The sequence below is a fragment of the Ursus americanus genome, chromosome 32 (assembly GCF_024610735.1).
Source record: "Ursus americanus isolate L20-20 chromosome 32, mUrsAme1.1.p, whole genome shotgun sequence".
Classification (NCBI taxonomy): Eukaryota; Metazoa; Chordata; class Mammalia; order Carnivora; family Ursidae; genus Ursus; species Ursus americanus.
The window spans coordinates 28,577,122-28,646,466 of NC_142158.1; the positions used below are offsets into that span (position 1 = coordinate 28,577,122).

General features: G+C 46.5%; 4 protein-coding genes across 12 annotated transcripts; 1 reads left to right on the forward strand and 3 right to left on the reverse strand.

Moving 5' to 3' along the window:
* Positions 1-2,116: 2,116 nt before the first annotated feature.
* On the reverse strand, positions 2,117-9,900 carry LOC123790942 (HLA class II histocompatibility antigen, DM beta chain). 3 transcript variants are annotated; one of them, XM_045795546.2, is made up of 7 exons: positions 9,749-9,900; positions 7,269-7,434; positions 6,332-6,613; positions 4,563-4,847; positions 3,029-3,145; positions 2,834-2,869; positions 2,117-2,475 (listed from the first exon to the last, which is right to left on the reverse strand). In XM_045795546.2, the coding sequence occupies exons 2-7, from the start codon at positions 7,321-7,323 to the stop codon at positions 2,459-2,461; spliced, it is 792 nt and encodes a 263-aa protein (XP_045651502.1). In that variant the 5' UTR covers positions 7,324-7,434; positions 9,749-9,900; the 3' UTR covers positions 2,117-2,458. The 3 variants fall into 3 exon arrangements, with proteins under 3 accessions (XP_045651502.1, XP_045651504.1, XP_087714256.1); XM_045795548.2 differs by having other exon boundaries at positions 3,029-3,142; positions 7,269-9,341; positions 9,749-9,891; XM_087858130.1 differs by having other exon boundaries at positions 7,269-9,341; positions 9,749-9,884.
* A 6,213-nt stretch (positions 9,901-16,113) lies between these two features.
* Positions 16,114-32,513, reverse strand: LOC123790941 (HLA class II histocompatibility antigen, DM alpha chain). Of its 2 annotated transcripts, none has more exons than XM_045795544.2 (5): positions 32,314-32,513; positions 17,979-18,263; positions 17,097-17,375; positions 16,737-16,865; positions 16,114-16,380 (listed from the first exon to the last, which is right to left on the reverse strand). In XM_045795544.2, exons 1-5 carry the CDS (start codon positions 32,354-32,356, stop codon positions 16,376-16,378), a joined length of 741 nt encoding a protein of 246 aa, XP_045651500.2. In that variant the 5' UTR covers positions 32,357-32,513; the 3' UTR covers positions 16,114-16,375. The 2 variants fall into 2 exon arrangements, with proteins under 2 accessions (XP_045651500.2, XP_045651499.2); XM_045795543.2 differs by lacking the exon at positions 32,314-32,513 and adding an exon at positions 19,533-19,699.
* A 143-nt stretch (positions 32,514-32,656) lies between these two features.
* Positions 32,657-44,331, forward strand: BRD2 (bromodomain containing 2). 6 transcript variants are annotated; one of them, XM_045795537.2, is made up of 13 exons: positions 32,657-32,796; positions 35,388-36,712; positions 38,311-38,614; positions 39,227-39,364; positions 39,857-39,995; positions 40,084-40,298; positions 40,392-40,766; positions 41,284-41,412; positions 41,606-41,854; positions 41,946-42,211; positions 42,848-43,152; positions 43,352-43,474; positions 43,586-44,331. In XM_045795537.2, the coding sequence occupies exons 2-13, from the start codon at positions 36,684-36,686 to the stop codon at positions 43,720-43,722; spliced, it is 2,409 nt and encodes an 802-aa protein (XP_045651493.1). In that variant the 5' UTR covers positions 32,657-32,796; positions 35,388-36,683; the 3' UTR covers positions 43,723-44,331. The 6 variants fall into 6 exon arrangements, with proteins under 6 accessions (XP_045651493.1, XP_045651497.1, XP_045651495.1 ...); XM_045795541.2 differs by lacking the exon at positions 32,657-32,796 and adding an exon at positions 34,054-34,210; XM_045795539.2 differs by lacking the exon at positions 32,657-32,796 and adding an exon at positions 34,634-34,778.
* Positions 44,332-63,550: 19,219 nt separating this feature from the next.
* On the reverse strand, positions 63,551-68,216 carry LOC123790938 (HLA class II histocompatibility antigen, DO alpha chain). The gene is made up of 5 exons (XM_045795535.2): positions 68,084-68,216; positions 66,641-66,889; positions 65,909-66,190; positions 65,688-65,811; positions 63,551-65,448 (listed from the first exon to the last, which is right to left on the reverse strand). The coding sequence occupies exons 1-5, from the start codon at positions 68,163-68,165 to the stop codon at positions 65,445-65,447; spliced, it is 741 nt and encodes a 246-aa protein (XP_045651491.1). The 5' UTR covers positions 68,166-68,216; the 3' UTR covers positions 63,551-65,444.
* Between the last annotated feature and the right edge of the window lie 1,129 nt (positions 68,217-69,345).

Consider the following 69,345-nt stretch of genomic DNA (forward strand, 5'->3'; position numbering starts at 1 on the left):
ACCCCACTTCTACTTTCCATCCAAGCACCACTCATCACCCCATGTAAGGACATGTAGTTCCTCCCTTTTCTCCCTAATCTAGCTTCCTGGATCCCAGGAGACCTACGCAGCACTTTTTCCTACTCCTTATCTGCAAAGGGACAGCCTTCCCTATAAAACAAAAACACACAAAGTTAGGGCAGAGAGAAGCCTGCCAGGAATCTCCAGAGGAGGACTGGAAGCTATCCAATTAGCTGACCCTCTCCTTCCTTCCCCTGGGGGTCCTGTCACTTTGATTCCCACTGCTGTGACCAGACCCAGACCCTTTGGGTGTGCAGCTTGCTCAAAATCAGCCAGGCAGAGACACCGCCCAAAGCCCTACCCCAGACCAGACTAGCACTTCAAAAGGAATTTGCTGTGTCAACCAAACAAAAACAAAAACCATGAATGGAAAAATGAAAATGAAACAACATAAGACTTTAAACAGCAAGATTTAAATTAAGTCAAGCAGAGGTGGAAGATGATTTACATGATACACAAGCTTATTCATTAAATGCTATATATAAATGCAAAAAAGAAATATAAAACTGATACAATTTCTAGAGGTTAATTTCTGAGCCTACATTTGCCAATTAGCACAGCACACAGCACTTTCCCTCTTCCGACCTTATATGGCTTTGCTCAGAGAATAACCATTTTGAATTCATGAGCATTTTCCCCTCCCATTGACTTCCCCAGAAACCTCCTTCCAGAACAAATGCCCTGATCACAAGGATCCTTCTGGGGAAACCATGGATGTGGAAGAAATCAAGTCACTGGTTGGACAAACTCTGAGCACCTACTTTGGACATTAAGTCTATAAGAACAGTGCTTCCCCCATTCTTCTGTAGGCCCCCATCAGCACAGAAACAGTCCAAGGATGAAGGATTCTAGCCCCCATGCCACCCCTCACACCCACATGGACACACACACACACACACACACACACACACACATTCATGGATAGCCCCACACAAGAAGGTTCTGTGGTCTATCTTCTGCCTCTTCCCCCAGCGCATCAGATTTTGATCTTACGTATTCCTATGTAGACCCCCACATGCAAATATGCATCCATAACCCCTTGTTCTCCCCCCACAATATCCCGTTAGGCTAAGCTGCTTCAGTACTTGTCTTCTCTTCTGGTTTCTTTTCCTTGCCCAAAGTCTAGTCTCCAACCCTAATTACAAAAACAATGCCACTGCCCCGCTTTATGCGTCCAGCAGGTGTCGCCCCTCACCGGAAACAAAATGCACCTCCCTTCTACAGTGAGAAATCTGTACCCCAACAGCGGATGTTCCTTGGGTTGGGGGTAGAAGGGAATGAAAGCGTGGCTCCGAAGAGTGGTGTGCTCCCCAGCATAAGGATTCTGAATAAAGCCATCTACTTACTTCAGGCTCAGGTAGGCAAATATCCTTTAGAAAATCTGTTCTTTGATCTTGGGCAAGTTATTCACACTCTGAACCTTGCTTCCTTCACTTGTGACATGGAAGGAGACAGCCTTTTCTTCCTGGGGTTACTGTAAGACGTAAATGAGATACAAATACAGAGCACTTAGCCCAGCACCCAGGTCATAATAAGCACTTGAGCTATGGGCTCTTCCCCCCTTAGGGTTTGGAAGAAATAACTGCCCAGAACTCCCATCTGAAGTTAAGCTCAGCCCCCTGAGTCCTGTCTGAGGATCTGCATCAGGGTGGTGATGAGGATCAATGGAATAATGCATGCGAAGTACCTGGTCCGATGCCCGGCCCGGAAAGTTGAGTAACTAGTAGTAACTAACATCATTCCTGTGAGCTCAGCATGTGCCAGCAATGTTCTTGGCCATCCGCAAGCATGGACTCACGCAATCCTCCTAAGACCCCTTATGAGGTGAGTACACTGTCAATTCCCTGCCTCTCCCTGATTCTGTGACTCCCTGCAACCACAGTTTCATTTCTTCTCATGAATTATAAATCAGAAAACTGCCCCCAATCTGCCATGTCTAGAGGGAATAATTAGGAGGACGTACTGACTCCTCCACTCAGGTAGGAGAGAATCAACCCCAACCCGTAACTCTGCTCATGGTCCCTCCCCAGGGCCTCAGGAAAAAACATAGAAAAACGATATTTCCACCGGAGTTTATTCCTCAGAGATGATCTCCAGTGACTCACTGACCCCTGTGGCACTGTGTGGCCTCCAGAAAGGCCTCTAACCTCCCTCCCCAGATGATATTCAACCCAGAAATATAGCCTTGGACAACATCTTGATTACAGAATATTCCCAGGAATGAGTTCCCCCAACTTGCTAAGGTGTACATGGGGTGGGCTGGGAAGTTCAAAGATCTGGATGGAGAAACCACAGGATCCAGGAAAATCTGTAGGGTCTGAGAATGTTGGAGGGACACAGCAGCATCACTAAGAGTTTGAATCTCCTCACTTGGGGTAGAAGGTGTAGGACTCTGCCTCTAATTGACGTGTTGACCTGCAGAAGAAATAAAAAGGAAATAATAAGGCTTCAAACCAACTTGACCCCAGCCTCTGCCTTTATAACCATCCATGCCAGAGCCCTTGATACAACGACATCAAACATTCTAGATCACCAAGGACTAATACTACAAAGCCGCTTTCAGTCGTCTCCCATAGACGCTCCATTGGAAAGAAGAAGGAGGTACAGGCTCTGCTCTTTCCTGCTGCTAATCCCGACAATGGCTGTTTAATGGATGCTCTTGGCTACATCCTGTGGAACCTCACCCCTGCCATTAGCTGAGCCCAACACTGACTCCCGAGATCTCTCACCCCTCCAAAGGACCAGTAGGCAAACAGACCAACAGAGATGTTACCTTCAGGATAACTGTCCCCAGGAAGCAAAATGTAGCCTAGGGGAAAAAAGCACCTGATTAGAGGACCGTCTGTAGATAAATGTATGTGGCATTACTCACAGCAAATGAGGTAGCAGTGGGAGAACCAGTCACAAACAGAAAGTGACCAGAAATTGGGAGTGAGATTGGCAATGGGAGGTCGGGGGTGGCACTCACCAGAGGGGCCAGCTCTCCGCCAGCTGAGCAAACCAAGAAAGAAAATGATGAAGCCCAGGCCCAGAGTCACTGCAGACAGAGAAACCTTCACTGTCTGCATCGGGGACAGCCCAGCTGCTGCAAAAATAGAAACTTGCTAGAACCGATCTGTTGTTCATTGCCAGAGCCACTCAGTTTGGTGTGACCTCCACCTGGTAAGTTCAAAGGTGCTTTATCTCAATGCCAAGGGTCTGGCTCACACCAACCTGCACCCAAGGAAACAGACTTTCCTCAAAAATCCCCATCCTGTAGCTCTCTAGTTCCAGAGTAGCCCTGGGGAATCCCTCTCACCAGAGTTAGCACCCTAATACAGTGGGGCCTCTCAAGGCATCTTTTTTCCTTCCTTCACCCTGAAGGTTCTCTCACCAAAGAATAAAGGACTCCTCATTCCCCTCTCCGTTTACCCCATAGGACAACGCTCGCTCCCTTACGTGCTCTACCTGAGTATTCGTCTATTAAAGTGTCTTTCCACCTCCCTTAACTCCCAATGATCCCATTCCATGAGTTGTCTGACCACTGAGGTATCTCCTCCTGTCCACATCCAGATTTCCAGAACCTGTCTCCAACCCACTCCATAGCTCCCACTTCCTGGAACCCCTCGTACTTTGAATCCCACCCCACCTGGATTCCTTCCCCCATGCTAAAATGAACATTCCATCACCCAAAGAAACTCTGGTGCATGCTGGGAAGGAGACTTTCCCAGGAGAGTTCCGGTGTGCGCCTGTGGGTTCCTCTCTTTGCTCTCCATGCCCTTCTCAGCCCTTCTCAGCCCAGCAAGACAGCACTCCCCAAAGGGGGAGCCCAGTCTCAGCAGCCGGTCTGGGATTCTGTTCCCTAGCCCTTCGTAGATACCCCTCCTCTTCCTCATTGCTCCTTCTTCTCTTTCCCCAAATCTGTGTACCAAATCTTGGTACATTTAACTACTTCCAATCCTGGGGTTCAAACAGTGGTCATTAGTTCCTTGTTCATTAGCCCCCAAGCATGTACACCAAAGTGTTTGCCAGCCAGGCCTCTTCTTCCCTGACAGCGTGGCCCAAATTCAGCACTGCCCCCACACCAAAAGAAAGTCCCGTCTCTTCTGAAACCTTTTTTATTCCTTCAATTCCCATTCCTGACCAGACAACAGAATAGTTGAAATCTGAGGATCCTAAAATGTTGCATCACAATCTTTGGTTGTGAAAACATGGTCACCAAACCACATCCTCTCTTCAGGATAGCCATGCTGCTCCCCTGTCGCCCTCAGTCAACCACACCACTGCAGCAACGACGACAGTAACTTTCCATTCCTGTCTCCCATTGCCCCATCTCTGGTCATCAACCCTCCACCAGTTCCTCCAGACTGGCTTCTCCTACTCAGCATCTCCCGCCCTGCCGTATTCCATGGACCTGTCCACATGTCACTCCCTGTGCCGAGATGCTGGTGTTCCTTTCCCACCACCCACGCGCAGCAGCTCTCTGCTTCCACCCTAATTCCTCCCACCGGCCGTGCACTTACTCCAGTCCTCGCAGACGGGCTCAGGAGCCCCGATGTGCTCCACCACACAGGTGTAGGTGTCCCCGTAAGAGGGGGTGGTAGCTAAATAGGAGACAGTCTGGTATGTCCAGTCTCCATTGGGCTGGGCCATCTTAGGGGCGCTACTGTGAGGAGGGACAGGCTGCCCGTTCTTCCTCCACGAGATGGTCACATCAGCTGGATAGAAGCCCCACACGTAGCAGGCCAGCATCACATGCTCCTTCGTGTTAAAAGGAGTGGTTTTGGCTACTTGCACAGTCGGTGGCCCTGCATAGGACGAAAATGTGGTCATGAAAGAGGGCACCATTCTGGCTTTTTCTCCAACCTGGTTTCTTTCCTGCTTCAACTCTTCGTGGCTTTTGCCAATCGACCCTCCCCACCCCCATACCATGCCTCCATACATCCCTTTGAAAAAGAGGAGTTAGAATCACTCCTGCTTTGCTCTTTATTTCCTCCCATCCCTTCATTGTCCTTTCCTTTCTTTCCTGTTCCAAAATTATGGTTGATTGTATTAAGTAGAAGCCAGGGCTGGACTGCAAGCTGTTTCAGAAGTCGCCGTATTTATTTCGAGTATGTAAGCTAACAGTTGTCAAGCGTTGTAGGTTGGGATTTGTAAAGGTAGGAGAAGACATCAGCCCTCAAATCTAATTTAATAAACTAAGTGGGGGGCACCTGGGTGGCTCAGTTGTTAAGCGTCTGCCTTCGGCTCGGGGCGTGATCCCAGAGTTCTGGGATCGAGCCCCACATCGGTCTCCTCTGCTGGGAGCCTGCTTCTTCCTCTCCCACTCCCCCTGCTGTGTTCCCTCTCTCGCTGGCTGTCTCTCCCTCTGTCAAATAAATAAATAAAATCTTTAAAAAAATAAAAAATAAACTAAGTGGCTGAATCAAGAAACATTTTTTCCCTCGGATAGTTTAAGAAAAAAGCCTAAATCAGATCTAACTCTCTTAAATTTGGATTAATGTAATCCAAATTAATGAGATCATTAATATAGCCATTCTCTACTAGTTTATTCTCCTAGGGGACCCTCCTACTTGCCTCTACCTTGGTGCTTTTCAAACAAAATCTTAAATAAAAATCCAAGAAGTTGTGTTAAAATGCAGGTTCCCTAGGTTGCATCCCGAAATATTTTCACTGAGAGAATCTGTAGTGGCAATCAAGGGCTTGTATTTTTAACAAGCACCTTCCCCAGGCAATTCTGAGAAAAGTGGTCCAGGAATCACATCTTAAGACATATTACTCTGTCTTATGGAGATCTTCATGATTTCTTTTACCAATCTCAAGTCATTCTCAGTGCAAAGTCTTTGGGGCAAGAAAGCATGTTGAAATCCCCTGTGAGGCTTTCTAAATATTCCCACGCCTGGGCCCACCCCAGACCTAGAACATCAGAACCTATAATAAAGAGGCATGAGCACTTTGGGAAAAGGCATTCTGGTTATTCTGACACACTCCTGGTTAACTTGACTCTGCATCCTGAGATGCCCTGAATAGAAGGAAAGCATGCTTACTCTCTTGCCCCACTGGCCTCAAACATCACCTCCCCTTCTTTATTCCTGCTCCAACCCCATCAACAACCCTTTGAAGGTTCACACTCACTCTTTCTTCATTCCAGGTCCACACATTTGCTGCTTCTTTCCTGCACAAATCTCAAACCTCTTGCCTATGGAGGGATGGAGGGATGGAGAGATGCTCCCTGGCCTCCCCCCTCCTAACTGTGCTTCCCGATAGCCCCTTTGTGCCCCTCTCGTCTTACTTGTCCTGCGGGTCAGTGATCCCCAGAAGGACTGGGTACGTGCAGCACAGTCCTGGAGCCCATTAGACAAGCGCTGGAGCAGGGGTTCCTGTTGGTTGAGGTAATCTGAGAGGTACTTGGCCAAGAAATTCAGTGCCCCAAATTCACAAGGGGCCATTTTGCCCTCCACCGAATCCCAGCAGGTCAACAAATCCTTGTTGAAGGAGACACAATATGCGAAATCCTTTGGAGTCCCATCATCATCCAACAGACAGGCGCTTTCCACATGGGCTATAAAGCCACCTGCCGGAACCAGAGAAGGGGAGCTCAGAGACCGCAGGGAGCCCAAGCCCCAGCTCCCGCCCCAGTTCCACCCAGTGAGTGGGGTGTAGCTTTCCTGCCTCAGGAAGCATCTACAGACCGAGCCCGTGTAAAGTCTCCGAGGGCACCGATAAAGGGAATAGATGGTGGCGGCAGAGAAGTTTTTAGACGCTCTTTCCTCTTTATGAGACTAAGTATGGGAACAGGAATGGCCCAAAATTATCTGCTAGTTTAAACACAACAATTTACACAGGACAAGACCTTCAGTTAGGCAAATTATTGAGTGAGAAAAGGGGTCAAGGGAAAGAGTCAGCTTTGTTGTATGCTGGATATATTATTAAATATTCACTCCATATTTATTTATGAAGCACATATGTGCCAGGCACTGTGCTAGGAGCTGAGGATGCAGCAGTAAACAAGACAGATAGTGCCCTTGCCTACCCTCCAGCAAAAGATATATATTACACAAATAATTATACAGTTTAATTATATTAAAATTGCTATAAAGATACAAAGGTACAAAGTGCTATCGGAGTATACACCAGGGAGACAAACTAGTCTGAGGTGTCCAAATCCAAGTGGCTCCCTTGTCCCAAAGGAGCAGAGGAAGGGAGGATCCCAGGCAGGAAACCCTTACCTGCTGTGGTGGAGCCCAGGCTGAGGCCCAGCAGCAAGGGCAGGAGTGTGGTCATGCTGTGCTCTGGGGACACGCCAGGAATTCAGTCCCCTGGACCAGTTCTTCCAGGGGCCCTGGGTCCTCGCCTGCTCCAGTAGCCCCAGCCTGGGTAAATGATCTCCAAACCCTGAGTGGAATAGGGTATAGCCCCAGGTCCTTGATCCCCACTAAATAAGTGATTTGGAGCCACGTAGCCCCTAGATACTAATCCTGTTCGACCAGCTCTTCTCAGTCAGTCCCAAACTAAGAGTTGTCAGATTGGTTAGATGGGCGGGGACAAATAAAGAGACAAATCGCTGAGTCCTTCAGCCTAGCATCATCAGTTACCAGGTAAGTCTTTTCCTGCCCTAGGCTTTAAACAACTCTGTCTCTTAACTCTTTCCCTATGGGAAAGACCAGTCTATAAGTGGATTTCCTTAGATTAGTGGAGAGAATAATCCGAATATTCCCAGGACATATGTAGCCTGGGCTGCCCACTGGTTTAAGTGGTTCCCTTCAATATCCTTCCAAGACTGAGACTAGATAACTTCTCTTGTCCCTTGGAGGGAGGTTACTTAGAAAGATATTGCGTAACCCTTGGTCTGTCCTGTCACCCAGAGGTGGAGGCGGGAGGAAGAAAGGCCCTTCCGGAGCAGGTGGCAGAGACAGGCATGTTAAGATGGAAGCAGGTACAGGGAGAGTGCAGGGTTATCTGGCCTCAAAGCACGACTTCAGAGTAAGGGAAGCAGTTCCACTTTTGAGGTCAGACACAGAGAATGGAAAATCCCTCCCTGGGATTCCATCACTTCTTGCAGAGCTGAATTTCATCCTTCCGGCTTTTTTGGAGCCAGGAAATCCTACCCTCAACCACTCTGAGCCATCTCAGGGCAGACCGCAGGACAACTCCACTTAAACCCTTGATAAATAGCTGGTAATGGACCAGTTTCCAAAGCTCGCCTGCCTGCTCCAAACTCAACACTCTCCTGTGTGTTTCTCCCACTGGTCCTATCTGTCCCAGAGCAGGTCCCTGCATGATGAAGCCACTAGAAAAAATAAGATAAAGCTTCCCTCCTTTACTTCCCCTGGAAAAGGCAGATTTTAAATAGCAATTCATTCTCCTATCCCACTGTGAACTATACAACTGGTGGTTTTCTCCATCACAAATTTAAAACCTGAAATTGGCTTCTCTCTGTTCCCAGCGGCTTCAGGGCTGAATCTCCTCACCTCAGCTTCTGCAAGCTTTTGGATTTGATTTAGCAGTGAGCTAAATGAGAGACGGTTAGGAGAGGGACCCTTGACACAACACTCACCTATCCTCCCCCAAGGTCCCCAGCCTCAAGAGAGTCGATACTTACAAAGAAAAAAGAATCACGTACCAAAAATGAATGGAAAGATGAATATCAGAAACAAAAGCCTTGTGTAACTAACTGAGATTAACCGAAGTCGTATTTCCCAGCAACCCCCGTTCTCAACCCCACCTTCATTACAAGATGTTTCTACAGTCTACCTCCTCTAATGAGCCATCAGGTGAGCTGGAAAGGGCAGACAATGGGGTGGTGAGTCCAAAATTTGTTGAGCTTCTACTTTGGAACTGATACTATACTAGGTAGGCCCTTTCCATGCTTATCTCATATAATCTTAAAAGATCTGTTAAGGGGCGCCTGGGTGGCACAGCGGTTGAGCGTCTGCCTTCGGCTCAGGGCGTGATCCCAGCGTTATGAGATCGAGCCTCACATCAGGCTCCTCCGCTATGAGCCTGCTTCTTCCTCTCCCACTTCCCCTGCTTGTGTTCCCTCTCTCGCTGGCTGTCTCTGTCTCTGTCGAATAAATAAATAAAATCTTTAAAAAAAAAAAAAAAAGATCTGTTAAGCGTCCTCGCTTTAAAGTTTAGAAAACAGGGGCGCCTGGGTAGTGCAGTCGTTAAAGCGTCTGCCTTCGGCTCAGGGCGTGACCCCGGCGTTCCGGGATCGAGTCCCACATCGGGCTCCTCTGCTGGGAGCCTGCTTCTTCCTCTCTCACTCGCCTGCTGTGTTCCCTCTCTCGCTGGCTGTCTCTCTGTCACATAAATAAAATAAATACAATCTTAAAAAAAAAATAAAGTTTAGAAAATAGCTCCAAAGATTCACACACACACACACACACACACACACACACACAGATGCATGCACACGAGCAAGCCCACACACTCACTACACCCTGGTGCTGAGGTGACCCACATAAAGGTAGCTAGGGGTGGTCTCCCCTGAGAGAAAGATGAAGGGAAAAGCCACTCGACCACCCAAGTCTTTGCTTCCCTGTTCTCAGAATTCCTTCTGTTCTCAGAACCAGCGTCTCCTTGCTTTCTCTTTTGACAGTTTCAAAACTGTGTAAACTCTTCCCACACACACACACACACACACACACACACACACACTTCCCCCTTACGTTCTTCCTCCTCCCCCCAGGTGAGCGGTGAGCCTGACCTCCCAGGAGCGGGGGTTGGGGATCCTTTTGACCGTCTACAAAGCCTGCAGTGGCACAGGAATGCTGGCGGTGAGGTCCCGTGCCTGCGCGGGGGTGGCCACCCGCCAGCGCGCTGGGGCCACACGGAGTTCCCTCTCTCGTGTCTGGTCTCTGCTCAGGCAGCCAAAGGAGATGTGAAACTTTCTGTGAACCAGCAGCAGGAAATGCAGAAGATTTCACTTCTCTATTAATGAGAAGACCGAGGATGCTTTTTAGAATAAGGCAGGACAGAAAACCCAGAGACCTGTGTTCAGCGAAGAGGTTTCTTCCTTCCCCCTTTCCTCCTAATTTTACAAACCTAGTTCTGTTCCCCACCTTCCATCAACCCAAAAGAACGTTTCAAGTGCCCTGTCCATTGTGATTGGATAGCTATTTCTGTAGTGCCAGGACCGCCAGGACTCAAGGAGTGAGGGAGCCGCAGCCACGTTCCCACGTTACTAGCACTACCCCAAGCCCCGAGAGCCAGTCCTCTCCTTTCACACGCCTCTCCCTCCAGGCTGTCCACCGCGCGCCACAAGTGGACTAACCACTGCGTTTCTGGGCAGAGCATTACAGGGAATACCCAGCAAGGAGACACAGACTCTGTTCCCACGTCATTCGCTTTTACTTCAGTTGGGGAGTGAGAACACACATCTGTAAAGAGAAGAGTTTATGTTAAAGTAAGTAAGCAATAACGCCAGTGTACTTTAAAGAGGAGAAATCATTGAGGGCATGGTGGACAGGGAGGTGAGCACTGACTACTGGGCTGAAGTCACGTTCAGAAGGGGAAGGCAGTTGGCACTGCAGTCCTGGCATAAATGCCACAAGCTTGGCAATGTTACAAGGTGCTGTTGGGGGTCTACCAGGAACCTGGACTGGCTAAAACAAAAAGGAACTACAACAGCATTACTGGCATCACACACTGAAGGAAGTCACAAGTGTGGTCTCATGCTCTTCCTGAGAGCACGGCCATAATAATAAATCCCTTCTAGGTACTTCCTTCTGTTGCTCCCTGTAAGTTCTCAGCTTCCTCTTCTGGACAGATGGTTTTAACTCAAGCCCCAATTTTATAAACTAAAAAATTGTTCAACCCATCAATCACCTGCAATCTAAAACCCGTAGCATGAGACCACGTTTGTGACTCCCTTGAATGTCTTCTCAAAACTACGCACATCTGCACCCTGCCGGGATTACATCACTTCCCAGTCTGTCCAACCTTGTCCCTCCCCCCCCCACCTCACCTCTGTCCTCCCACTCCGTCTTCTCTACAGGATTCACTGCTCCAGACCCTGACCTTGGGGTTACAGTTGCTGTAACCAGCCCATCATCCCTCCATCCTGCAGCCAAATGACTTGAGCTGCTGGGGGACATTCTACCTGATTTGTCACCACACCTCTTGAATAATGTTATTATCTCCATCTGAACTATGAGAAAATGGAGGTAGAGGGAGGTTAGCAACTGTCCAGTTTTACCCAGGCACTAAGTAATAAAACCATGACTTGAACTCGGGATTTATGATTCTAAATTCTATACTCCTAATAAACCGAAAATAATTGAACATTGCTAGCCATTTATAATAGTAATAAAAACCATAACATGTTTAGAAATTAACATTAAAAAGTATAAGAACTTTACAAATAAAAGGGAAAACTTTATTAAAGTACATAAATGAACACCTCAGAAAGTGAAGAGACATATTCACAGATGGGGCATCCTAACATAACGAAGAAGTCAATTTCTCCCCATATCACTAACCTAAATGCTGTCCTAACCAAAGCAGGGCTTGGGGAGAACATTCTAAAGTGATTCTAAAACGTGCACAGAAATCAAATCCATGGGTATCTTGGGATTTGGGGAGAGGTGACTGATAAAGAAATGAAAACCAGCCTTGCCAAATATTAAAACATATGAAAAGCCATAATAATTAAAACAATATGATATAGGAACAACAAAACTGATATAGGAACTGACAAACCAATGGACTGAATAATTCAGAGACAAATCCATGTACATAGGGAAACTTGGTATAAAATCCCTGGGGATAAATGGAATGTTTAGTAAATGATATTAAGAAGATCAATTTACTATTTTGAGGAAAAGAAAGTTTCATCCTTATCTCCATCATTTGGAAAAATTTCAGATCAATAAAAATCTAAATGTGAAAGGAAAACAATAACACGAATGGAAGAAAGCATAGTGAAATATCATATATGGCCAGATAAATATAAGACAAAGCTTTTCGACCCAAAACTACTCATCAGAAAAATAAGAATTACCTTATACATAAGTCCTCGGGTTTTTTCCTTTTCAAATTAAGGCCACTCTTTCAAAGCTGTTCTGAGAAGATACATTATCCTAAAATGATGTCAATAAATACAAGAAGGGGCCTCCACACTTTTTTTTCCCAGATTTTATTTATTTATTTGCCAGAGAGAATGAGAGAGAGGGAGAAAGAGAGAGAGAGAGTGCACAAGCAGGGGGAGTGGCAGGCAGAGGGAGAAGCAGTTCCGATGTAGGACTCGATCCCAGGACCCTGGGATCATGACCTGAGCCAAAGGCAGATGCTTAACGACTGAGCCACCCAGGCATCCCTCTACACTGTTTTCTTTAGTGGCTGCACCAATTTACAGTCCTACCTACAGACAACACAAGTGGTCAGTAACAGTGTGGAGGTTCCTCAAAAAATGAAAAATAGAACTGCCAGCAATTCCACTTCTGGGTATTTATCTAAAGAAAAGGAAAACACTCACTCAAAAAGATATACAGACCCCCACGTTCATTCAGCATTGCTTCCAATAGCCAAGGCACAGAAACAACCTAAGTGTCCATTAATGGCTGGATGGATAGCATGTCCATATGGCTGGACACCCATAACACACATAACAATGAAATGTTATTCAGCTATTTAAAAAAGGAAACTTTTCCATTTGTGGCAACATGAATGGATCCCAAGGGCATTACACAAAGTGAATTAAGTCAAACAGAGAAAGACAGATACATATAATTTCTTATATACAGAATCTTTAAAAAAATTAAAAATCAAAATAGAAAAAAAGAGTTCATAGATATGGAGAACAGATTGGTGGTTGCAGGGGTCAGGGGAGAAATTAATGAAATGATCTTGGTGTTTATTTATTAAGTAAACTGCTTTATTTTTAAAAATAAATAAATAAATAAATTTGGAAGTCATTCGTATAATCAGAAAATACCTGAGAAGAATAAAAATAAATTTGTTTGGGGCGCCTGGGTGGCGCAGTCGGCTGAGCGGCTGACTCTAGGTCTCTGCTCAGGTCGTGGTCTCAGGATGGTGACAGCTAGCCCCACGTGGGGCTCTGTGCTCAGCGTGGAATCTGCTGAGGACTCTCTCTCCCTCTGCTCCTCCCCCCTGCACTCTCTCAAGCCTGTGCACACTCTCTCTCCCTCTCTCTCTCTCTCTCTCTCTAAAATAAATAAATAAATCTTTTGAAAACATGAATTTGTTTTATGAAATGTGAGTGGAAACAGCAATATCCCTATATTAATATGTATGTTATAAAATATGGATTTTAATTTTGTGAGTTAGTAACTAAATAAAGATAGTTAACAGACATTTGACTATTTCCCTGTAACTTCTATATCCCTCAAATTTTCTCTATTGAAATTGGCCAAAAAACTTATAAAATATTCTCATTGAGAAAATCATGTTATCACTTATATTCCAGCAAAAATTGTTTAACTTTGTAACTGTCAAAATTAAATAATCCTATTCAGGGGTGGGACACACACAAATGTACCTGATGAGCAGTAAAGTGGAAGAAGGCACTTGCAATATTTGTACTGACCTACAATTGTTACACAGATCATTTGAGAAATGCCCACAAATGCACAAGAAAAAGACAAGAAAATGCAATGTTTTAAATAGACAAAAGATATGAGTCAGCGATTCACAGAGAAAGAAACCTATGAAAACATCCCCAACCTCAGCAACAACACAAGGAAGGCAAATCAAAACGAGACACCACCTTACACCCACCGTATTGCCAACATTTGAAAGTCAAATAATTTCAAGTGTTAGTGATGACAAAGGAAAATGAGATCCACCTTGTTCTGTTGATGGGAGGATAAACTGTTTATGATCCCTGAATTACATAAATTACAAACTAGTTGGGTGAAAAAAATTAACATATGAAACAAGGCAGCATACCCTTGCGAGCAAAGTCTGGGTCGAATTGAACGGGCATTAAGTCTTAGAAGAGCTCAATAAAGATCAATCGAGGCTGCAGGAGGGGCGCCTGGCTGGCTCAGTCCTAAGAGCATGAGACGCTTGATCTCGGGGCCATGAGTTTGAGCCCCATGTTGGGTGTAGAAATTACTTAAATTTACTCAAATAAACTTAAAAAAAAAAAAAGGCTGCACGATTAGGGTTAGGCTCACGGAAGAAGTCATACTTGGGCTGGACCTATAGCATTGAATAAGATGGGAACAAGGGGAGCAGAATAAAGTAGGCATTCCAGCGAGAGGAAGCCCGTGTGCCCTGAAGGGCGCAGTATACTGTCAAGGAAGAGTGGTGAAACCGCATTCATTCCAGAACAGGACACCTGCTGGGAAGGGGGACACCAGGCTAGAGAGGGTCTTCTTCAGTGCTTCTCGAGTACTGCAAGTGACAGTACCATAGAACGTTTGATCGGAGAGCAGCTAACGGAAGCCGATCGTTTTACAGATGGGGAATTTGAAGTCCACAGAGCGGGCGTGGCTTGTCTAAGTTCACACAGCGTCATACAAGCAGTCTGGAGACATGACTGGCAGGAAATTTCTGGGTAAGTTGGAGAAAAGGTAGGAGTCAGGAAGAACTACAAAGTGGTGAGAGAGATGTAGAATGGTAAAGAGAAAAGACAAAGAAAAATAGCCTGAAGGGAGAAAATACAATACTGGAATGTAGGTTCTAAGTAGGTTCCGGAAAAGAGAAAGAAGTCAGTGATGCTGTGAAGTTCCCCTGTGGAAATCCTTGCTCAAGTATTGATCAGCTTTCCCATGTGCCCAACGCTATTCTAAGCATTCTACAGATATTAACTTATTTAGGTTTCACAACAACCCTATTAAGGTGAACACCTTTGTTATCATTGTCCTTTGACAGAAAATAATATCAAGACACAGAGAGGTTAAATAACTCGCCCAAGGGCACACAGCTAAAATTTGACAGTCACAGTTGAATCCCCAGCAGTCTGGTTCCTGAGAGCATGCTATTAAGCGGTACGTAGGCCGCTGTTAGAAATCAGAGCGGAGGTGGGTGGGGGAATGGGATAGGCTGGTGATGGGTAGTAAGGAGGGCATGTATTGCACGGTGCACTGGGTGTTATACTCAACTAATGAATCATCGAACTTTACATCGGAAACCGGGGATGTACTGTATGGTGACTAACATAATATAATAAAAAATCATTAAAATAAAAAAAAAAAGAGCACACTTATGATGAGCACTGAGTAATACACAGAATTGCTGAATCACTATATTGTACACCTGAAACTAATATAACACTGTATATTAACTCTATTGGAGCTAAAATAAAAATAAAAACTGGAAAAAAAAAAAAGAAATGAGATGGTTTAGAGGAGGGGCCAATCCCTGGGGATTGGGTCTTTCCCCTTTAGGTTAGATTCTGGTACAACGTGAAGAACAGAGACTGTCTCACCAATACCAAAATATTTCACTGTTCACTTTAATGCCACCCCCTCCTCCAAAGCAATTCCCAGAAATTAAGGAAAGCAAGAAGCAATGCATATGCCAAGTAATTCACCACCAGTAGTCCCCTGTCCTCTACCCTCACTTCTGCTCAGGGCAGCACCACCACAGCTCTCCTCAGATAATCCGCTCCGGCCAAAGAACAAATTATTTGCAGGGAACATGAATTGTGGGCCCTTCCAGGCTGTTCACACTTCGCTTCAGGAGCCTGAATACACTGTTTTCACAGAACCAACATCACTGAGTTAGAACACCATTTAGAAGCTTATTTTCCTCACTACTGAGCTCCTGATTTCCCTGCTATGGTGAAGGCTGAAAGGAGTTACGTATTTCTCAAGGCAGCCTCTACTAGCCATAAACATTTTCACAAACAGTAAGATGAAAAAAAAATCCGCAAACAGCTTCCTCCACCGTTTTGTGAGCAGATTATCAGCAAGTAGCTCTGCCCTCGTTTTTCACATATTTTGCACAAACTGATAGAAGTAAAAGCTACCATATGGCGCCAAGACCAGGGAACAGGAGTCAGAAGTGGAGTTAGGGGTTTTCCCATTTCCCTCCCTGTTGAGGGCAAGCCACGTTCAGGTGAAGGCATGTTGGATTTGAAATGAAATGACAACCCACGCAATATTAAGAAATAAGATTTATTGCCCCAAAGTGGGAAGGGAGGTGGTCGTAATAGGAAAGCCACTCAGCGTTCCCCTGGGTGCAAGCCGGGGGACAGCAGAGCCCCCAGCTTCGAAACCTGTACACACGCACACGCACACACCACCAGGGGCATCCCAGGGACTCCTGCTCTGACAGGGAGAGATCCTGGGCAGGATTTGGGAAACCCGAGCTCCCGCTGCATGCATGGTCGACACTGCTGGCACCAGACTCTGGTCAGGAAGAATCAATCTGAGGAGAGAGAAGGATGGAGGAAAGCCATCAGGGGGACCTCCCTCCTCCCCAAAGGCCCCTCCCGGCCTGCTGCATATCCTAGAGAAGTTGATCTCTCCTTGGCCCCAAGTCAGCTCCAAGTGCCCCTCCTACAGCTCCTCATACCACTCCTCTCCCACCCAAAGCCTTGACTGTGATCCGATAACTGTGTGTGTGTGTGTGTCTGTGTGTGTGTAACTGGGACCCCAACCGGAAGGATGTCCTTGGGGCCTGAATCAGGCCTCCCCACCCAAAGGCCTCCCCATACCACAGGATGACGCTGACTGTATGTGGCCCCCATGGTTCGCCCACCCACTCCAGATGCCTTGACGTACCCCCTAAGCAGGGCTTTCGGAAGTAGATGAGGAGCACTAAGCCAACAATGATACCCAGCACACCCAGGCCAAAGGCCACACCGCAGAGCACATTCTCCAGAAGATCAGAGGGCAGCGCATTACGGGGCACTGGAGAAAAAGGGGAACGGGTCAGCCTGGAGACTTGGTCGGTGAGCCCCCCGCCCGGGGAATTACATGGGTGTTTGGGATGAAATAGGAGAAACCGAGGCATGAAAAACTGAAGTTGCTCAGGGTGCAAATGGACTTCAACAAGATCCAAGCAGAGAAAGAAGGCCCTCCCACAGGTCCATTCTTTTTTGCCCCCACAAGGAACCAGGCTTCCAAGGAGAAAGTTCTCACCCCAATAGGCAACTGCCGTGTGGTTGTCAATTTCATGAGTCACAATGCAGGAGAAAAGGTCAGAGGGTGCTGGTGTGAAGTTTAAGTAAGAAAAGGCCTGGAAGCTGAGTTCATCAACGGCGGACACAAAAGTGGGCCCTATTCCTTCCACAGGGTCCAAGTGATGCCTCCAGTTCACCGTCAATGTGGGTGGGAAGAGATTACTGACAAAACAGACCAGCGTGTTGGGCTTGCCAAACTCCAGGGGCTTCAGTGTGAACATGTCAACAACAGGAAACCCTGGTGGGAGGGTTAAGGTGGGAGGGAAAGAAGTAACTAGTTTAGATGGTACCCCTGAGTTTGGAAGGGGCGTGTCACAGAGAGGGGAGGGCAGAGACCGTGTCAGTGGGGCGGGCTCTGGGACAAGACATGAGGGAGGAGCTCGGGCTCTGAGGGAGGTCTTCTTCCAGGCAAGAACCAGACCTGGACCTAGAGGCAGAGCCAGTTCCAGGCCACCCTGGGGCCCTCCACCCTGACTCCCCTCAGGGCTTCCTGTCTAGACCTCACATGGGCATCTAATCGTAGGCTGTCTTCTTACTGAAACACGGGCACATCATCGGATACTTCCGCTCTCCCCTTCCATCCTACTGGGCAGAGCAACATGAGCTCTAATATTCAGTAGGCATCAATCGGTCCCTGTTGCATTCATGGAGTTCAATAAATAGTTCTGAACACCTACTATGCCCTAGGCACATGTCTTTGCCCCACAACAAAAACAGAGCTGGTAAGGGGAGACCCAGAAGGCATTAGACGAGGGGGCTGGCGTGAAAGGGAATAATTCGGCGTACAGGTGCAGGAGGTTAAGAATGCAGCCCCTTCCCCACCCCCAGAAAGACCCCTGACCTCTAGACACAGGGATGTGCCCTTCAAGTTTTGGTCCTATTTCCTGGATCATAGCCCAGCAGAACGCTTTTTCAAAGAAAATGGTGGAAATATCTCCGGGCTTCTGAGTCCAGTCAGCAAACTCAGGCAGGCGAGGCACTCGGGTGTTCTGGGTGAAGTCGAAAGAGAAAAGCTGGTCCCCGTCATAGGCTTCCGAGAGGCCGACGCTGGGACTCCAGTTCTGGCAGTACATCGTGTGCAGGAACGTGTGGTTTTGCAGTTCGTCCCGCCACACTGGAGCAGGAGCTGCAAAGGAGACGGGGGAGTCAGGGAGGGGGGCGCTCCTGCGCCTCTTTAGCTTAGAAAATAGCAAGGCCTGCTTCGGGCAGAGGGGGTAGGGTTGGGGCGTAACCCCTTCTTGGGTCTGTTATTTAGGCTTTCCCTCCCAATGGGGGTGAAGAAGAAATTACAGGATCTCTCCAAACTTCTCCTGCCCATAAAAAGGCCAACTGTCTAAAGTTGTAAAAGTGAAAAAGGTCTACCGTCAAAAGTGACAGATACGAAGTCACAATGCTGGCTGCGTGCTTGTGTGCAGCACAGAGGCATCTGGCCAGGGAAGTCATTGCAAGCTGAACTCGCGCCTGCACTCCGCTCACCAAGCCATGCATCCTGGCACAGGGCTGCACCCTCCCAAAAAAGCAATCTTCATCTAACTCAAAGAAGGCCACCATACTGACTTGTGAAGGCCTTGGGTGGGTTCCCCAGCCTTAGAAGGGAGGGCAAAGGAATGGTCATGGCCACCCCAAGCCACAGATGACACTGACCCTTCTTACCCCCAGACAACATGGTAAGCTGAAAAAACCTCCAGGCTTCTCTCTTCAGCCCCTTCATTAGCACCAGACCTCTCTGAAAACGTCTTCACCTCCTTCAACCCCCCCCCCCAGACCCTGCAGTGACAGGACCGGGGGACCTAAAGTTGCAGGAAATAATTCTATTCTTTGACACTCCTGGCAAGAATCTCCCCCCCCACACAGTAGTGGGAAATTTCTATCCAGTACTCACTACCTAGAATAATAGATATTTAAAGGAAGACGGATCTTGCAGATTAATCTTGCATTCTGCCCCATCCTTCACAAAGAAGGAAACTAAGGACCAATAAAGTTAAGACACTTTCCAAAAACCACAAGGTGAGTTGATGACACAGTGCAGAGTAGACGACTAAATAGGACAGTGAAATAATATTTGTTCAAATCCCAGCTCTGCCCCCTTCCAACTGTGTGAATTTGACCACGTTAGAGTCTCTGAGTCTCATTTTTTTCCATCTGTAAAATGGATATAATAATCCCTGTTTCAAGAGATTGTCGTAACTGGAATATATAAAGCACCTCTGACATTGTTTGCATCCTTCCAGAGTTGACCTCTTCCCCAGTTCTGCTATTGTTTCCAGTACTCCATAATACTTTTTGCCACTTACACAGCACAGGACTTCAAATGCAAAGAAGACCTCCAATGCTCTGGATGACTCCCTAGGCTCTAACCTGTCAGGACTGCCGTAAAGGAGAGGTACTGTCATACCTTCAGGGGCGGTCCGGGAGGAGGGCAGCAGCCACAGGAGCTGTAACAGCCTTAGCAGTGCAGCTCCTGGCCTCTGCTCACGATCCATAGCCTCACACCGCACCGTGGGCTAAGAGCTACCAACCAGCTGCCCCAGGGCCCCAAACTCCTTCCCCAGATCAAGTTCCGCCAGCTACTTCCAATGGTTGCCTTTATCATTTGGCTAAACCAATCACAGAACTGTAGCGTTTAACATCATGAGTCGCTGGGGAGAGACACGGTACCAGCAACCTCTTCAAGACTTGGCTCTCTCACCGGGCGGAAGTCGGGTGCGTAACTGGGCTGGGAAGACAATGGAGGGATGTCTGCCTCCTGCTGGGGATCCCTCTTTAGTATCAAGCGGTCAGCTTCAGCCTGTAACCTAGGTAATGGACTCTTCAGAGCAGCACCACCTCCTGGCAGAACGCTGCAGCGGGGAAGCTCCTCTTCCCACGGCAAACTCCCAGGGTTCTTCAGACCCCGCCTCCTCCTCCCTCCAGCCCTCCCTCCTCTTTCTCTCTCTCAGAGGTATTCGTCAGGCATTAGCTCTAATTCATTCTGCAGAAATACATGGAAAATTTAGTAAGTGCTATTATTGGGTCCGGTGCTAGAAATACAAAGATGAATAAAGGATATTCCTGCCTTCAAAGAGCTTATAGGCTGCAATGAATAAATCATTACACAACAATGTAATATATTCAAACAAGAATGTGCCAAGTGTTTTGAAAGTAGTAACTTAATGAGGATGGAGGAATAGGTGGACATAATCAAGGCTTCTAAGAATCTTGAAAGAAGAACAATTTGACCAGCAGAACATGAAGGAAGAGAAAAGCATTCTAGGGCAAGGGACAGGTGGATATGTGAAGGTCAAAGGCATTCAAAGCTCCTTCCCTTGGAGACACCTGTGTGGTTGGATGTGAATATGGTGTGGAGGCTACTGATTGTGCCCCTGTTTGGTGGTGGGGTGTGGGGGAGTGTCAATATGAGCTAGAAATTTAAGCGAGAGCCAGATCACATAGGCCATGTTATACCACAAAGAGGGTCTGGCTTTTAGAGATATTAAAACTGGGGAGTGACACAATTATTTTAAATTTTAGAAAAATTGGTCTGACATTTCAAAGGATGGCCTGGAGCTTGGAAAAAATTGAACTAAAACTGCTGGTCAGAGTCTATAGTATATTGCATCAAAATAAAAAGTTGCACACACCCACACACCACTTTTTTAAGCAATATAGCAATAATTTAGGTGAGAAATGATAAAAGCCTGAATTAAGTCATGAACAGAGGAGATGGAGGGAATAGAGTGTTGATATAATTACGAGGTAGAATCTAAAGAGCTTGGCTACTGATTAGCCCAGTGGAGAGGTCAAGGCTAACATTAAGATTTCTAGATTGGGTGGCTGGATGGGTGGTCAGTAATGGGCTACGCTGAAATAGAAAAGAATACCATAGAAGCAGGTTTGATGAAGAAGAGAATGAGTCAGTGTTGTACATGTTGAATCTCAGATGCCAGTGGAAGAGCCACACAGGAGACGTGAGGTACATGGGTATGGATCTCAGGTAGGGGCTGAAAAAACTCAATTTGGGAGTCATCAGCACAAATGTTGAAGCAGAAGCAATGGACAGACTGCAAGCAGACTGTGCAGACGGAGCAGGAAGTGACACAAGGACATAAGTCTGCATGGGTTCCAACCCCAGCCCTCTTATCAATTATCATCCAGGATCTAGTCAGGAACATAGAACCACTCTAGGTCTTCCAGACTGAAGGAATTTAATACAGAAAATTGGTTACAATGGTGTTAAAAGGGCAAGAAGTACAAAAGGAAAAAGCATGTGTCTGGAGGCACAAATAGGAAAGAGGAATACCTAGAAATCAGAAGCTCCTATTGCCCCCTACACCTGCTGTTGCCCTGGGACAGACACCATCATAGCTGGTTCTGGATCTGCTGAAAAAGCTTCCTCCTTCTTCAAGTCTGGATCATTGAGAAGGTGCTTTCTCTACCTAGGAGGCTGGAGTCCAGAATCACCCATTCTTGCTGCTGCCATATCTACAAGCACTCTGTTAGAAACTAAAGCAGGAAGCTTCTCATTTTCTCTTGCCTTCTTATCTCCCGCCAGCGCCTCCTACTGAGAGAATCTAAGAGCAAGCCAACTGGCTAGGAAGCCTGGGAAGTACATACCTTACAGACTCCTAGGCCAAGCAGTCCAGAACACAGTATAGGAGGGCGAGTGTAGTACTGGCACCAGAAAACAACCCGTACACAGACATGGACTAATTTGTAGGAATCTAGTGACACCAGGAGCATCCAGATGGCTATGAGAGCTAAGAGTAGAACAAGGAAGAAGTAGATTCAGAGAAACAGAGGTGTTCCATGAAGAAGGACAAGGTCAGCGTTATAAAATGCTACCCAGAAGTCAAAGAAGGACTAGAAGTGTCCTTAGATTTGGTAATTATGAAATGGTTGACAAATGTATTGAGAGCAGTTTCAGTGTTGTAGTGGGAGTTGACTCCAGATTGTGGTGGGCTAAGAAGCAAGTGGGAGGTGAGGAAGAAACTGTCACTGTATATGCTGGAAGTCTAATAGAGAAGAAAAAGGGAGAAAGACAGAAGGGGTGGGGGAAGAGGCAGTGAGAAATATCTAATGTGGTAATTAAGTAATCTTAGAAATTAATCTATGTGTATATGGTCCCTCAGTATTTCTCAGGCTTTCCAAATCCATACTCCCTTTTGAAAAATAAATAACAGCAGCAATAATAGCCAAAACCAGAAACAACCCCATGACCTCCTGGGTATTCTGAAACACTAATGTGTGAGCGCACCTGTGAGTGTGTGCGGTGGGGGCAGGCGGAGTGCCAAGTCTGGGGTAGGGTTTGGAAATCATTGTGTTACACTCCAAAAAAACAGAACATCTTCCCAATGTCCCACTCTTTGTGGACTAACCCATCAGCAGCTCCTTCAGTGGGAAGATAGATTCAGGCCCTTGAGGGGAAGCAGAAAGGAAGTTTATGACATCACCAGGACTATAGGGGGAGACATAGAGCACATAGCCACAGAGAGTCTGAACCAGGGATAGGCAAACTTTGGTAAAGGACCAGATAGTAACTACGTGGGGCTTTGTGGGCCACTCGTCTCTGGCTTGGGTACTCAGCTGCGGCCCAAAAACAGCCACAGGCAACATGTCAATAAAAGAGCATGGCTAGGCTGGTTTCCTCCCCGCTTTTACTCCCTCTTCCTTGGCATCTCCTTCTCAGTCTCCTTCGTGGACCACTTCCTTTCAGTTACTCTTTAAATCGTGGTCCCTGGAGTTTCGTTCTTAACCTTCTTTTTTACTTATGGACACTGAAATATAAATTTCGTATCATTGTCATGACATCATTCTTCTTTTGCTTTTCTTACACTTTAAAAATGTAACCATTTTTCTTAGTTCTGAAGTCATGTAAAAGATGGTGGGCTGGATTTTGCTCCATATCATAGTTATCTGAACACCGTTACCTGTGTGTGGTCAGAATTGGGATGGGGGACTGAAAATAAACCAAAGAAGGGCTCCATTCCCCCTTGGGGGTGGCAATGGGTTAATGAATACATTGCGGCCCAGACAGAACAGATTGTTTGGAAGGAGATCTGAGGGGAAACAGGAGGAAGAAGACTGGGTGGTGGGAAGGCTAGAAACAGGCTCTGGGTGGGAGGAAAGAGACAAAAGGGTCCAAGTTCTCCACAGATTAGAGTGTGGACAAGGTCAGGGTGAGCAGATATATAGCCACCTATCCTCAAGACTCTGGCAAGGTGTGGTTAACTCTTTTCTCTCCCAGTATAAATAGTAACAAGTTCAAACAGTTATGACTACCCTTCCCTCCATGCAATCCTTCTTCCCGTCAGGACTCTCCAACAAGTTCTGTAGCAGATATCTCAAAAAGAGTCTCTAATTAGTTTGGGGAGGTAGTACTTGTGCGTGAGAGGAGCAAGGCAACTGGTTCTGTATCCCAGTAACTCACCGTCTATTTTGGTCATTAGATAGGAATGTCCCTGAAAATAATGGCCCCTGTAAATCCAGTAGGCCATGGCTTTCTAACACAGCTCGCCCATCCCTTTCCAGTACTGCCCCATTTATTTTTCCTAGAAGGCCAAATTTCCTGAAAAGGTATGGGTTCCCATATTTCCACCTTTATTCTTGCCATTTAATCCATAACCCTCAACAATGAGACTGTTCACCAATATTTTTGTGTCGTTAAATCAAATGGACTCTTTGCAACATTTAACACTGTTGGCCATGCCCTCCTTCCTAAAATGGCCTATTTTTTGGCATCCTGTATGGCACCCTCTCCTAGTTTTCCCTCCCATTTCTCTGGCGTCCTCTTCTCTGTCTTCTTTGTGGACTCCTTTCTTAAAAGTTGGTGTTCCCTGGAGTTTTGTCCTCAACCTTTTCTCTTCTTACACTACATTTGTCCTGGATGGCATGCCTTCGGTTGCCACCTATTTGCTGATGTCTTCCAAATCTACCCCTTGAGCTCAGATCTTGCCCTCGGTTCCATACCACCCAGATACCCAACTGCCTTTAGGCCTCTCTACTTGACCTCCACAGAGTTCTCAAACTGTATCCTCCACAAAAGTATCCCTCAAGAAATGTTTTCAAATGCAAATTTGATAGTAGCAATGCTCTATTTTTAAATTTATTTCCTCACAGAGGTAATAAGATACCAAATACATTCACATAGTAATTTTATTGCATAATCATTTATTATATTGAATAAAGTTCTTTGAGATAGAAACCAATTCTGGCTAACTTAAGTTTTAAAATGGCAATTGACTGGAACGATACTGAGCGAGTTCATGAAATGAAAGGAAGAGTGGGATAAACTAGCCTCAGGAAGGGGAGCCTCAGGGGCCTTAGCAGCAAGGGTTGAGCTGCCATTAATTACGCCTCACCTTCAAAGACCTCCAGACTCCATCTTTCAAGTTTCACATTGCTGGGAGAGACAATCTGACCCACTCAGCTTGTATTAGTGTGTATCTCTGGATCAGTTAGCTGTGGCCAGGCACAATATCACCCCTACGTATCAGAGTTATTTCCAGAGAGGGGAGAATCATCATGAACCAAAACCATATGGCATCCCAGACAATTGCATGAGATCTTCTGAGACATAAACATGAGGGTAATCTGTGTAGTAATGCTCAGACAGCATTTCCCAACTAACTGCCTGGGTGATACATGCCTTCCACTTGATGATCTCTAGTCTGTCACAAGTCTTGCCACAAATTCAAAACACACTCATAATACGATTCAACGTTGATTTATTAATAATAAAAATATTTACATTCCACTAACTGATTTCCTTTGGATCTATGACTAAAAGAAGTTTTATTTTAAATTTTGCTATGAAAAATTTCAAACAGGGGCGCCTGGGTGGCTCAGTCGGTTAAGTGTCTGACTCTTGATTTCGGTTTAGGTCATGATCTCAGGGTCGTAGGATTGAGGCCCATGTCAGGCTCTGAGCTCAGCGTGGAGTCTGCTTGTCCCTCTCCCTCTGCCCCTCCCCCCACTGTCCCTCTCTATCTTTAAAATAAATAAAATCTTTTTTTAAAAACTTCAAACGTACATAAAGGAGAAGAATCTAATAAATCTTCATTGTACTCTCATGAGTTTCAATACTTTTCAACCTTCTAAAAACTCTTCCATTTTTGTTTCATCTATTCTGTTCCACATCCTTTTTTTTTTCTTTTCTGGGCTATTTTAAACAAATTCTGTCACTACATTTCTAAGATAAAAACTTTTCTTTTAATATAATACAATATTATCACCACAACCAACAAACTTAAAAACAATTGTTTAACTTAATTTAAACCAACCTGTGTTCATTTTTCCCCAAGTATCTCAAAAATGTCTAAATTTTAAATGAAAAGCAGTGTCTTATGGTTTCCAAACTGCATCCATTTCAAAAGTACTGGTGAGTTTTCTTTTTTTTTTTTTTTAAGGATTTTATTTATTCATTTGAGAGAGAGAGAACAAACAAGCAGTGGGGAGGGGCAGAAGGAGAGGGAGAAGCAGACTCCCCACTGAGCAGGGAGCCCGATGCAGGGCTCGATCCCAGGATCTGGAGATCATGACCTGAGCCAAGACAGACACTTAACCATCTGAGCCACCCAGGTGCCCCAGTGAGTTTTCTATTTTACATTATGTCTCATAAACCCCAGTTGATGGTTCAACAATGAATTCTAATAAGAAAATTAAGTTTAGCAATTACTATCTTGAATGCAACTCCATCTCAAAATTCACAAAACTAAACTCATCACCCTCCCTTCCCAACAAGTTCCAACTCCTATATTCAAGACCTCGGTAAATAACTTGACTATCCAACCAGTCATCTGAGCTACAAATCTATGAGTCAACCTTGACAACTTCATCTTCCTCAAACCTTCTTACCCAATTTTTTACCAAGTCCTATCAATTCTACCTCATTAATAACTCTTGCATCTGTCCTTTCTTTTCTTCCCATTCCCACTGGTTCAAGCCTTCATTGATTTGCTTGCATTTTCTTAGTCTTTTTTTTTTTTTAAGATTTTAATTATTTATTTGAGAGAGAGAGCATGGGAGAGAGAGCATGAGCAGGGGGAGGGGCTGGGGCAGAGGGAGAAACAGACTCCCCGCTCAGCAGGGAGCCTGATTTGGGGCTGCATCCCAGGACTCTGGGATCATGACTTGAGCCAAAGGCAGACGCTTAACTGACTGAGCCACCTAGGCGCCCCATACAACTTTCTCTTTCTTGATCTGTCTCCAGCCTTATTTTCTAGTGCTGCCATAGGAATTTTTTAATTTCGCATATTTGATCACATACTTTTGTATAAAGGCCTCCAACGATTGTCTGTAATCTGCTTTCCTTAGTATGATCCTTAACAACCTGGATCCCATTTAACCTACTTCTATATGTCCTTTGAGATGAAATCTCATCTCCCTCAGGAAGCCTTGGAACCTGGAACGGAGATTAGTAGCCTGTTCTGGATGCTTCCACAGCACCCTGTGTCTGCCATTACCATCATTTTTCTCGTATTACTCGATTTATATATGTGCTTCATAGTCACCTCACTCTCATTGCAGGATCCTTCAGTAACTATGCCCTATTCTTTCCTTTTACATTCTTAGCGTCCACCAAGAAGGCCCACCAACAAATGACTACTCACTGGATGACTGTGCTGTTACTAAAGATGTTGAAATGGAGACTGAAGAGCCTTCAAGCATTAGATGAATGATGGATAATCCCTTCCAACACAGGTACTTCAACGGTAGGTCTTACTAGGCATGCCTATGGGCTACTCTGCAAATACTTTTCTCCCCACTGCCTTCCCTGTGTGACCCACCATTCTCCACCCTCTTTCCATTCCATTCTAGGTCCTTCCCAAGCTCCTTGCCAACTGCCACTTTCTTCCTACTCCCTTTCACCTCCTATTTCAGAGAGCAAACCTAGTTATCCATCTCCCACTTACCCTCATTCCCATCTCAATATATCTCTTCACATCCATGTTCATTCTTTCTTTTAACTACCTTATTAGGATGTAGCAATTCTGTCAACTACGAGGTTGGAATTTATTATTCCATATATAAACAAGAAAACTGTGGCTCAAAGATGTTTGTTTATTTATTTACTTATTTATTTATCTAGCAAATATATATTGACCACCCTCTATGTGCCTGGCAGGATGCTGGACACCAGACATCTATCATCATCAAACTTATAATCTAGTGAAAATAGAGACATTAAACAATTATACAAACAAATCTATAAAAGCAAATTGTAAAATGTACTATGAAGGAAAAGAACTGAGATCCATAAGATTAACTGGAGTGGGGAACCCACTGATAGTGAGATGGGATCTGAAGGGTGAGTGGGAGTTAGTCAGGCAGAGTGGGAAGAATGCTCCCATGGAGGGAACAGCATGCGTAAACCACTAAGACAGGCAAAAGACGGCTCCTTCAAGGAAGTGAAAGAAGTTCAGTGTGGCTGGAGCATAATCAGAGAGTAGAAGATGGTAGATGAGGCCAGAGGCAGGCAGAAGCAAGACCGCATGGGACCTTATGGACAGGGAGGCCTGGGCCCTCTTCTAAGCATAGTTAGTCCTGAGACTGTGACTGCTTTATTCCTTCTCATCTCACGTGTGGATGCATGCTAAGATTCCTAGTTCACCTACCTCCAGTCTCCCCAAAGCCAATCCATGGTGCACACTGTTGCCAAATAAATCTCCCTATAAAGGTACCTCTCACTTCCCCTCTCAGAAAACTTAAAATAGCTCCCTTCTTTCTACAATATTCAGTCTAGATTTCTTGGCCTGGGTTTTTAGGTTCCCTATACTCTGCATTCTACCCCCAGATTACAGAAACTATTCTCCAGTATCAGTCATGACCCTCAATTACCAAGCCGTGAGTTTTCCCCCTTTGTTCCCTTCTACCTGTCTGCAGAATCTCACTTCCTCATTCAATCCGAACAAGACTCTTAACCTGCAGTCCACACGCCACAAAATTCAGGGGTTCATGAACTTGGACGGAACTTTTTTAAGTCACTTTAATTTTCAATAACATCTAACTGAAATTTAATTTTAGGAAATGTAGAAAACAAATCTTTGCAGTACTAGCAGTACCTGTAATGTTGTCATCAATAGAAATCATCAATTAATATTTTCATATCACATACAGACATCTCAAAATATCTCTATAATTACTGAGTTGTTAGACCTGCCAATAAATCATTTTATTTGTTACTTAAGAACCACATGTATTATATTAATATGGAAGCACATATTACTGGATCATCACACATTTCTTTCAACATTCTGGTAATTGTATATTTCATTTATGCGTTTATAAATAGTATTGTCAGACAAGGTCCTAAGGCTCCACCAGACCACCAAAGAAGTCCATGGCACAAATAAGCATAACAACTCCTGCTTAGTCATTTATTCAACAAACATGAAGTCCTCACTGGGGCCCTCTCTTGTTCTGGTACCCTCACATTAAGTCATTTTTCTTTTCCTTCTTGTTTGATGATCTTCCAGTGGTTCCACTTCCTATTCTGCTCCCTGTATGAGGATCTAACCCAAAGCTCAATCCTTGACTCACAACTAAATTCTGTTTTATACTTCCTCCCTTATAAATCTCACCCACTTGCATGACTGATTCAAACATCAATTCAAAGATGACACTCAAATCTACCTCTCCTAATCTTTTTTTCTCCAACTTCAATCCTAGATTTTAAACTACCTGCTGTGTCTAGCAACCAGAAAAACAGACCATTCACAGGCAGACTGCCTGGGTTCACATCTCGGTTCGGATCACTTACTAAAAGTGTGACCACAAGTAAATTATTTAACATCTATTGCTTCATTTAAAATATGGGGATGATAATAATACTATCTACTTTATAAGGTGATAAGAGTTAAAAGAGTTAATGTATGTAAAGCACTGAGACAAGTGGATGGCTCAGCTGGTTAAGCTTTGGACTCTTGGTTTCGGTTCAGGTCATGACCTCAGGGTCATGAGATGGAGCCCCACATCGGGCTCCACACTCAGCCAGGAGCCTGCTTGAAATTCTCTCTCCTTCTCCCTCTGCCCCTCCCCCTGCTCAAGTGCTCTCTCTAAATAAATAAATAAAATCTTAAAAAGAAGAAAAAATACACGTAAAGCACTTATAACAGGGCCTAATACATTTCAAGTACTCAGTAAATGTGAGTGACCACTGGTCTCATCTCCTTTCAACCCCTGACATTTGTACCTGGTGTTTATAAACACGTATAGTGCTAGCTACTGGGAATATGAAGATAGGGTTCTTACCTAATGACATAACACTGATCAAGTCATTGCTCAAGTGACTCCCCACCTGGTCCAAAGTTAATGGCACTGGAAATCTTTTACAACACTGCCTCAGACAAATTTTATCTTCCAGTCTTCTCTCCTCCTGTTTTACCTCTTACAGTTTATATTCTATTCCGGCCAGACTGGACTGCCCTGCTCTCTGTGAAGATGGCCTGTGCTGTTCTGCTTCTGTCTTTCCTCACACCATTCCAATGTCTCAATTATGTACTTGATAACAATGATTATTTCCAACAACTCACAATGATTATTTCCCCAAAACTATGAATGATGCCCCATAAATATACACATTACAATTTCATCTAAGTCACACATTTAAGAATCAATTTCCTTCAACATTTGCTCACTTTGTGAGCACCTCAACATTGGCCAGTTCCTGTGCCAAGAGCTGTGGGTATTTTTTAAAAAAAGAATACATATGACCCTGTTCTCAAGATCAAAGTCTAGTAAGGGAGAGAAACATGTAATCACATAAATGCCATTCACTATGAAACGTACAATCATAAGAGGAAGGGACACCAAAGAATGAGCAGTCAGCTCAATTTGGGAGGCAAGAGTAGGCTTTTTAGATAATGGATTTGGGGCTTAGATGTATTGGAGAAAAGCTTATTCCATGTAAGAGAACAGTATGTGTAAAATACAGAGGCATAAGCCAAAATGATCTGTCTGGGGAACAGTTCATTATGGCTGGAGTACAGGACCCAAGGGGAAGTGGCTAGACCCAAAACTGGTGAAGCAGACAGGACTTTCCGGTAAGCATAGGCATTTGGACTTTATCACACAGGCAACGAGGAATTAATACAGGGTTTAAACAGCAGCATATGGCCAGAGCTAGTTTGGAAAGCTCACTCCTGGCAGTATTGTGGTAGAGGCAGAGAAGAAAATCTAAAGCAGTTCAACAGCACTTTCTGCAATAATGGAAATGTTCTATCATTCCTGCTGTCCAATATGATAGCCACTAGCCACATGTGGCTAATGAGAACTTGAAATGTGACTAGTGCAACTGGGGAACTGAGGAATTTAAAATTAATTTAAATAGCAACATGTGCCTAGTGGCCACTGTAATGGACAGTACAGCTTTAGAGATAGGGAAATCAGTTAGGAAGCTGTTGATGTAGCTCAGATGATAGGACTATGACAGAATGTGATTCAGTAAATACTTCAGAGGCAAAATGGTAAGTCTTATGGATATAAAGTTGGGGAGGGGGAGAAATTGAGAATGGGCTCCCAGATTCCAGGCTTTGTGACTGAATAGCTGCAATTAGCCAGGTTAATACAGAAGCCGACCTAGCGTGCACAGATCGCAGCAATTCTGAACTTGTTGAAATGCCTAAGGGTTATTCAAGCAGTAATATTTAGTAGCAAGGTTAGCTCAAGAGAGTCTTCTGAACTCTCTGTAAAGATGCACATTTGAGAGGCTTGGAGCCACTGAGTGAGATTAGAGAAGATGAACAGAACTAGAAGCAAACTGAGGCAAAATCCTGGCAAACTTCAACCTATTGGAAGAGGCTGAAGAAGAGTCCATGAAGGAGACCAGAGAGGAGCAGTTGGACAAGTAAGAAATGAAACAGGTGAGACCGGCCACTGAAATCATGGGTGTAGAGAATTTCAGGAAGGAAGTGTGATCAAACGTCAAATGCTTCAGAGGTCAAGTAAGGTTGAGAGCTGAAAAGTGCATCCTGACTTTGCCAATTAGGAGGTCCTTGGTGACATCTGCCAGAACAGTTTCAGTAATGGAAGAAGTGGGCTGAAGAGTGGGAATGGGGCTGAGAGAGGAAAATTTAGATATTTTCAGGGCTTGACTGTGCAGGGTAGCTCAGAGGTAAAGAATCTACAAGCCGACAGAATATTGGTAAGGTTTTCTTTCCTTTTTTTTTTTTTTTTTTTTTGAGGCTGGCAAACCAGTAGAAGTGAGAAGTTAAAAATGCCAATTGGAACAAAATGGAGGATTGACTAGGTCTAAAGAAAAGGAATTTCCTTAAACCGAAGAGAGGACTTCTAGTACAATACTAAAGGATTATAGACAAGGCCCTGTTCATAGAAGAGAGATGGAAAATCGCGAGTTCTGCAGGTTGGTTCTTCTGTTCTATTGGGTGGGAATAGGGGTTATGGACTAGAGAGAAGATGTGAACCCATACACTGAGGATCAGGGGAGGGATTACTCGCTATAAACAAGCAAAAGTTTTGCTTTAGGTGGCAACAGATTCACCATAATATCCTTAGATTTTTACGAGATTGATTCAACATTGAGAGAATGAAGGGCAAAGCCCTAGGAAAAATAGGAGTTTTAACTGAAATGGTAGAGAATGAGATCAGTAAGAAAGTGAAAGTGACCATAAGGCTGGTAAGTTTTGTGGAAGGCAAGGAATCGAGGCTGGGAGGCCTCAGTGAAACGACGAAGTCTAGGTAGGTTCAGGAGAAACAGAGGCTGTAAAGCTGTCTAAGACAAAGATGCCGAACAAAACGCCCACATCTACCTTCCGCACCTCATTTCCCGCCGGAGGCACCAAGAAGGTGATAAACTCCCTTTCCCCTGGTCGAACTACACCATGCCCGGGGAAGGGCCCCACCCTGCAAGCCCTCACATCTCCAGGTCCAGGCCCCACGCTCCTTCACTGACAACTTGGCGGGGCGCGTTTCCGGGTCTCTGTCTAGGACGAACAAAACAGCACCTTAAACCCGGATAAAAGGAACCAAACCACGCATCCCCCGGGCGCCCGGCGCGGCGGCTGATACTAAAGGAGGGGCAGGGGAGGCAAATGACCTGCGCGCAGCGACGGCTTCCGCCCCACCCACTGAGCGCGCTCCCAAGCCTGGCGAGGGAGCGCGGGTGCCCGCGAACGCATGCGCTCTGTTGCTCTCCCCCGAGGGCTCGGGCGCGCCTTTCCCCTCCCCCAATCCGATCTCACCCTTGCGCTTGCGCAGTGCACGTTCTCGGGCAGCGGCAGCCATGCTGAACCCGTACGGAGAGGCTAGTGGGGGGGACAGGGTCGACGACGGCGGGATAGGAAGCCGGGGATATGGAGAAGCAGCGGCATTAGAGCGCCCTGGGTCTCTGGAGATAAGCCAGGGCCATGCGGCCTCTTTGGCCCCTTGCGCGACCCTCAGAAACCTTCGGAAAACTGGTCCTCGTGGAGGGGGGGGGAAGGCGGCGGCTGGCACGTGACCCGGGTCAGCCAATCTGGGTGTTGCTGACGTGGCGGCGCGGCCCCGACGATCTCCCCACCCCCCCAGCTCGCTCGGGAAGGGAGGGGCTGGGGGTTACGCCCCCTCCCCCAACACAGCTTCAGTTTCCCGGGGGGGTGACACCCCGGATTACATTCTCTTCCCCCCTCCCCCCGCACCAAGCCAAGGGGAACGTTGGCATCCCCCGGGAAGATTCCAGGTTCCAGGTGAGAAGGGGCCCTTGGGGGGCGGGGATGTTGTTAGTCATTTAAAGGCTTAACCAATGGTGGGGAGTCCGGGGGGGGAATTCTTGGGGTTCAGAGAAAAACCTGAGGGTGGGAGGGTTTGTCCTTCAAACAGTTTACAGCCAATGGGAGCGTGGAAGGGGGGCGAGCAGGAGAGGGCCCCTCAGATGGGGGAGGGGAATGGCCAACCTCATGCCTCCATACCAATTGGAGGGCAAAGGGGCGTGGGGGCGGTGTGTCCCCCCATTCCATTCGTCCCTTGGGGGTAGAGGAGTCCGGAGCCAGGTGAGGTTTCCTTTTGGCGGCAGGAGGGAGGGGTGATCTAGTCGGCTGAGGAGTGGGAGTGGTGTCTGTATTTCCTACTCTTGAATGTGAGTGTGCAACCCAGGTTGTGAACTGAGATTGTTCCCGGGCGCCCACTCCCTTTCTCCCCAGAGACTCTGGAAGGAGCATTTCTGTGCTTTTGTGTCAGCGGTAGGAAGCTCGCAGTCATCACATGGCATGCTGGAGGTTACGCTTCGAATCGCTTATCGAATTCGTGTGCATTCACGTGGACAGGGCCTGTGGAGCCTTCTGTACAAACCTTCGTTACCTCGGTGGGGTCTTAGCTCATTTCGTGTTACCCCAGGCTGGGGAGGGCTTACAAGCTGAAAGCTTGGGGTTCGCTTGGGAACAGAGACCAAGCCCAAGGTGGGTGCTGGGTGGGCTGTAGAAAGCGTGGTCTGAGACAGGAGGGAGTGAGGCTTAGGACCTGGAATGATTTCACAGCTTACAAGGTTTCGGGTTTCTCCAGGGTGGCGTCTTTTGCCTCCTTCATCCCCTCCCCCATTCCTGAACAGTTCTCTCCTTGTGTACTGCGGGGGAGGGAACGGAAAGGAGGGAAGAGTTACTTTTCCAAATTCCTAACTAGCTGTTAGCCTCCCGTGTGACTCATGTGGGGGAAGGGAGGTTTGGGAGGGAGTAGGGAGCAGTGATTTTCCGGAATGCAGGAAAGTAAGCCAGAGTAAGGTCTGGCAGCCCTTTCGCTTTCGAAGACCCAGCATTTTCGCGACCTCCTAAATTTTTTTTCCCGGCCGGCCCCCTAATGGGCCTCTGCAAACTTGCAAGGCCTCGGGCGGAGAGCTGTAGGTTTAGGAGGCTCGGCCACTAGGGGGAGGGGGTGGGGGGAGGGGAGAAGGCCTCAGCAAAGTTGCTGTGTCATTGCCCCCCCTGCTGCAGCCACCCGCGCCAACCTGCATGTACTTTTGGGGCCGAAGCCTGATCCCTGCGTGGGGGAGGGCGGTAGTGATAGGGGAAGAGGCTTCCTTCCCGGTGTGCACGTCCCCCGCAGGGTTTGCCCGACTCGGGTGGTCGAGAAGACGTGAGATTGGCGGCCATTTTAGACGCAGTAACCGAGGTTAGGGCTCAAGAGGGGCGAAAGGAGGGAGGGTGATGTGGTTGGAGCGCAAGGACCCAGGCCCTCACGAGTCCTTCCGGGATGGGGGGAATCTTATGTTCGATGATTTACATTAATTTCCTTTGTCAGATATGCAGTCTGTTTTCTATCTTGGTATCCAGAGAAGGAGATGCAGGGAGAGGGAGACCTCCCGCTAAAGCCCAGGTTGGGGATAATTCTTTGACTCTCCCATTAGGGGAGGAGGGGCGGGAGGAGGGGCGTGGGCCCAGAGATGGCTTGAGAGATCCTGGCCTGGTTGTATTGAGTCTTTACTCATACATAGTCTAACCCTATTCAGGTAACAAGATTTTGGGGAAGACTTAATGAGTAGGTTGGGGGAGGGGGCGAGACTGAGCTCCCAAAATGGCTCCTGCCCCTCCTCGGAGGCGGACGGCCCGGGGGGAGGGGAGGAGGGGAGAGAAGGAGGGGGAGGGCTAGTCTAAGCTGCAGCCGCCGCCTCCTCCGCTCGCCCTCCTCCCTGGCGCTGACCGATGGACCAGCCGCTCCGTGGGGAGGACTACGGACCCTGGTGGGGGGATGGGGGGCCCTGCCGCCCCCGAGGCGGAGGGATCCTAAGAGGGGGGTTCGGGCCTGCCCTCGGGGTGGGGGAGGGCCGGGAGCTTGGGGAAAGGTCTGAGCTCGCCAGGAGGGGGAGGGTGTTCACCCTGATTCGCCCCTAGCAGGACTTGTTTTTTCCGCTCTGAACCAGACACCGGAAAGAAGTTTGGGGAGGAGATGGGTTTCATTTTATAGAGAATATGGGTATGTTTCGAGATTTTGCTCCTACTTTAGGGCTGCCGGAATTTTGTCGACCAGGCAGATACTTTTTGGGTAACTGAAGGTATGAGCAGGGACGGATTGCAGAGGTGCTTGGGTGCAAGTTTTGGGAACGTATCCTAGATTCGGTTGTCTTGTTGGTAAGCCTTTGGGAGTTCGCTGATTCTGAGTTTTGCCTTTGTCTTCCGATTATTTGACCTGGGGAAAGACGGGGAGGATTTTAAGACTGCGGCAAGCCTGTATTTTTGGTTGTGGAGTATGAAAATGTTAGATCCCTCCATGGCTACGTTCGGGAGCCCTTAGTTATCTGCTAGAGTAGCAGGCCGCGGCTTCTAAGATGGCGTCTTCTTCCTCTTTTCAGATTCTTCACTGCAGCGGCCTCTCTGCTGAGAACAACAACCCGCCAGGCGTCCTGCGGCCACACCCTGGCGGGCCCAGGCTGGCTACGCCCACGCGGCCCCCTCCAGTCCTGTTGGTGTGGCCAATGGAGGAGCTACGAATGGCACGACCTGCCCGAGCTTGGCAGTCGCCGGTCACACCGGGCTCGGACGCCTGGGAAGACTTTGTTGGAAGGGGAGGCGGGGAGAGGGTGCTGCACCCATGCCAACCTCTCTCTTTCCCTGGAGTCGCCGAACCACAGCGCAGCCAATTGGCTCAAAGATGTGGCGGGTTGCCGGTTCCCTATGGGTCTATGCGGCACTCTTCTGCCTAGTGACTGACACCTTGGAAATGAAGCTTATGACGTCATCGCTCCAGTCAACCAATAGAAAACGCTCCCGCGGAGAGGTGTTCCTCCCCTTTCAACTCTGCTTCTTCACGCGCGTGAGCGAGCGTGCGCGCGCGGAGGGGGTGGGGGAAATCTCGAGCACGGTGGCGCGCATGAGCGGCGAGGCTCCTCCTCCCTGCCTATATATAAAGGGCTGGCGCGGGGCTCGGCGGCGCCATTTCGCGCTGGAGTGGAGCAGCCTCTAGAACGAGCTGGAGGATTCTGCCTACTGATAGAGAGCGTTCGAGTCGTCGGGGGCCGCCATTGCAATCCACGTCCATCCGTTTGGAAATGGCCTTCGTCTCGGCCTATGACCGGCCCCGGCGGACAGTACAGACCCCATAGAAGCCCCCGACGCTCCCCTTTTTCGGGCCCCGCCCAATCCTCGGAGTCTGTCCACCCCCTCTACTCCGCCCTCAAGAGGATTTCAAAGATGGAGGCGGCGGCTCCCTAAACCACTTTTCGTGTTCATCCGCCTCCATCCGAGATCGAAACGGGACCTCGTCCGCTGCGGGCAGTCCCAGCAGGAAGAGGGGATCCTTGCAGATCAACAGCGGGCAGTATTGACGACGGTGTCCGGGATTGGGGGCCGTCCTAGTGTTTGAGGAGTCCGTCCCCCCTCGCTCGCCCGCCTCTGCTGAGGCCGCCGCCATTTTCTCGCTGTCCGCCTCCCGCGGAGCGCGCCAAGCTGCTGGGAGCTCTCCGAGAAGCAGCGGAGAAGACTTGCTTTCGCGCCGGCCCGGTGGGGGGGGGGTGTCGCCTGGAGGGCCAAGGGCAGCGGCCCTCCACCCCTCCCCGACTTCCCGGGTTATGCTGGACCGGGAGGTAAGGGGAACCGAGGCCACCCGGACTTTCCGCGGCTGAGGGCAGCGCCGGTTCCCCGTGGTCAAGATGCTGCAAAACGTGACTCCCCACAGCAAGTACGTCTCTGCGATCCGCGTGTGGGAGGAGACGTTGGGAGGGTTATGGCGCGGGGATGTGGGACATCGGGTTCGGAGGGAGGACAGAACCGGCTCGGGTGCGTTGCTGTTCCGCGGCGCGACTGTTGGCTCTCGGGGGCTCGCGGAGGGGGTTGGGTGACGGTTTTGGAACGGCGGTAGAGGGCCAGATACTGCGTATGGAGGGAGTACAGGTTGTCAATTTATGCGTTACTTTTCCCGCCGTGATTCAGTCGTCTTCTAGTCGGACAGAGCTGGGTTGGCGGAGGAATGTAATGGGAGAAGACGGCATTGAGTGGGTAGCCGGTCCTGCGGGTGGAGGGTCCGGCGTCTAGCAACGGTTTGTCATAGGTCTTCTAGGGGGGTTCGTGGCCCCATCTAGCACCTTATAGGGTTGTCATGGCGATAGAGCCTCAGCCTGGCTACGGAGGTTCCCAGAGTCGGGTAGAGAGATTACTTTTAGCCTGTGGGTTTGTGTGTCCGGGCTAGGGCATTAAGTTCTTGATTGTCTTTCAGTGACTGAATCAGTTTTGTGTTGGGGGTTTGCGTGCGTTTTGTTTGGAGGGATGTTTTTGATAGCTTTAAGAGTTTCATTCTGGGCAGGAGGGTGGAGCTAAAGATTTTTAGTCCAGCTCTGCGGATGTAAACAATGAGATCTCCGTGTAGTGTCTCTAGTCTTAGGCCCTGGGAAACACCTGGTTCTGAGGAGTACCAGAGAGAACATAAGTTTGAACCAGTCTTGGTCATTGATTCAAGAGTGTGGTGCTAGAGTGGGAGCCGTTAATCTTATTTTTTGGCGGGTTCGGGGGTGGTCTATCACTACTCGGCTGGAGCTTGCTGACCTTGACTGGGGACTGGGCCGGCTTTATTTTTGAGTCCTTTGGAGGAGACGAATTCGAATAATTTCTGGGGTTGGCAGCTGGGTTGTGCCAGGCGGTGAAGTCAGACAAATGCTCTCTTGTCTCAAAATTTTTTTAAGTTGGTAAGGTTTTCCGTTAGATTTCTGATTCATTCTCTGCTTTAAATTAAGCAGAGCTTGTGGGGAGGATGGTGGTGTGTTTTCTTATGCCCAGATGGATTTTTACGTGTCTCATCAGTATTTTATGAAATCTGCTCCCTATTTTGTTCCCTTCCTCTCTTCCCTGGCTTCCCTCAGGCTCAACCACCATGGCAACCACTTAGCCCCTAGTGAGGAAGAAGCTTGGGGCTTGAGCTGCTCTGCTCCACCCATTTTGTTTAAGTTCCATCCTGTAAAGCTTGTGGTTCTCAGATGCTATGCTGTGCTTTACAAGAAACCATCTTAGGACTTTGTTTTATTTTTAAAGGGAACTACAGATGATAGAGTCTGTCAGAGTCCAGAAGGTGGGATCTGGATAGGTGTACTAAAAACAGGGAAACGGGGGGGAGGCAAGAACAAAAGCTCCACATATTGTTTGGATACTAGTTGTAGTTAAATTTGACTTCTATAAGCTTGATTATTTCTTAAAAATTCCAGGTCTGGATTTATTGTGTATGTAGTGTAAGTGGCACTTATGATTTCTGTGAAATTACCACATCTAATTATGTTTCCCGTTTCACAGGCTCCCTGGGGAGGGGAATGCAGGGTTACTGGGGCTGGGCCCAGAGGCAGCAGCTCCAGGGAAGAGGATTCGAAAGCCCTCTCTGTTGTATGAGGGATTTGAGAGCCCCACAATGGCTTCAGTGCCGGCTTTACAACTGACCCCTGCCAACCCACCACCCCCGGAGGTGTCCAATCCCAAAAAGCCAGGACGGGTTACCAACCAGCTGCAATATCTGCACAAGGTGGTTATGAAGGCGCTGTGGAAACATCAGTTTGCATGGCCCTTCAGGCAGCCTGTGGATGCCGTCAAATTGGGTCTGCCGGTGAGTAGGCATATTGGAGTGGGGAGGTATTGGGAATGAAGAATGTGTGTGAGTGGAGGTGGGCTGCTTAGTATAGGTGCTGCGGCCCCTAGGGACTTCCCATCTCTTCCCCCGTAGGGCAGATAGCCACCAGATTTCTGGATTCTTGGCCCTTTGTGATTATTGATCCAACCGCTTGCTATCTTGGCATCTCTCATTGTGCCCTCCATGTGTCCTTCCTTAACTTTTGTGCCCTGGCTCCATTTTACAGATTCCCACCCCAGGTTGGGAGAGGACCACGGTGGCCAAAATTCTTAGCTTCTTCCTCTCCCTCATGCAGCCCATGGATAGCCAGCCCCAGAGGTAATGTCACAGGATGGGAAACCTTGCAGAGCGGATGGGAGGTGGGTGGTTAGAGAAAGGCACCAGGGGCCTCCCAACGGGTGTTAAGAATCCCATTCCTTTTTTTTTTTTTTTTTTTTTTTTTTGTCCTTAGTTTAATTGGGGCCGCAGTATAGGGACTACACAAGACACATAGGGGGTGTGTATGTGCGTGTGTGTTTGCTGGGGTCAGTAGTTTAGGAAAAATGGCATTTATTTTTCAGTGGTTCTGATAAGTCTTTCTTTCTTTAGGACTATCACAAAATTATAAAACAGCCTATGGATATGGGTACTATTAAGAGGAGACTTGAAAACAACTATTACTGGGCTGCCTCAGAGTGTATGCAGGATTTTAACACCATGTTCACCAATTGTTACATCTACAACAAGGTGAGTTTTTCTGTGTGGGTTCATTAGTAGATGAAGAGAGACCGTGCTTCTGTTGCTGCTAGATATTTTGTTGGTATAATGTTTGAAGGTGTTCTCAAAGTGGGTTGGATCCAGAAAATCTGAGCTCCAAGGGATACCACTCAACAGCGATGTGGCTTCAGAGATTTGGAGTTAAAGGTTATTTAAGTAGAACATTTTCATATTTGGGGATGGTGGCCCTGTTTCTCAAGAGAAATCTAGAGAGAGCTGAGTAGAGCAGAATGTATTCTTGACAGTTTCATTCTCTTACTTTGAACTTCTTTCTTTATTGCATTTTGAGGGACAATTAGGGGAGGACATGGAACTAAGTGGCCCAGTATAGGTAATTTTCAGTACTTGATGACAAAGTTGTCTGAGGGGGTGGTGGTGATACTTGGGACTAGGAACTCCTCAGAGAAAAATGTTTTGTCTGCCTTTAGCTGGCATTTGAATCTTGTTTTGTGTTTTCTGTAGCCCACTGATGATATTGTCCTAATGGCACAAACATTGGAAAAGATCTTCCTACAGAAAGTGGCATCGATGCCACAAGAAGAACAAGAGCTCGTGGTGACCATCCCTAAGAACAGCCACAAGAAGGGGGCCAAACTGGCAGGTAGGAAGAGCTACAGTTTTTCTAATGGAGACAAGATGGGGAGGGTAATAGAACTAACCTTTTTTTTTCCTCCCCCCTTTTTTTCCAGCACTCCAGGGCAGCATCACCAGTGCCCATCAGGTGCCTGCTGTTTCTTCTGTGTCTCACACAGCCCTATATACTCCACCACCTGAGATACCTACCACTGTCCTCAACATTCCCCACCCGTCAGTCATCTCTTCTCCCCTTCTCAAGACCTTACACTCTGCTGGACCCCCGCTCCTTGCTGTCTCTGCAGCTCCCCCAGCCCAGCCCCTTGCCAAGGTACTGATGGGTGGATTTCTTTTGGGCAGTGGGAAGGGCAAGGTCTTGGATGAGGTGGACCCTAAAAGGATCGCATCTTGTTTTTCTCTGCAGAAAAAAGGCGTAAAGCGGAAAGCAGATACCACCACGCCTACCCCTACAGCCATCCTGGCTCCGGGTTCCCCAGCTAGCCCCCCTGGGAGTCTTGAGCCCAAGGCAGCACGTCTTCCCCCTATGCGTAGAGAGAGTGGCCGCCCCATCAAGCCCCCACGCAAAGACTTGCCTGACTCTCAGCAGCAACACCAGAGCTCCAAGAAAGGAAAGCTATCAGAACAGTTAAAACATTGCAATGGCATTTTAAAAGAGTTGCTCTCTAAGAAGCATGCTGCCTATGCCTGGCCTTTCTATAAACCAGTGGACGCTTCTGCTCTTGGCCTGCATGACTACCATGACATCATTAAGCACCCCATGGACCTCAGCACTGTCAAGGTACCCACTGCATGGGGCAGATGGGATGCTCAGGCAGTGATTGGAACTTTGGGTTCAATAAAACAATCAGTCACTTCTTATGGGCACACGGCAATCTTGATTCTTGGTATTTTATTTTTACGAAACGGTAATGGGACAGAAGGTTAAGTACTTAACAATTGAGTCTGTATTTTTTGGAGTTTGAAACTGTATGGTGAGTTTTGTTTTCAGAGCAATAACTACTCATGTATGTTTAAGTTCTGCTTACTGGGAGCATTGGGTTAGGGGAGTAAGGGGTTGGAAGGATAGTCAGAGGCCACCCACCCCTATCACTTAGAAATGGTTTTTTTTTCTAGACGTAGATATTTCTTCAACCCACCCAAATTCCTTTGACTTCAAACTTGAACCCCAGGGCATAGATCTTTAAGGTCATCCCTACTGTGCTCTCAAGAGAGGGCTACTCTTGCGGTGTCTGGGGTTGGCAGGGAAAGGTGAGTCTCCCTGCCTGTGCAGCTTCTGATGCTGCCTCCTTCTGCAGCGGAAGATGGAGAATCGTGATTACCGGGATGCACAGGAGTTTGCTGCTGATGTGCGGCTTATGTTCTCCAACTGCTATAAGTACAATCCCCCAGACCACGATGTTGTGGCCATGGCACGAAAGCTACAGGTGAGTGTCAGAGTTGGAATTTGAAGACCAAATGGGTCTGGGTAGAGAGGTTTTGTTCTTTGCTATACCACCTTATTGCAAGGATCTCCTAGTATGCATGGTTGTAAATTAGAGCTGTACTATACCACCAGGTGGCTGGGTGTAATCGGGGCAGTGTTGACTAGCATGGTTCTGAAGGTGTGTGTCTTCCTAGGATGTGTTTGAGTTCCGTTATGCCAAGATGCCAGATGAACCACTGGAACCAGGGCCTTTACCAGTCTCTACTGCCTTGCCACCTGGGTTGGCCAAATCGTCTTCAGAGTCCTCCAGCGAGGAAAGCAGCAGTGAGAGCTCTTCTGAGGAAGAAGAGGAAGAAGACGAGGATGAAGAGGAAGAAGAAGAGAGTGAAAGCTCTGACTCTGAGGAAGAAAGGGCTCATAGATTGGCTGAACTACAGGAACAGGTATTTTGTCACTTAGTTTTATTTTGTAAAGTGGTCATGCCTTGTCTTTGCCCTATTTTTCTCATTATATAGCTGATTCTTTTGTTTCCAGCTTCGAGCAGTACATGAACAACTGGCTGCCCTGTCCCAAGGCCCAATATCCAAGCCAAAGCGGAAGAGAGAAAAAAAAGAGAAAAAGAAGAAACGGAAGGCAGAGAAGCATCGAGGCCGAGCTGGGGTTGATGAAGATGACAAGGGACCTCGGGCACCCCGTCCATCTCAGCCCAAGAAGTCCAAGAAAGCAAGTGGCAGTGGGGGTGGCAGTGCTGCTGCACTAGGCCCCCCTGGCTTTGGACCTTCTGGAGGAAGTGGCACCAAGTAAGTTCTAAGAGGTTAGGAAGCAGAGACGAACTTGGCTATTATTACACAGCGTCCAGGGGGAGAATGGTTTCTCTCAGTCCTTGCAAAGTTTTCTCTAAACTAGAGATCAGCAAACGTTTTCTGTAATTGGCTAGGTAACAAACACTTGATTTTGAGAACCGTAGAGCTTCTCAAAGTTACTCAACTCTGGTGAGGTAGTGTGAAAGCAGCTGTAGAGCTTGTGGAAGCATGGGTAGGATTATTCCAATAAAACTTACACAGAAACTAGTGGCAAGCCACATTTGTCCCCTAGTTTGTCTATCCCTTCTGTCTGCACCAATAAATCTGTACAGTTTGTCTTGTGTTTTCCATGATGGGGTGGGTTAGAGTCTTTCAGGGAGCAAAAAGATGGACTCAGGCCATTATACCAGTGTCTAGTTCTCAAAGCCTAAATAGATAGTAAGTGCTTAGCATGTGAGAAGGTCTGTTCTGAGGAGTGTTTGTAGTATCTCCTCTCCAGTTGGCTCACCCATTTACCTTACAGGAAAACCGAAGCATTACTCTGGCAGGAAATTCAGATTACTGGATTAAACAGTGGGAATGTGTTGGGAGAGGTTAGTGATGCTTCCCTGACAAAAATTTTTTTGCCTATAGACTGCCCAAAAAGGCCGCAAAGACAGCCCCACCTGCCCTGCCTACAGGCTATGATTCAGAGGAGGAGGAAGAAAGCAGACCCATGAGTTATGATGAAAAGCGGCAGTTGAGTTTGGACATCAACAAATTACCTGGGGAGAAACTTGGCCGAGTTGTGCACATAATCCAGGCCAGGGAGCCTTCTTTGCGTGACTCAAACCCAGAAGAGATTGAGATTGATTTTGAAACCCTCAAGCCATCCACGCTTCGAGAGCTTGAGCGCTATGTTCTCTCCTGTCTACGAAAGAAACCTCGGAAGCCCTATAGTGAGTATGAAGTGACTTTCCCCACATCAGTCCAGCAGTCCCTGAGCAGTTCTGGCGACAGTTTAGAAAGGGGTAGTAGGGTGTGTTTGATGCTCTCCTGATTGTCAGCTCCTGGGGCAGAGGGATACATGGTGGTTAACAGGTACAATGAAACTATACGCTTATGGCAGTCTTAGACTTGAAATGTTTGATTTTTTAGCCATTAAGAAACCTGTGGGAAAGACAAAGGAGGAGCTGGCTTTGGAAAAGAAGCGGGAACTAGAAAAGCGGTTACAAGATGTTAGCGGGCAGCTCAATTCCACCAAAAAGCCCCCCAAGAAAGGTGAGTACCCTGTAAGCTACTACAAATTAACTACATCCCCCTCTCTTGATTCTTTCCTTGACAAATGGAGATCAGATTTGTACAGCTTTAACCTTCAACCTTGTTCTGCAGCAAGTGAGAAAACCGAGTCCTCGTCGGCACAGCAAGTAGCAGTGTCACGCCTCAGTGCTTCCAGCTCCAGCTCCGATTCCAGCTCCTCCTCTTCATCATCCTCTTCTTCAGACACCAGTGATTCAGACTCAGGCTAAGGGGCCAGGCCAGATGGGGCAGGAGGCTCCGCAGGACCGGACCCCTAGACCACCCTGCCCTGCCCCTTCCTCCCCTTGCTGTGACACTTCCTCATCTCATCCCCCCTCCCCCCACTGTAGGAGAGCTGGCTCTACAGGGGGGAGGGGTGCAGGGACATTTACTGAAGGAGGGACTTAAATGGACAAAATAAGATTGAGTTCCCAGCCCCATTGAGAGTGACCTCTTGGGCATAGAGCCCCCATTCAAAATGACTGGGGCGGGGCAGGGGTACAGGGTGGGAGTGAGCAAAGGCCCTGATAACAGGGTTACCTGAGGCCATGGCTGCCCTGTTCACTTGTAAAAGCCCTGTTTTGAGGTTGTTTGTTTTAATTTATTTTAAGCTAGGTAAGGCTGAGGAGTATGGGGCCCTGGTCCCCTCAGCCTCCATGGGGAGGGAAGAAGGGGGAGCTCTTTTTTTACGTTGACTTTTTTTTTCTACTCTGTTTTCCCTTTTCCTTCTGCTCCATTTGGGGCCCCTGGGGGTTTCAGTCATCTCCCCATTTGGTCCCCTGGATTGTCTTTCTTTGTCTGTTGATTCTAACTTGTAAATAAAGAAAATATTATTCAAATTTTGAGTTACCTTAATAACATTTGCTTTGTAGTGTTTTAAAAGGAACATAATAAAATTTTGAGGAAAATAGTCCTGAAGTGAGAAAAGATGAGCTCTTAGTTGGGTTGTTGTCTTAGTTTTTAAACCAGTAGGCTGTTGCTGTGGTGATAAAATGTAAGTTCACCTGCTTTATAAAATGAATCCTTCAAAATAACCTTGGTTTGCTCTGGTTTGGGGGTGGTTTTGTTTTGTTTTAGATCTATTTATTTAAGAGAGCACAAGTGGAGGGAGAGGCTGAGCACGGAGCCTGACTTGGGCTCGATTTCGAAACCCTGAGATCACAACCTGAGCAGAAACCAACGTATGCTTAACTGAACCACCCAGGCACCGCTGCTCCGGTTTAAATAGAGAAAGTTTAAACACTCTGGTTCGTTGATACCTTAATCAAGTTTAGGACTCAAGACAAGATAGGTTTTTGAGATTTTTCCTGTGTGGATTGTCTCCTGAACATGCTCGTGAAAAGGATGGAAGGTGGCTGACAGGTACTTCTTGTGTTCTGCATCTGAGAAGGCAGTTGTGCTTTCCTTTGTAAGCTTTGGCCTCAAATTCCAGATTTACAGAGCCCTGCAGTTTATTAACAACATAATCCAGCAATTTTTGCCAAATGCAGATCACAAAAACTAACCTCCATAAATGTAACCCCTTGCTGAAGAGAGAAGGGCTGGTACGTGGGTTCTGAAACGGGACTGGCCACAAAAGTATTTTAGCATAGTATGTCAGACCATTGTAGAAAACTTGACCTTTGAAATAAGAGCTGGGAATTGTTAATGTAGAGAAAACTGTCTATTCTGCTCTAAATGTTGCCAGAAACAGGGTGGAATCTGGTTTGGAGATGGAAGATTTTGGAAGCAAGAATTTAGACTAGCAGGGATTTTCAACCCTTACCATGTATTAGGGCTCCAGTAAAGCTTTTTTAAAATACTGCAATTTCAGCATTTTGTCTTTATGAATTCTCATTAAATTGGGGCCTGGGTAATAACGTTTGAAAGTTCGGGAGATAGTAATGCACAACCAGGGCTGGGAACCACTTGGTAGGTTTTTTGGAAAGCCCTTAACTTGGAAAGAGAAACCTGATTTGGCTTTTGGCCCAACTTAATTGTAGAACTCGGAGTGAATCTTGAACTTTCAGCTCTGATTTTCTTGAGAAAGATGATAGAAAAGGTTTGGAAGGAGCCTGGGTGGCTCAGTCAAGCGTCTGCCTCCAGCTCAGGTCATAACCCTGGGTTCCTGGGATCCAGCCCCTCATCAGGCTCCTTGCTCAGTGGGGTGTCTGCTTCTGCCTCTGCCACTCCCTGCTTGTTCTTTCTCTCAAAATGAAAGAATTGAAAACTTGGACATACTTGTAATAGAATTTGTTGTGGGGGTGGAACAAGAATTGAATGATTACATGTTACAATTTCAGTCAGATGCATGTCTGTATGTCCAGGATTACATCTCATTTCAAAAAATACAAAGTTTGAATTAGTTTGGGAGGAGGCTAGTTACAGAATCTAGTATAACTATAAGTTGAGAACAAATGCTGTAAGAAAAGGCAGCGTAGCCCATCCCCTTGACTGCAGAACAGCAGGAGATGGAAAGAGTGGCTCCGGACCTGCATCACACCTCCCACGCTGCCACACCTGGCCACTTTCAAGTGTACATGGATTTCCTGAGACTCAGTTTTTTGGTAGAGTCCTTGCTGTCATCTCTGACCCTTGCTTTAGCTTGAGCCAGTCTGTCTTTTGATGTACTTTTTCTTTCACTTAGTCGAATTTACTGGTCCAAGCCCCAGCTTTACTCCATCCCATACCCTTTAGGCATGGTAGTAGTTGGGGAGTCCGAGTGCTACTGCTACCTCGATTGAAGTTACTGTCTTCCAAAGTAACCAGTAGCCCGTCAAGCGGGACACAAATGTGGATCCTGTGGGTATCCCTCCCATGCTCTTCCCAGCTCTTGAAACCATGGCTTCCACTGCCTCTTCCTCATGCCATTTTCTCCTCTAATGTCTCCTGCGGGACCTTTTTTATTCAGTCACATTTTATGGAGTTTCCTTGGTTGCCTTTTAACAGATTAGGTCAATAGACCTAGACACTGCTAAGCTCTGCTAAGTCGGGGGTGTGGGGGTAAAGTTAGAGAACAAGCCCTACCCTCATGAAGCCTGCTCTTTGAGTTCTTAATTCTCATGGTACACAGTGCGGATGGTCTCCAAGATGAAGGCATGACTTGGTTTTCTCAGACACTTAATCCTTATTGTATGCCAATGTGTGGATCCCAGTCCCAGCCCCTGCCAACTTTGCTCTTGGATTCCCTGAGGACTATTTTGATTGGAATTATTCTTTGGATCTTGCCCAAAGTAACCTTGAGAGCGGTCTTCCTGAGCAGTGAGAGGGACTGTAGCAGAGCTGGGAAGGGGATGTGGTAATGGTGGTAGGGAACTGATCTGATGTCTCCCAGGATCTCACATCTTTGCTGCTTTCCCCTTTCCTGGATCATAAGTAGTTCGAGCTCTGCAAAATCTCACTTGCTCGTCTCCAGCACTTGATGAGACAGCTTGCTGCCCCCATAGTTTATGTGGGGGGGGGGATTGGTGGGGGGACAGCATTAGTTTTTAATAAAAATTGTATTTCTAGCTCCGCAACATGCAAAGATTTTATGAGCTTTGAGGGTTCTTATCTGAGAGATCTAATATCAGATCTGTTCTGACAGATCTCAGAAAGATGAGTAAGTATGTTGGGCTGTATCCAGGGGGAGGGGGCGTGAACATTGCAGGAAAAATAGTGGAGGTAAGCTGCCAGAATGTAGGTGGTGCTGAAGCAGCAAGAATGAAAGGGAGAGTGCTTCCAGGTAAGGCCAGAAAGGCAGAGCTAGACCAAGGAGAGCATTTAGCCATGATAAGGATTTGAATTTTTATCCTAAAAATTAATTATAGCTCACATTTATTGAGCACTTACTCTGCCAAGGAGTATACGGAGAACAACTCATTTTGTCTTCATTATAGTCCTATGAATTAGGTCTAATCTCCATTTAACAGATGAAGAAATGAGGCGCAGGACAGCTTAAGGAACTTGCCCGAAGTTGCAGCACAGCTAGTGAGTGGGTGGGATTCGAACCCAGCAGTCTGGCTCCAGGAACTATGACCCCAGAATTCCAATACTGTGGGCTGGTGGGGTGCTAGGAGACACATCCTTTGAAAAAATTGCAGTGGAAAGGATCATTTTGGGTTGGTGGGACATTGAGAAGGGATGAAGAGTGATGATTTAAAAAGCAGGTTCTACAGGCGAGGATAGTGGTTTGGAATGGAGAGGCAGCAATGTAGGTGAAGAATAGATACATTTGAAAACCATGTAGGAGATAAAATGGGTGGGACTATTCTCCACACACCGCAGAAGAGGAGAGTTGTAAATATCTCTGTATCCCTTGGAGTCCCAGAGCTTTCCAGTAGTGGAAATTTAGTAGTTTGTTCACTGAAGGAATGCCACCTGGCTGAGGTGGGAGTGAAGGAAAGAGGCAGGCCCACCCCACCCCTACCCCGACCCAGGGCGAGGCACTTGTGCAGAGTCTCAGATGTCTTTGGCGCCACCTGGTGAGCAAGTTACCCATGACTTCCTCACGTCTATTTCAGGTAGCTTTGTGCGTACCCTCCCAACTTTTGGCTCTTCTTTCCTTACTTCCCTATACTTCAACTCTGGAAACATGAGCTTCACTCTTATGACACAGAGGTCCTTATCTGCCTTACCTCTGAAGCATCCCTTGCTCTCTTACTTTTCAGACAGTCCCTCTTAGTCGGCTTCTCAAAAGTCTCTACCTCAGCCTTCCATGAGATGTTGTCGTCTCTCATGTTACCTTCCTTGGTCCCCTTCTCCTTATTTGTACATTTCTAAGCAATTCTACCCATTCTTCTGGAGGCAATTCCCACCCATAAAATCTGTCTCTGGCCAGACCTTGCTCCAAAGTTCCAAGTCTCTTTTCAACTGCCAAATGGCGATGTCCCAGGAGTTCCTAGCACTCAGCACATGTCCAAAAACGATCCCATCTTTTCCCACATATGTGCCTCTGTGAGTTATCTATTTATGTAACAAGCACTGATACAGAACTCACTAATGTGCCAGACACTTACGAGTGCCTTTGCAGGCAAGTCCTCCTCAAAAACTCCAGGAGTTAGGTACCAAGCAAGCACCCTCTTATGGATGAAGAAGCTAACCGAGCAGCCCAGGAAGAGTTCTACAGTAAATGAGCAGCTCAGCCAGGATCATTACTGTACTGCCATTCCCCCAGTTCCTGGAACTGGGGCCTAGTGATCTGCTTAGATTTCTCCGCCTCACTCTCCCCTTCTTTGTTCACCCTTCAAGGCCTGTTGAGCCTTCCTCCATTCCTCTCCCGTCAGCGCCCCCTTCAGGCTGGACTGTCACAACTCTGCTCACCAGTCTTCTGTCCACAGGCTCATTTCCACCGTAACCATCCCCCACACTGTAGCTGCCAGAGAGATCCTTCAGGAAAGAAATCCGATCGTGTTGCTTTTATTACCCTTCAGGTTTAAACTCCTTTGCAAGGCCTCTATCTTACCCTTGTCACGTCTACAAGGTTATATTTCTCATTTGCCCTTCCTTGAACTCTGCTCTCAACTCAGAGCGAAAGATAGGCCTTCCCAGATTCTCCCTGCTGTTTAGCGCCATTGGGCCTTGACACACACTATCCTCTCTGCCTGGAATAGCCTCTTTCCCCAACAGCAAATCCTACATAATCTCCAAGAACAATTTACCTCCACTATAAAGACCTTTCCAACTGTCCTTTCATCCCCTGTGACACACTTTCCGAAGGACTTCGTTGAGCTTCTAACGATGCCCTAGGCCCTCCCCATGTAACCACTCCCCTGCCTCCAGACTCCAGCGGGAGCGTCCAGCATTGAGTTAGAGTGACCTCTCTGTTGTGGCTGTGTTCTTCATCAGCCTTGGAAGGCTCTCCTTATGAACAATTAGACCACTTCAATTTTTCAGTTCACACTTAAGCACTTCCTCCTCAGTTTTGCCCCCTTGTACTTTTATGTCTCTTACAGCTCCTTTGTAAGGCAGGAACTGTGTCTTGTTCTTTACAACTTTAATCTGCCCAGTGCCTGGGGAAACAATTTAAATTTAAGCATAAATGATGGTTACACTACCTCTTGGTCTTTGCATCCATCCCAGGTACCTCAGCACAGATCCCACCAGAAGACTCATCAGCTCTGCCGTGGGGCCAGCGGGCTGGGTGCTGAGGTATGGACGGGTGTATCCTCAAGGTGTGGTAAATGTAGGGTAACCACCCACCCCTGGCTTGTCCAGGATTGATGAGTTTTAGCTATAAATATGGGAAAATCTCAGGCAAATGGGGACAAGTGGTCGCCTCACAAATGGGAGACTTCATCACTTTGGCCATGCAGGGAGATAGTAAGAACTAACATATTCTAGGCATTTTTTATTTTCCAGACCCTATGCTTGTTATGCTATATACATCATCTCCTGATTCTCACAACATTTAATTCATCATTAGATTTTATTATGCCTACATAATAGAAGAGAAAGCAGAGGCTAACAGAGGTATATTAACTGGGCCTGAATCATTGGTTCCAAAGTCCATGTCTTTCTGCTATAGTATGTTGTCTCGGGGCTCCATCAACCACCTTCTTCCCTCATGCCCTGCCCTACTCCCACCATGCCAGGAGCTCTCCCTCCCTGGGGTACCAGGCCTGTCACTTGCAGTGAGGCCTCACATCAGCCTAAGGTGGCCAAGATAAGCATAGCAGACTGTGCAAGTAAGAGGAACTAGCAAACATTTATGCATAAGATTCCTCATGTGTGTTTACCAAACAAGTGCATTGCTACTCTCGTCAGGTAAGCTAATGTTTGATTTGAGGTTGGAGTAGAAAAAGGAATCTATTCTCCAGGGATGAGAATTTTTGCCAGGTGTTGGCTTGAAAGAAGAGAGTTATAAAGTACTCTTCAATCAGTTCAACTTTCAGACCTCAGAGCTGCTGCTATGATTTCCGAGACCGTGAGAATGTAGTAGGGCTCAGTCAATGAATACTTTCTCCTCTTCTGCAGTGTGTAAGTTGGAACTGGCTTCCCCATTGAGGCAGGTTGTAGAGACACGGAGAGTTCCTCCAGAAATGGTTATTACCTATCCTCCTGCCTAGTCTCTGCTTCTCACCCAGAGTTGCTGAAAAAAGGAGATCGTTTCACCCATCCCTCTCCTTCTTTCTCTCAAAAAAATGAAAACAGAAACAAAACCAGTTTTTAAGGTTTTCTAAGTTTGCATGTGTGCTTTTAACTCTAACTCCAGGGAAACGAAAGCTGAAAAGTTACTAATAGGGGGCAAAGAAGGCCTCCATCCCTCTCAGAGAGAAACCTCATGATCTTCAATGGGACACAGAATGATGGTTGTTCTCCCAGATCCATGGTTCCCACAACATTTTGTTTTATTCTCTTGATTTGAGAAAGAACAAGTGCTACTCAACCCCTCTATGCCCTTTGGTTTCTATATCAGGTTTCTGGTTCACCCACTGCCTTCATTAAGAATTCTCCTTACTTGGCCCCCAGTTCCCTGGGGTCTAGACAGCAACCTGGTGCTGAGACTGGCCATGAACCTCTGCTTAGACTTCCCCCTTAAAATTCTGCATCCTTTTCTGGACCTCATTCCAACCACAGAGACCAAACCCACTGACTTGCTGTTCTTGAATCCATCTCCCGCTGCCATTTATACATAATATACTGATTCCCCAGTATTCTCCTGCTTTTCCATCGCTGCCTTTGGTCTTGCAAATAGACCCTGCAAGAGCCCCACAGTGATTTCACCAATGACCTTGCCAGAAGAAAACCCTGAGTGCAGAGAGAACCCTGGGCGAGCAAGCCAGGGAGCAGCCTGGGGCTAAGAGTCTGGTTCAGAGAGCAGTTCTGTGGGTGGGGAAGTCTACTTCCAAATAAGGGAGAAAATAAAACAGAAAAGAACTTGCTTCTGCAGAGTCTGAGAGAAAGCGAGGAAAAGGCAATTGACAGTTGCTGAGCTCTTGCTAACGGCCAGGTATTTTGATGGGCACTTCTCGTAGTTACCTCTTTCAGTGCACACAACATCTCTATCACACGTATGTTATTGTTCTTATTTTTATGATGGGGAAACTCTAACTTAATGGGCATACGAGGATCATATTAGTTAGTGAGATAGGATAAGGCTGATTTCAAAGCTTATATTCTTTCTTCTATACCGGAAGTTTTGGGTTATATTCTGGATATAAACAAGAAAAGAATTTGCAAGTGAAATTTTAATAACACCCAGAAAAAAACATTCAGATATTAACTCCACCAACCTAAACTAAAGAATAAGGCTGGAGATAAACACGTGGGCACACACACACACACACACACACACATCTCTATCACCAGTCATATCTATACCTTTTTAAATGTAGCTTCTGTCCAAGTTCCCTCCATGCTGTAGAAAATTAATTTTGGGGGCGCTTGGGTGGCACAGCGGTTAAGCGTCTGCCTTCGGCTCAGGGCGTGATCCCGGCATTATGGGATCGAGCCCCACATCGGGATCCTCCGCTATGAGCCTGCTTCTTCCTCTCCCACTCCCCCTGCTTGTGTTCCCTCTCTCGCTGGCTGTCTCTATCTCTGTCAAATAAATAAATAAAATCTTTAAAAAAAAAAAAAAGAAAAGAAAATTAATTTTTTCACCAAGCCCAAGTGATTGAGTTTTAACTAAAGAACTACTAGGAAGTGTGAAGACACTTAGACAAAATGAAACCACCTTGTTCCACAAATATAGGTGAGGGAATTCCCAGTGATAGTTTTGCTGTGTAAAGAGCACCCAGGCTGAGTAGAAATTATTCTCTTTGGACTGAGAAATATCTGAATGGTGACTCTTTATATCTGTCATCCCTCCTAACCATGCCTTCAGGCTTGGCTTACAGACTGGAACCTTGATGAAGGAGGAGGCCTATGGGAACCAGGAGGTGGCTGGTGAAGGACATGGGTGCTGTGACAAGGTGGACAGGGCCATGACAGTGAAGTGTGGGATGGGGAATATCTGGGCTTGTACTGACCAGGTAAGAAGGACAGAAAAAGGATGACAAAAATTATAGACTGGAAATAAAAATTACAAGAACTTTGTAGGATTTTGGAAACTTTGTGCCTTCTCCTTTTGACTATTTTTTAAATTAATCTTGTCTGTTTTCTGATTGGGATTGACAATAATATCTCAAACATGGAGAAAAGTACAAAATTACAAATCATTCTAATATTTTTACAGTTCAATTTATTCTTGGTGTCCCTGACATGACTATAGACAATGTTTTAGTAACTTCTGACCACAGAACATGTTTTTTATTTTTTTATTTTTTAAGATTTTATTTTATTCAAGACAGGGAGAGAGAGACAGAGCACAAGCAGAGGGAGCGGCAGTCAGAGGAAGAAGCAGGCTCCTCACTGAGCAGGGAGCCCAACGCCGGACTCAATCCCAGGACCCTGGGATCATGACCTGAGCTGAAGGCAGATGCTTAGCCAACTGAGCCACCCAGGCGTCCCCAGGACATGTTTTTTAAAGGACAAAACATTGATGAAGCAATTGTAGGGCTCCCAAGATTAAATGAGATTCAAATGCTTTGAACCCACAAATGAAAAAACTGCTAGAAGAAATGATCAAATCTTATGTGCAAATTTAAAAATCATGTAATGGAACAGAATATTAGAGGCATTACACCATACTTATTCATTTTAGTTAAAACCAAAGAACAAAATTTTAAAATTACTTATATTTAAATTTATAAAATATCTATTCCAGAGGAGTATTCAATAGGTGACATACATTAACTCATGGGTTCAGGAATCCAGTTACGTCTCATTTAATTTTCTATTTTCAAATATGGCATAGGATTATAAACACACACACACACACATTTTTTATTATGAAAATTCTAAACATACAGAAAAGCTGGAAAAATTACAAAGAATACTTGAGCAACCTAGATTCAACGTCTGTCAAGATTTTGCCATATTTGTTTCAATTATGTGTGTTTGTACAGGTATCTGAATCCGTTTCAAAATAAATTCCTCATGGCACTTCATCTCTAAATGCTGTAGCATAACGATGTCTTGCTATGTAACTACAGTACCATAATCATACTAAACAACACTGAAAATAATTGTCTAATATCGTTGATTGCCCAGTCCATATTGAAATTTCCCCATTTCCCCCAGATGTCTTTATATTCGTTTTTCCCTGAATATGTGGACAAGAATCACCCACTGTAGTGTCTCTAGGTCTCTTCAAATACCCCCTTACCCCCCATCTTTTTTTACATTGTCTTTTCAAGGAGACCAGGCCAGTTGTCTTGTAGAATATTTCACATTTCGAATTTGTATGATCCTTTCTTCATGGTTTTCACTTGGCTTACTCCTCTATCCAATATATTTCTATAAACCAGAACTTCGGACTAAAGACTTGATTATATTCAGTTGAAAGATTTTGGGCAATAGTTCTTCATAGGTGATGCCATGTACCTTACTTTTCATCACCTCAGGAGGCATATGGGATTACTGTCTTGTTATTCCATTATTGATGAGGCCACATTCGATCGCTGAGTTGAAATGGTGACAGCCAGATCTCTCTCTTCTGTAGAGATACTTTCTCCCTGTTGTCAATAGCAAAGAATCTATGGGCATGATGCTTGGCCATGATGTGACTCATTGGCTCCCCATCAACTGTTCTCTTGCTTTTGTTGTTGTTGTTGTTGTTGCTATTGTTGTTGTTTCAGAGAGAGAGAGAAAGAGCACAGGCAGAGAGGGAAGGCCCAGAGAGAGGGAGAGAGAGAATCTTAAGCAGTCTCTACACTCTATAGTGTAAGTCGGACACAAGACTGGATCTCTCTACCCTGAGATCATGACCTGAGCTGAAATCAAGAGTCAGACGCTTAACCGACTGAGCCACCCAGGCGCCCCTGTCCTAATGGTTTTAACATCAGCGATGCCTCCCCTGAACCAGTGACCATGTTAGAGTGGCAAAACACTGATTTTCTAATTCTATTATTTCTTCTACATTTATTGGCTGACAGACATGCAAAAGGGAGAAATTTTCTCATCAATGGCACCATAGTTCCTTCTGAAAACTCACGATATATTCTTGTTTTCTTTAAGTACCAATATTCCATGTCGGGAATTAGCATATCACTTACAGCGGTGGCAGAAGTTTTGTTATTGTTATTGCTTGTTTGTTTTATCTTTATCTGGTTATTATTAGGGATTCATGGGTTTTCATATATTCGATGTGTTTAAGTTAATTATAGTCATTTTTTATGCTCAAATTGCCCAATTTGGCCAGTGGGTGCCCCCTTCAAGTTGGTTGCTCCTTTCTTTTGACATGCCCCTATTAGCCTTAGAACACTTCTCTGTTTGCTGAAACAAGTTTGCTCTGTATTTTCCCTAACCCAAACCTGAAATCATTCACTTCTCCAAAAAGCTCCATTTCCTTTTACTGGGCATTTAGAAACCACGGTCTGTGCACTTGGGATGCTCCTTGCTACTGAGATACTGTTGCTTTCAGGTTCTTTTGGCCACTGGAACTAGGAGATCTATATATTTATAAATCATTAATTAAAATTGACGTTTCTTTTTTTTTTTTTTTTTAATTTGAAAGAGAGAGAGAGGGGCAGAGGGAGAGGAAGAAGCAGACTCCCGTTGAGCAGGGAGCCCAACTCGGGTCTCGATCCCAGGACCCCGGGATCATGACCTACGCTGACGGCAGATGCCCAACCAACTGAGCCACCCAGGCGCCCCTAAAATTCACTTCTAATTAAAATTTGATGTTAGTATTTTATTTTTTTTAACTTTTCTTTAAAGATTTTATTTATTTGGGAGAGAAAGAACAGAGGGAGAGGTAGAAGCAGACTTCCTGCTGAGCAGAGAGCCTGATATGGGCTCAATCCCAGGACTCAGAGATCATGACCTGAGCCGAAGGCAGATTCTTTTTTTTTTTTTTTTTTTTAAGATTTTATTTATTTATTTGACAGAGATAGAGACAGCCAGCGAGAGAGGGAACACAAGCAGGGGGAGTGGGAGAGGAAGAAGCAGGCTCATAGCAGAGGAGCCTGATGTGGGGCTCGATCCCATAACGCCAGGATCACGCCCTGAGCTGAAGGCAGACGCTTAACCGCTGTGCCACCCAGGCGCCCCCGAATGCAGATTCTTACCAACTGAGCCACCCAGGAGCCATAATATTAGTGTTTTAATTCAGCTACTTTTTTCTTTCTTTTTGTACATTAAAAGTCTCGGTTTTGAAAAAAAAAAATCTTGGTTCCTAATTACATTAGATCAGTATTACTGATTTGTTTTATCCTGTAATATACATAACATAGTTTCAAAAATAATAGTACAATATTACTATTAACAATGAAGCTACTGAATGATATTTAAGGTTTTTGATAGTTCCTTTTGTCCTTAGAATATATTCCACTAAGGACATATAGTACTGTCTTCTAATATTAGTTAAATTCTCTTCCCTGTGCAGTTTAGTTGTTTCTGTTTGTTTTACATTTTAGGGGTCTTTTTTGTTTAATTTTTATAAAAGTTGTAGAGCATTCATCTGTTTCAAAAGTCAATATTCATTTATCCCTGTGTCCTCAAAGCCATTCCTTCAACTCTATTCTCCACCCCTGACCCCATTTTTGTCAGTTTCTGGGTTTATCTTTCCAGTATGGCCTTTTGCAAATATGTATCTCCCCTCTTTCTTACCCTGAAGGTAGCACATACAATATATAATTCCTTTGTATCTTGCATTCTCCATGACTTCCTAGACACCCCTCCGTACCAGCAAAGAGGTCTTCCTCATTCTGCCAATAGCTTCCGAGTAATTATATGGAAGTACCATATAATTTTTCAAATATTCCACTCTTACTAGATACGTTATCAATCTTTCTCTATTACAAAAAATGGCATATCAGTCTTAAAAGGCAGATGACTATATAATAAAGACTACATGTTTGACATTTCCTTATACATATTAAAATATATTTTATTTTAATTTTTTAAAAGATTTATTTATTTATTTTAGAAAGAGAGTGTGTACACACGAGTGGGGTGAGGGGCAGAGGGAGAAGGAGAGAGAAAATCCTCAAGCAGACCCCCCACTGAGCATGGAGACTGACTTGGGGCTCAATCCCAGGAATGTGAGATCATGACCTGAGCCAAAACCAAGAGTCAGCCGCCTAACCTACTGAAACACCCAGGCCTTCCTAAAGTATATTTTAGAAGAAAAATATTACTTGTATTTATTTATTTTTAATTCTATTATTAGCAGCCTTTGGAATACTTGAGTTTCATGGAATAGTTTAAGAAACGCCAAGTGGACTTCATGCTGAGTGTGCAGACTAATGGATTTGACAAATGTAAGGTGTTCAGACTACTGCTTGACACATTGGCAGTGCCCAATAAAGGAAAGATAATAGTCATAATGAAAGCAATAGTGTTAATAACTGCATAAAAATTTTAATTGTAGGCTAGCTGTAGCAGTGATGGTGCAGTAGAAGGAATTTGGGCTCTAGCGTCACACAGACCTTCCCAGCCACTTTCTAGATGTCTGACCTTGGGGCAAGTTGTATAATTTCAACCCCAGTTTCCTTCTCTGTAAAATGGGTATAATTATTCTAACTTTGCAAGTTGATTCTAAGAAAGAAATAATACATGGTGGCAGAATAGTGCTTTTCTTTTCTTTTTTCTTTCTCTGTACTTAGGTTTGTGATACAAGGCAATGGCAGGTGTCACCTCCAAGACCTTCCCTCTTCCAGCTTTGAATTTCCCAAAGCCTGAAGCACGCTTGATATTATGCCAGGTGTCCTAGACATTATACTAGCGAGAGAGACAGAGGAATGCCTTTGAGTGGCAGTAAGGCAAGGCGGAGAGGGGAGATTTTCCCTAACTGTGGAAGGCACAAGGGTCGGTGGGTCCTAAGAGAACCCCATTCCCTTGCAGCACCAAAGCAGATAGGGAAGCCTCCGGGGAAAAGGAAGGGTGTCCATGTAGTGCATTTGTGCAGTCCTCCTACCAAGCAATGGGGCTCACTCCTCACCAGAAATGCCCCTGTCCCCTGCCTAATGCAGAACAGTAAAGCTGCCACTCCGAAAGGACTACCTACACAGACTAAGACCCAGGCACCCTAGAGGTAGCTGGTCTGGACAGATGTAGGAAGACAGAAGGGGCTTGTCTGATGCCTCAGCGCTGTGTCCATGCCTTTGAAAAACCATGAAAGAGGGAAACCCCAAACACGACTGAGGTTGAATTTACCACCAGTTTCATGGAGGAGAGGTTTGGTTTTGAGTCCAATTGAAGACCTTTTAAAAAAATTTACTACTTCTCTCATTTTCTAGGTTTTGTGGACCAAGATTCAAACCCACTATATATGAAAAGCATTTACCGCAAGACCTGGCACATTACATTCAGTAAATGGTAGCCACTGTTATTAAAACCAGCTGCTGAACAGTGGCAACAGGCTAACTCTGCAGTAAATAAAATGGAATTCAGTAGAACTCTACAGATGTTTTAATCCTAGTGTGTTCCAGATAATAGGACAGGTGTTGGCAAGATGAGACAAAGCCTTGCCTTCTGGTAGAGGAGCAGCAAAGGAACACACACACACACACACACAGAGCTAACTCTGACACATGGCAAAGTATCATAGGTCCTAGTGAGAGAATGAGCAAAATATTGTGGCCTGGGATTAGGAAGGCTTCTCAGAGGCGGCATTTAATTTGGACTCAGGGGAAGACAGGTAAAACGCTGATTGGTGGTCAGAGGAAGGCAGTTCCAGCACAGAGAACAGTATCTGCAAAGACAGGGAGGTGTAAACATACCTTGAGAGTTCCGTGTGACTTAGCATTGACTGTTTTCAGGGGAGCTACTGGGAATAGGGTTAAAAAAGTAGATCGGGGACAATTTGAGAAGGATCTTCTTCACCCTGCAGGTAATAGAGCACCCATAGGAATTTAAAGCTGGAGGAAGAGAAAAAGAAAATATCCTAAAAGCTTCCAGAGAGAAAGAACAACGATCACAACAAGTTTCGGGACTGTGAATATCCTTTGGCTTCTCCATAACTATACTAGAAGCTAAAAGACTATGGGGAAATGACCTGAAAATTCTGATAGAAATGATTTTGAATCTTGAATTGCATGCCCAACTGCTCTCATTCAAGTGTAAGAGTAGAATAAATACATTTTCTGGCGAGAAAAGCATAAAAATTTGCCTCATACGCACTCTTTCTCGGGAAACTAAAAGAGAATGTATCTCTCTAAAACAAGGCATTAGACCCCAAGAGGGTAATAACTGGGTTTAAGAAACAGAAGCTGGCACACAGAGGACAGGTAAATCCTGACAAGGGCAGTGAGGGGTGATCCCAGGATGACAGCTGTGTCACTGAGGGCAGCTAGTTAAGAACGGAGTAGACAGAAGATGGTGGGAGAGTTTTATCTGACAATAATATGGGCTGATCCCATTGTAAGAAAAATTGTGATTCATTAATGATAAGCACAAAGCCAAGCAAAGAGAAAACAGGACAATTATTCACTCCAGGGAAAACCAAAGTCGTCTAGGGAAGGAAGAGCGCGGCTTACTCTACGGTTCGGCTGTGAACAGCTTTCACGTGGTCACAATAATATAGACACTGAACGCTGACCTGGCCAGAGCGACAATATAACTGTACTAAAGGATGAGGCCACGGGAAGAGGGCATGTGCGTAGTAGGAGGATGCAAATCCTCGTCTTCCACAGTGGGAGGTAAAGAGAGAAAGCCTCAAGCTGAAAAATCTAGATGTGCAACGCAAGCGTGTTATTTAGAGACGGGAGGTAATACCAACGGAGCTGGTTCAGAACAGTCGGAAGCGATCACCTCCTGGGGGCGGGGGGCATGGTAGGAGAGGGGGCTGGGGACTGCACGTTTCGGGGGGGGGTCTCTTAGAACTGTCTTGGCTGGCTGTGCGAACTGCGGGCGTGGTGTACGGCACCTCCGAGAGCGCGCACCCGCCCTCCCTGGCCCCCGCCAGGACCCCGCCAGCCGACCCAGGGGACAAGAGTGGCTCCAAAGCCGGCGCAGGCACATGGCAGCAAGTTAAAGGCTCTCCTGGGAAGCACAGAAGCAGAGAGCGGCGAAGAGCAAGCAGTAGCCGTCCCGCCGGTGAGTGGGGCGTCTCCTTCCCCCGCTGCTGACGCGGCAGAAACCGCTCGAACTCAGAGTCAAAGGGAATACGGCGAACGGATCCCAGAGGAATGAAAGGTGGCACCGCCAACTGCTGACCCGGAACGCGGACCCCAAGGGGTTCCAAACGCGGGCGTCGTCCCGCGGTCCCGGCCGGGCCCGCTGTAGCAGGAAACAGCGACGACTTTCCTCTTCCAGACCAGCACGTGCCGACCTCAGTCCGCAGCGCCCTTTCAACCCCGGCACCAAAAACGCCGCCTCGCGAACCGACATTGAGGGGAAGACCATAGATTCGCGGGATTTAGGGAGCCCTCCCTCAACCCGCAATGCAGTCTGTGCAGTGGCGGCCTAAGAAAGCGAGGCGCCTGGGTGGCACAGCGGTTGGGCGTCTGCCTTCGGCTCAGGGTGTGATCCCGGCGTTGATCGAGCCCCACATCAGGCTCCTCCGCTGGGAGCCTGCTTCTTCCTCTCCCACTCCCCCTGCTTGTGTTCCCTCTCTCGCTGGCTATCTCTATCCTGTCGAATAAATAAATAAAATCTTTAAAAAAAGAAAAAGAAAGAAAGCGTTGTGGGATCGAGAAAATTCCCCTCGCCAAAACAGATGGCTGCTCTGGGCGACTCCGTGCATGGCCTGTCACCGAGAGACACGGCCACTGAAGGAACTTCAGACGGCATGACTGTTGTAGGTGCAGCTGCGTGGAGACGACGGGCCATCGAACTGACTAGGCGTCTACAACTTCTAGCAGAGAACAGAGAACAGGCTTGAAAGAAAAGTTGGTCACCCACGTGTGCAGTTACTAGAGGTAACCTCGCTCTCGAAAATGCTGTCTCAACAGCTGGAGATAGGAAGAATTTGCAAAATGAATCAATATAGCAGCAAACTATGTGTATGACATAAGTTTGTTAAAAATTAAAATTATTCCGTATCATCTGAAGAAAATAAAAGCACCCATTGAGCCCTGTTTATAGTAACAATAATACGGAAACCACCGGGGAGCCCACGGACGGCTGAATGGAACAATAATCTGTGGTACAGATAGGGTGCAAAATTACTTAGCTGTAAAAAAAAAAAATTTTTTTTTTGAAATCTTGCCATTTGTGACAATATGGACGGATCTCTGGGGTATCGTGTGAAGTGAAATAAGTCAGAGAAAGACAAATACCATATGATTTCATTTTTATGTGGAATCTAAAAAAAACCCACAAATTCATAAATACAGGGAACAGAACAGATTGGTGGCTGTCAGGAGTGGGGGTGAGTGGGGGAGAAATGAGTGAAGGGGGTCAAAAGGTAAAAAAGTAAAAAAAGGGAAAAGAATAGTAAGCAGATGAATAATGCATTTAGTTATAAAGAACAAAACTGCAGCCATGTGAAAGAGAAGAAACAAAGTTCTGGGTAAAGTAGCATTACTCAACTCTCCTGTGAGCTCAGGAGTTTGTCCTGCCCTTAGGACCACCATGCTTCTTTTTTGCTGAATCACTCATTCCTCAGACCTTTGCCTGTGGGTCTCCATAAATAACTCTCGGTTTCCCTGTCACCTCCTAAAGTGGGACTCCAGCCCTCTCCTTCAGGCACTCTTTATCAGATCCTTCATTCTGTTTATTTTCTTCGTGGGACTGATCACAATGTGCAGGCCTCGTATTTCTCATTAAACATCCTTTTTGCTAGTGGTTTGTGTGTTTCCTTCGCCAAGGATAAGCTTTCGTAGGTAGAGGCTTTGTCTGGCTTTGCCACTCCTGCCCCCGCCCAAAGCAACAAGTGGTGAGCACTCAGTATCTGATTGGATGGATTGAAGCATGAATAAATCAACTCATTAAACATAAGTTAGAGCTATGAGTATTTTCTCAAGCTTCCTTTGGAAAACTACATAGACATTCTTAATATTAGAAAATCAAAATGAATAATTGCATTCAGCTCTTAGTTTTCTGAAAATTCTGAGGATGTCCATGTCTGCTCTGCTCCCTCCTGGTCCATGCAGCGGGTCATTGGTCTGCATTAAACCTGTTAAAACATGAAGGGCACGGGCTTTGGAGTCAAACAGACTTGAATTCTATTCCCTGCTTTGACACTTAGAGTTGTGCCGCTTTGAACAAGTTACTGAATTTGTTCAAGCCTCAGTTTCCTCTTATTTAAAAATGGAATATATTAGTATCTACCAAATGGGATTATTGGGGGTTAGAAGATACGATGTATGTGTACTGTATGATACACAGCATGACCAGGGTGTTGTGGGGGGGGGGGAGAAAGAGAGAGAGGATCAGCAGAAGGGATCTGATGGCAGCCCACGCAGAACACTCTCGGAGACAGTGACTGGGAGGAACTTGCAGGAGTGGGGAGGCTGGGTTATAGGACAAGGAGGAGATTTGATGTTCCCGATATATGAGAGATATGATATGCTCATCATCTGTTGAGGGAACCCTGCAAAGAGGGAGAGCTTGAAAAGAGGAGGTACCTACTGAATGTCTGCTTTAAAAGACACAGAAAGGGGTCAGATCAAGAATACAGGAGGATCACCAGTATTCTTCACAGAGATAGAACAAACAATCCTAAAATGTGTAAGGAACCACAGAAGACCCCTAACAGCCAAAGCAATTCTGAAAAAGAAAAACAAAACTGGAGGCATCATGATTCCGGATTTCAAGCTGTATTACAAAGCTGTAGTCACCAGGACAGTACGGTACCAGCACAAAAACAGACACATAGATCAATGGAATAGAATAGAGAACCTAGAAATGGACCCTCAACTCTGTAGTCAACTAATTTTCGACAAAGCAGGAAAGAAAATCCAATGGAAAAAACAGTGTCTTCAACAAATGGTGTTGGGAAAAGTAGACAGCCACATGTAGGAGAAGGAAACTGGACCACTTTCTTACACTATACACAAAAATAGACTCAAAATGGATGAAAGACCTAAATGTGAGACAAGAAACCATCAGAATCCTAGAGGAGAACACAGGCAACAATCTCTTTGACCTCGGCCATAGCAACTTATTAGACAAGTCACTGGAGGTACGGGAAACAAAAGCAAAAATGAACTAATGGGACTTCATCAAGATAAAAAGCTTCTGCACAGCAAAGGAAGCAATCAACAAAACTAAAAGGCAGCCCACAAAATGGGAGAAGATATTTGCAAACAACATATCTGATAAAGGGTTAGTATTCAAAATCTATAAAGAATTTACCAAACTCAACACCCAAAAAATAAATAATCCAGTTAAGAAATGGGCAGAAGACCTGAATAGACACTTTTCCAAAGAAGACAACCAGATGACTAACAGACACATGAAAAGATACTCAACATCACTCATCATCAGAGAAATACAAATCAAAACCATGATAACACCTCACACCTGTTAGAACGGCTAAAATTAACAACACAAGGCAGACGCTTAACCAACTGAGCCACCCAGGTGCCCCCATAAGTGACTCTTGATAGAGAACAAACTGAGGGTTGATGGGGGGAGATGTGTGGGGGATGGGCTAGGTAGATGATGGGTATTAGGGAGGGCACTTGTGGATGAGCACTGGGTGTTCCATGTAAGTGATGAACCACTGAATTCTACTCCAGAAACCAATATTGTGTTGTATGTTAACTAGCAAATATTAAATAAAATAAAAAAAAGAAAAAAGTATATAGGACAATTTTTAAAAAAGATTTTATTTATTTATTTGACAGAGAGAGAGAGACAGCCAGCGAGAGAGGGAACGCAAGCAGGGGGAGTGGGAGAGGAAGAAGCAGACTCATAGTGGAGGAGCCTGATGTGGGGCTCTATCCCATAATGCCAGGATCACGCCCTGAGCCGAAGGCAGACGCTTGACCGCTGTGCCACCCAGGCGCCCCCAGGACAATTTTTTTTAATGGGAGACTGTTTACTTGAAACTAGAAGAAAAATGTGACTTTGAAGGTAGATACACAAATCTAAAAGATTTGAAATTGTTCCTAGAAGTTCCAGTGACTTCTGTGTAATATATGCATAGCGAAAAAAAACACACACTTCTGGTCAAAAGAAAACACTTTTAATGACCTTATTAAACATTAGGACAGAGATCAGAGAGGCAGCTTTTCCAAGGATGATCAAGTTAACTTTTAAGCAAAAGATCAGCAGAGATCAGGGCATGTTGGGGACAAACGTATATTGAGGTGTCTTCTGAGAATCAACCCACTCTTCTTTCTCTGAGAACGATCCAACCCCTCTCCTCAGAGGGGTTCGTACTGTGGATCTTGTGCCTCTGGTCACGGTACATCGGACTGGGACGGACACCTGCCCCAAGTGTGGGCATTCAGTTGGTTTTCCAAGAACTTAACATTGTGACTGGGAAGAGTGTTGGTGGGTGGATAGAGCTGAGGTGATGTACAAAATCAGGAGCCGCAGGTGGACGCGTTAGCTGAGAAGGATAGTCCTGAGAGGCCGAATAATATGGCTAATGCAGCTAACATGCAGAGGGACAACACAGGCCATTGGGCCCAGAGAGAGAGCAAGAGAGCCTTCTCCAGATTCTCCTGGCTTTTCATTTCTGAATTCTGTTCCCTGTAAGGCTTGGCTAAAACCCACCCTTGAGTTCAGGGCACCACTCCTCTGTCTTTATTGTAAATATCCTCTCCTCATATCTGTGATCACCTTAAGCGGGTTTCGTTACTGGCAAACAAAAGCCTTGACTAGGACCATCCTCCCCCATTTCCAACAGGGTCTTCTTCTGGCCATTCTTTCAACTTATTCTCTCTTGGGAAATCCACAGTGTCTTCATGATCTCTTACTTTTTTTCTTCTCTAGGACCAAATGCTCACAATGCCAAGCTGCTTTTTGTCCCAACTTACCTGTAACTTCCTCAACTTTTATGCCTGAAAAGACTCGGGTTCTCCAGAAAGCCTTCCTGGACCACCTCCAACCTCAGGAATCTCCCTCTCCTAGTATCATCAGGCTGCGTCAGGCTATGTCAGACCGCAGTCTAAATCCAGGATGGCTGCACCAGCATCATCTGGAGTGTGTTAAAAATTGCAGCCTGCTACCGCTCTCCCCACCCCCCAAGATTCTAATTCAGTAGATCTGGGTGAAGTCTGTACTTTTTCAAAGGCTCCAAGGGATTCTCATGTACATTCCAGTTTGAAAACCACTAAGAGAGATCCACCTGAACTCTCTCTAAACATATGACCAAGTCTTCTATGATTAACCCCAGACTAAGGAAGCAACCATCATATCCAAGCCTTGGACCTCTCTTTGTCATGCCTGGGACTCTGAAGAATGTAGAAAAAGGAAATGTCATTGTAGATCATGGCTGGTTACCTATGGCCTCTTCCTTATGGGGTTAACGTGGACCAGAGTACAATTCCTACGAACCTTTCCTTTCCTGAAAACTCCTTTGGGGGCAAATCTGAATTCAGAAGGTAAATTTCGTGAAGTCCTTGTAAAATGGCCCAATCATAACTAACACACAATGGGTGACTCAAATGGAACGAGACATAGCTGCACTGACCTGAGGATGGCTGCCAATCCCCAGTATGAAATGGTCCTGCTCAATGGTCATCACCTGGCATCCCCTCTTCTAGGTTCCTAGCATCCCTCACACCCTAGGAGAATTGGCCAAGACCTGGTAGGAAGGATGCTGTACAAACACCATTAAAAACTGTGCTGCTGCCGGCCAGAGCTTCAGGTAGAGCAAAAAAGGGGTGTGTGTGTTGGGGGTGCGAAGGGGGCTAGTTGCTGCCCCACAAGTCCTGCGATGAGTCCCAGGTCTAAGAGAGGAGACGCACAGCACAGAGTATGATCCCATCTGAAGTCAGCACAGTAGGATATACTTAGTAGACTGAGGCACTGAGTATGCAAGCGCTGTCAGAAACTTGCAAGGAATCCATACAGCGTCTCCCACAACATTTCTTTCTCAGAAGGTTCATTACCTAAAGTGGTAAAAAGCATAGGAACAAGGTTGTTCAAGCTCACAAGGCTGGGATCCTATCTCTGATCGCCCACCTTCCCAAAACCTCACCCCCTCATCACCTCTGCTCTTCTATTCTCTGCCTGCTACTTGTCGACGTCACCCTTCTCTGACCCCAGCGCTCCCCAAAGAATGATCCTCCACCCCATCCTGTTCAGAGCCGCCCACTCTCCTGCCCCCAGACTCCCAGGGCCTCTGTACCTGCGGGCACTGGACAAGCACGTGCCTCTGATGAGGAGGATGGTGCCCACGAAGCCGAGAGCCAGGCCGAGAGCACAGATCAGAGTCTCAGTGGTGTCTGGCACTGGGAGAGGCACCTGGGGCTCTTGGGGGAGAAAGGAAGAGTCAGGGGGTACAGTGAAAGGATTCCAGAGTAAAGGAAACATGGGTCTGGGCAGAGGGAGCTGGGGAGGGGCTCCTACCCCAGTGCCGGAGGAGCGGCTCCTCCAGGCCCCAGTGCTCCACCTTGCAGTCATACATGTCGTCTGCAAAGGGCACGAACGTCAGGTAGCAGAACTTGCGGAACAGATGGTCAGGCTGGGAATAGAAGCTGGTCTGGGCCACCCCCTCGCTGACTATTTGACCGTTGCGCAGCCAGGTGATATTGATCACAGGAGGGAAGATGTTGTCCACAATGCAGATGAGGACGTTGGGCTGGCCCAGCTCCACTCGAAACTTGGGGAGTACAGCCACCCTTGGAGGCACTAGGAAGAATGAGGTCCTGAATCCCAAAGGCTCATCCCTGTAGCTGGGCCTGATTAGGACTGGCATTGAGGGACGCTTCCTCCTATTTAGCCATGTGCAGGCAGGGGATGCTCTGGGACGTAACAGCTGGGGTGGGAGCGGGGCAGAAGGAGAAGAGGCTGAGGGGGCTGGGGGGGGCACAAGGGACTCCTGTATCTGACAGGTCCCTGAGGGGGCGTCCAGGTGCAAGGGTCAGTCCTCAAGAGGGAAGAGGAGGAAGAGGGTGCTGAAGGGGTCTGGGAAGATCTAGAGCCTCCTGGAAAAGAAAGGGGCTGAATACAATGGTCACAGAGGCTGAGAGAGAGGCGTGCCAGAGTAGATGGAGGCCTGTGAGGTGGGCAGAAGCTTCTCTAGACCTCCCCTGCCTAACACGGGGTAGGGGAGGGAGTTAGGAGAGGAAAGGTGAGTACCGTTGGTGGCTCTGGTGCGGTTGGAGCGTTCCACCAAGACATCCAGATGGGCTCTGATCATGGCGATGCTGGCCAGCCCATTCTGTGGGTCAAAGTAGGCGAAGTTGCCAAACTCAGGTAAACGCCACACGGCCTCCCTCTTCTTCAGCTCCACAGAGAACAGCTGTTCCCCATCAAATTCATAGGAAAACTGACCCGAGGCATCATAGGACTGGTAGAAGGCTGGTCCATAGGAGCCCATGTGATCAGCTGTATTGGGTGAGTTCAGGGTCAGAGACAGAAAAGAAAATGTATCAATCTCATCTAAAGCATGTGATATGTTGAATCTCTGAGCCTATGCCCCATCCTGGGTTCTCTGTGGGAATAGCTGACTTGTTGAGCTGGTCCTTGGACAGTGGAAGGGTTGCTGGGGGGTAGAAGGGAGAGGACAGAGGGAAACAGGCACAAGCCTAACACACTGGCGGGAACAGAGACACGAGTGCAGTCTGGCACACCAGGTGGGGAAGAAGAGAGGCTGCCTAAAATCATGCTTGGGATTCCCAAAGTTAAATGACCATCAGCTCTAGTTACGCTGTGAGGTCCTGTGTGTGAGATGAGTGGTATGAGGGGGTGGGATGAGAGAAAATGATTGAGGATGGGAGCATAAGTGGAGCCTGGGGCACAGAGACGCAGTGTAGGTGGGCGTGAGGGGAGCACAGATGATGGCTGACAGAAGTAAGAATTGAGATCTGTGACAGAGACCAAACAGATAGGAAAAGGCAGCCTGAGGTATTGCCGAGAGCACTGGAAAAGGAGCCCAAAGTTCAAGTCTAGTTTATGCTCCAACTCTTTCACCTCGGATTATGATCAAACATGTCTCTTTCCATAACTGAGGCTCAGTTTTTTGGAAATCTGGGTTAGACTCTAATCGGTAAGGGACCTTTAGAATTCTATGAAATTATATGTTCAACAGCCCTTAAGGAACTACTACGTGCCCAGCATGACGCCAGGCCCCAGGCAAGTACAGACGAACCAGCTGTGGGTCCCTCACACAAGGGGCTCATGTCTAGAGCATGATTAACACAGATGAACAGTTAGCTATCCACATGGTGATAAACCCTGCAATAAAACTGGACTTGAATAGGCACACTCCAAGCCAGGAAGTGGCAGAGAAATCACTGTGCTGGGAGGCAGGAGGCTGGAGGTTTGGGTCTCAGAAAAAAGGAAAGAACTGGGGAGGCACCTGAACCTAAAATGTTTGAACCTGCAGCTGGCATGGCTGGACTGGGCTGCGCCTGTGTATTTTAGGTCCACAGTGGACATGACGGACGTGGGAGAGACTGGGCGGGGCGGGGGGGCTTTCTTGGTAAAGGAGAGTTGCCCACAAACCAGAGAAGGAGAGCAATCTACGGTCTATACTGTAACCCTAAATCTCCTCTCCTCACCCGATCCCTCAGCACTCACCCTTGATGGCCCCAGTTTCGTGGGGGCTCAGGAGGCTCATCAAGGTGTGGAGTCCCAGGATTAGACCCCCGTTGAAGACCATTGCCCTGGTGCTTTAACCAAGTAATTCTCAGTGTGGGGCCGCCGGTCGGAGGTAAAGGAAAGAGGAAGGAAACCACCTCTAGGGTGGGGAAGACCCCTGCTGTATTCAGCCAATCAGAGACGTTCTCTGCGTTCGCGTAGCTGTTGCTGGGTAAAGAAGTCAGGAGCCTCGGTAGAAGGTGGGAGAGCCCCTCTTTGCGTCAGGGACGTCTGCTCCACGGGAGAGTCAAAAGGAGGTTTCTGTTTGGGTGGTGGCAGGGGCTTAAATAAACCATTACTACAAACTCCAAGAAGAGACGCCCTGAAGGGAGAGAAAAGGCCATCAGAGAACCACACAACTGAGCTCAAACAAAGCCTCTATCTTGATGTGTGGTGTAGAGAATCCCAGTCTCCCTGTAAGTTTTTGCAGACAAATTTGGAGGCAAAACATAATATAAACTGTACTAAGAAACTTTAAAAAGGAGATAATGGATGCACAGTAGAATTAAAATCTTTTTAAAAACCTTTAAATCACTTTGGAAAATATTACTTTATTTCATTGAGGGGGAAAAAATGTGTAATTGTCAGAGATGTTTGGGGTAAGGAAGAGCTCTAAGGAGCCTCAGCGGACTGTTCTAAGGAGGGCAGAGGGTAATGGATTACCTCCATTTGTCCCTCCAGGCCCTCTGGGCACCCTTGTCCATGCTGCCTGCGGGCTGACCCATGCGGACAGCATCTCCCTACCCTCTGGCTTCTGGTTGAGCTTAGCCAATGGGAGGCATGGGCAGAATTTGGTCCAATATGAAAAATATGTATAAAGTTAACCATCTCTCCAGATAAGGAAAAGTCTAACCAAATATCTAAAGGCAATTTCTGAAAGATCATGAGATAAATGATTTTCAGCTTGGAAGGGAACTAAGACATCATCTGAGTCTATGGCTCCAAACCTAGCTACACAGAAGAATTACCCGGGGAGTTTGTTAAAAATACAGATTCCTGGGGCACCTGGGTGGCTCAGTTGGTTAAGCATCTGACTTGATTTTGGCTCGGGTCATGATCTCAGGGTCATGAGATTAAGCCCTTGAGTCATGCTGAGTGTAGAGCCTGCTTGGGATTCTCTCTCTCCCTCTGCCCCTCCCCTTCTCTCTCTCTTTCTTAAACAATAAAAATAAAATAAATTTAATTTAAAAAATACAGATTCC

Coding starts and splice junctions, on each gene's coding strand:
- BRD2 (XM_045795537.2), top strand. CDS start 36,684: ATGCTGCAAAACGTGACTCCCCACAGCAA. Junction 36,713..38,310: donor AACGTGACTCCCCACAGCAA/GTACGTCTCTGC, acceptor CCCGTTTCACAG/GCTCCCTGGGGAGGGGAATG. Junction 41,413..41,605: donor CCATGGCACGAAAGCTACAG/GTGAGTGTCAGA, acceptor GTGTCTTCCTAG/GATGTGTTTGAGTTCCGTTA.
- LOC123790941 (XM_045795543.2), bottom strand. CDS start 19,620: ATGGATCGTGAGCAGAGGCCAGGAGCTGCACTGCTAAGGCTGTTACAG. Junction 17,376..17,978: donor GCACATCCCTGTGTCTAGAG/GTCAGGGGTCTT, acceptor CCCTCCCACCAG/GGTTTCCTGTTGTTGACATG. Junction 16,866..17,096: donor CACGGCAGTTGCCTATTGGG/GTGAGAACTTTC, acceptor CTTTTTCTCCAG/TGCCCCGTAATGCGCTGCCC.
- LOC123790942 (XM_045795546.2), bottom strand. CDS start 7,323: ATGACCACACTCCTGCCCTTGCTGCTGGGCCTCAGCCTGGGCTCCACC. Junction 6,614..7,268: donor CCTGGGCTCCACCACAGCAG/GTAAGGGTTTCC, acceptor TGGTTCCGGCAG/GTGGCTTTATAGCCCATGTG. Junction 4,848..6,331: donor ATCACTGACCCGCAGGACAA/GTAAGACGAGAG, acceptor CGTCCTATGCAG/GGCCACCGACTGTGCAAGTA.
- LOC123790938 (XM_045795535.2), bottom strand. CDS start 68,165: ATGGTCTTCAACGGGGGTCTAATCCTGGGACTCCACACCTTGATGAGC. Junction 66,890..68,083: donor CGAAACTGGGGCCATCAAGG/GTGAGTGCTGAG, acceptor CACCCAATACAG/CTGATCACATGGGCTCCTAT. Junction 66,191..66,640: donor CCGCACCAGAGCCACCAACG/GTACTCACCTTT, acceptor CATTCTTCCTAG/TGCCTCCAAGGGTGGCTGTA.